Genomic DNA, 72,089 nt, shown 5'->3' on the forward strand with positions numbered 1-72,089 from the left:
AACATTCATCTCTCAAAAATCTCACAACAATCTCCCCCTTTGGCATTGATGGCAACATAGATGAAAAACATCTAGTTCCAAGAATACCAATAAAAGACTGTTCGCCTTTCTTTTCAAATCCTCTTCATCAATTATTCTCCCCATTGATATACTTCAATGTTCTTTCTTTCAAACTATTATTCGATGTTGTACTTCTTTCAATCATACAATTCTTATGTTGAACTTCTCCAACTATCATACGATACATTCTATTTTTCATGCAAAACTTTTCCCCCATTGACATTAATGTCAAAGATTTTAACAACTAATATTACTAAATCAAACTCTGCAACAACTTATTCTTACTAGCTCAAGTGTCCAAAGACACTGCTAAAAAACAACATCCAACAAGAGTCCTAGATGACTCTGTCCATCATAGATACTCTCCCATATAGGAAGCATTAGCATTCAATCCAAACAACAATGGTGCTTTGTTACATTGGACTGATACATTCTTGCACCTTCTACTCTGATGTAGGAAGGGGCATTACCCCCAACATACCTTGCAAATACTCAAAAGTCTCTTTGAGCAGAGGCTTAGTGAATATATCTATAATCTACTCTTTAGTGCTCACATACTCCAATCTAATTTCCTTATTTGCAACTTTCTCTCTCAACATGTGATACTTAATTGAAATGTGCTTAGTCTTCAAATGCAACACTAGATTCTTACACATATTTACCATGCTTGTGTTATCACAATGTATGACAATAGGTTCACTAATTTCTATCCTTACATCCTTTAGCATCTTCTTCATCCAAACAACTTGATTGCAATTGTTTTCTATTGCAACATATTTTTCTTCCACTATATTTTGTGATGTACAATCTTACTTCTTTCTTAGCTAGGAAACCAATCTTCCTCCAAGAAAGAAGGCTCCACCATTGGTGCTCTTTTTTTCATCCATACTAACTACCCAATCAACATCAGTATAAGCACTTAGAGTAAAATCATTAGATCTATCATACCACAATCCAAACTTAGATGTTCCCTTCAGATATCTAAATATCCTTTTGATTATTGCATAATGTGCTTCTCTAGGATCAGCTTGAAATATTGTAGCAATTATAACTTCATTTTCTATATCCAGCCTTGTGTGAGTCAGATATTTGAAACCTCCAATCATAGATCTGTAGTTCTTCCACTCAATAGTAGGTGTCTCATCCTTTGTAGATAACTTGTGTCTAGTTACCATAGATGTTCCAATGGGTTTACATGTTTTCAAATCAAACCTTTTCAGTAAATCCTTTAAGTACTTAGTTTGAGAAATAAAGATTCCTTCTTTATTCTATATAATTTGTAATCTTAGAAAATATTTCATTTCTCCTATCATGCTCATCTCAAATTACTTCTTCATCTTTTTTGCAAACTTCTCACTTTCCTCATCATTTCCTCCAAATATGATATCATCAACAAATATTACCAAAATCATCAAACCATCATCAATTTTTTTCCAATATAGGTTGTAGTCTACCATACCTTTTCTATATCCAAGCTTTGTCAAATACTTGTCCAACCTCGCATACTAGGTTCTTGATGTTTTTTTCAAGCCATACAATTCTTTCTTCAATTTGTATACTATATCCTTATCATCTATCAAAGAAAATCCTCCAGGTTATTGAATGTATACCTCTTCTTCAAATTCTCCATTCAGAAATGCTAACTTGACATCCATCTGATATACTTTGAATTTATTTTGTACTGCATAGGCTAAGGATAATCTTACTACTTCTATTATATCCATTGGAGCATAGGTCTCATCATAGTCTATTCCTTCTTGCTATGAGTAACCTTTACATATCAATCTTGCCTTGTTGACTGAGTGGTTTAAGTAGCATAATATCCACTATCTGCCCACTATAGGGTGACATATTTGGACTTACGAAGGAAAGGTTGGGGCATGAAGGGGCTCACTGCCCCAAAAATGAATATACCCCCCCAAATTTCTATCCCTTTTCCATAGTCATCGATCTTGTTTGTAAATAACCATATAGTTCCTATCACATTCTTATCTATTGGTCTGGGGACCAATTCCCATGTCTCATTCTTTACCATTTGATCTAATTCCTCTTTCATAGCTCATTTCCAATAATCATCTTTACATGCTTCATTTACATTCTTAGGTTCAACTTGAGATATCGAACACAGTTCTTCATTGACTCTACTTCTTGTCATCACACCTTTATCTTTGCTTCTAATGATCTTCTCAGACGAGTGATTCTTTATCATATTCTTTCCTAAACTAGGAGTTGTTATCTCAACTCTTGGCTCTACTAAAGGTTCTGAGCTTTGTTCCTACCTTGACTCTCCTTCATTTTGCAAATCATTGTTAGCCTCAAGAAATACTTCATCATTCATTGGCTTAGTAACAACATCATCATCTAAATTGTAACCAACTATTCTCTCTTGTATCCTAAATTTCTCATCAATTCTCACATTTTCACTTTCAATAATAGTCTTAGTTCTCAAATTATAGCATCTATAAGCCTTATTTTTTAATTAATAAACAAGAAACACACCTTCATCACTTCTAGCATCAAACTTACCAATATCATCATCTCTTTTGATATAGAACTTACTCCCAAAAATTTTGAAATACTTAGCTATAGGTGAGTGACCAAACCATAGTTCATAAGGGGTCTTGTTTGTGTGTTTCCTGACTTGCACTTTGTTCATAGTGTAGACTATTTTATTCATAGTTTCTCTCCAAATTTTTTTGGATGCATCATTCTCAGTTAACATAGATCTTGTAGCTTCTATAATTGACCCATTCCTTCTCTCTGTAATGCCATTTTGTTTAGGGGTTCTTGAAGCTGATAACTATCTTTTGATTCCAATTTTTTCAAAATATATGTTGAACTCATTTTAAGTAAATTTTCCTCCTCTATCTAATCTTAAACATTTAATCTTCATACCATATTCATTCTCAACTCTATTCTTGAATATCTTAAACTAGAAAAGTCAGCAACTAGAATCATAAAATACCTTTCACCTTAGAATCCTTTAGTCTTTGTAGGACCACTGAGATCTGTGTGTACAATCCCCAATTTTGCTATAGTAGTAGACTTCTTGCAGGGAAAATAAGTTTTGTTATGCTTTGCCAACACACATTCCTTGCAAATTGTTTTAGTAGGCTTTATAACCTTAGGCAAATCTCTAACAACAAACATAGTACTAGTCTTCACAATACTCTCAAAGTTTATATGACAAAAGCTCTTATGCCATAACCAATTGTCATCTACCTGAGCAACCAAACATGTCATTTTAATAGGATTCAACTGGAATACATTACCTCTAGATTTGGTTCATATTCCAATTATCTTTCCATCTTTGTCTCTGATCATGCATGTCTTTTCTATGAACTACAACTGATAACCTTTGTCTACTAGTTGTCCAACACTCAAAATATTGTGCTTTAAACCATCAACAAAATACACATCCTTAGTGTTAATTTACCAACAAGAGTTATAGATCCAATACCTTTAACTTGGCATGCTGCATCGTTTCCAACTCTAACAATGCCTCCATCCTAACTTTTGAAGTCAAAAACCTTGTTCATATCACCAGTTATATGATGTGAACAACAACTATCAATTATCCAACTAGATTTGTCTTCAACCTATGACACCAAAGCTACTTTCTCTAGACTTTCTTCTTTAATTGACACAAATCCAATTTCATCATCACTAACACTTATTTCTTGTTCATCAGAATCATTTTCTTCATTTACATACAAACACTCTCTATTTCTTCTAGGTTTATAATTTCCGTTATACTTTTTCTCTCTCTCTTTTAGGACATTTAGATGTATAATAACCATATTCATCTCAAGTCCAACATTTAAATATTTTCTTACCATATTTTTCTCTTCTTATTAGAAGGGCTACTCCTTCTTCAATCTTTTTGTCTTCCTCAAATTTTCTGTTGCTAGCAAAATCTCCTCTAGCGCTTATGCTTCTTGATAAACTAGGTTAGATATTCAAGGCATTGAAACTCATCTCTATTCTGGTCAATTCTCCAAACTATCTAAATTTATTCTCAACTACTTCAAGTCTTCTGAGCAATGTCTCCTTTGTGAAACCTTTGGTACAAGATATCAACAACTGTATCATTTGAACTGCTGATTTAGATGGTGGTGTTAAAGTCTTCAATATCTTCCATCATCCTCTTCTTTGGTTCCTCCTTGAGATCTAATACCTACAGTAATTTATGATATTCTACCTATATATGTTCTTATAGATTCATCTTCCATCATTTCAGCATCTTGAAATGCACAAATCCAACTTTGTAACCTCAACTACTTAGCATGTGTATCACCTTCAAAACTAGTTTCCAAAGATTTCCAATTGAAATGTGAAGTAGCAAGTGATTTTACCTGATTGTATTCAATTTCAGGAAGTGCAGTCAATGTTGCTTCTCTAGCTCTCATGTCACACATAAAAAGATCTTTTTCATCCTCGATACTATTTTCCAAATCCTTTTTAGCAATGATAGTCTTCACTAATTTTGTCAAGATCCAATATCCCAAACCCCTACACAACAGATGTGTCTTTATGTTTTCCTTCCAGCTATTATAATTTGTTTCATCAAACTTCAAACTATCTTTCATGAACATGCTTTCCATGGATCTCCCAAAGTTGTTAAACTTTAGCTTCAAGGACTTGGCACTCTGATACCAATTCCACCAAGATAATTAAGAGGGGGTGGGTGGGGGTGTTAGAAATAGGGGTTACTGGGGGGGTTGAATTAGTAATCTACAAACTTTAGTTGCCAACTGAATATTATTACTTACTTTAAACCATACGTAACCAAGTAATAAAATAATACTGAATAGTAATGGTAACCATTCACAAAGATAACTCATTACACCATATTTTGTTAACTCATATACTGATATATAAGTTCCTTGTTAGAGGATGGACCTTGTTAGGAGTCAATGAGAAAATTCAGTATAAGGAGTCCCTATTAGGAGATTCCAACCCTGTTAGGAGTTGTAATATAGTAGATGCAAGATGAGTCCACTACCCAAACATGCACTTCTAATTACAAGAAGAGCTCACTGCCCAAACAAGTAATTAGACTTCTAGAATATAAGTACTATAACTTCTTCCTTGATTGATCTTTGATCTTTAGCTCAATCTTAGATCACAAAATAGCTTATACAAAACTTCACATATAAAGTTTGCATATAATTGCTCAACATCACAACTACATAATTCCACTTTTCATCACAAGATGTCCTTTGTATAAATAACATTCCTTTACAAAAATTGCTACTAGGTCAGCTAAGACCATAATACACTTTTCCAACTGAGATTAAATATCTAGGATGTCGATCCTAATTGGACAAGTAATTATTTTGTAAAAAAAATAAGTCTTTCCTTCAATTTTTCTATCTTATTTCATCAAAACATGAATATCTCTATTCCATATAGTCTATATAGACTTCCAAGGTTACACACATCATCATCAACATGTACACTATCTCCATCTAACTTTTTTGGTCATAATATGATGTTAGCAACAAGTTATAAACAAAATAATACATTGTTGTGTACCAAAATCCATACTTAGACAATTTTTTGATTACCAAAAGATAAGTATCTTTATTTCTAAGATTTCTTGTAAGCATGTACATCATGTGTTGCCATAAATGAAAATAATTACATATCTTCATTAGTCAATTGTCAACAATCTCCCCCTTTGGCATTGATGGCAATGAAATAGGAAAAATTGGCTAAGTAACAAAAACTACATCTATTATATTTTGTTAAGTTTTTACATATGCTCCCCCTTACAATATACTTTCAATATTATTTTCTCCTCTTTACCTTATTTGAAAATTTCCATTTTATCTTTCCCCCTTAACAATTTTATGATGTACTTCCAAAATGCCAAAAATTGTTCAAAAATTGTCCATTTGCTGTAAAAAATGTTATCCTTCTATCTTAAACTGATAGGATCTTCATGCAATCATAACATTTTTCTTTCAAACTATCCATACCTTTAGCCCATGTTTCCTTGTGGATTCATTAGAGGTGAGAATTGCACATCAGGCATCTAATGCAATCTCAACCGCATTAGGGTCTGAATACAAAAAGTTAGAATAAGTGTCCTTGACCTTGACACATTCGTCCAACTGGTTCTCAACAAAAGATACTTTCAGAGAAATAGATTATCTGAAATCCAATATTCTCTTCAAAAAAAATTCTATTTGAAGTTCCAATTTTTGAATATCATTGTGAATACTGGCCACTTGTTCTTCAAAATCATCAATCTTACAAGATGGATATCATAATTGGCTAGATAGAGCCTCTAGCTTGCTTATCTTTCCTTCAATCTAACTATCAATGTCCTTAGTCAGTTTATATGATAGAGTACACTTGATGTATAGTATCTTACCATCCTCTTGATACTTCCTAAGTTCCTTGATACAAGTATCAAGACTAATCAAATCATTCTTAATATTTTGGAAAATAGTGCTAAACAAGTTAACATCATGTGAAATTTGTGCCTTTGCTTCTACAACACTTAACAAATTGGTAAATTCTTCATCAAATGACTTTAGCACTACCTATTCCCTATGTTGTGGATTTGCTTCTATGTGTTGTACTGCTAGAGTACTATGTAGTCTATCAATAACCTCCATTAAGGATTTCTCAAGCTCTTCACTATTCTATTATTTTGAATAAGCTTTGATAAGGATGAGATCAAGTATGTTTGATAATCATCATCATTTTCTAGGCTGGCAACTAAAAGCAAAGTAGATGAACTAGAAGGTTTAGTGTCATCCCCCCTTTGCTTATTGGCTTCCTCTTTGACTCTTCTCTCTTCTTCTTTTGTCATTTTTCTTTCCTTCCTTTCATTTTCTCTCTTCTCTTCCTCTTCCAATTTCTTCTTTTTGTCTTCCTTTTTCTTCTTTCTTATTTCTTCTTTTGCTATTATTTTCTTTTCTTCCTCTTCCAATTTTTTTTTCTGGTCTTCCTCTATTTCTTTCTTATTTCTTCCTCTGCTATTCTTTTCTTTTCTTCTTCAAGTAATCTCCTCTTCAATTTTCCTTAGTTTGTCTTGAATATCCTTGGTATTAGGTTCATTAAGTTTAGATTCTTCAAATAAATTATTATCATCAATGTTAGTGGTAACATTAGTCTGATCTATATTCATAGTGTCACTACTCACTAACACTTTTGAGGTTCTGGGTGTTGGCAAAGATACTGCCTTAGATTATGTCAACATCAGACTTATTTTTGTTGTAGTCTCAATTCTTAATTTTTCTTTCTCACCCACCATAAACAAAAATGGTCTCACTTTATTTCTTAGATAAGGTGAAAGATTATTCAATAATCTCTTAATCACTTCTTCATCATTATTCTTGCAAATAGTTCTTATCATAGACTTTTGAAGTTCTAAATCTTCTTCTCTTGTTGGTGCCTTCTTCTTAATAAGTCTTTCATAGACTTTTTGGTTTACTATGCCCTGAATATCCTTGAATTTCAAATTATTTTCTATAATATATCTCATAGTAGAGATATCAATCTGATCTTTTTCAAAATTATTATACAAATCATAAAATTTGTTCATCTGAACAAAGTTACCTTCAATAGCAGTAGCTGAGTTTATCTTTTCTATCTTTGGCTTCCAAGGTTGTTGAACTTTTCCTATTGATTGCTTTGTTACCTTCTTTACTTACTTAACTTCTTATTCTTCTTCTCTTTCATTGCTAGACTCAAAAATTGTCAACAATATTTTTTGCATTTTGCTTGGTCTGGTGGCTTGTTGCTTGATCCTTTTAATCTTTTTGGTCACCACTTCCACTAATCTCTTAGAGTTTCTCTTCAGTTCACTAGGTTGCAAATATGACGCTACTGCATAAGAATGCTTTTTTTGAAGATGTCCCTACAATAGATACTGAAAAAGGTTGTATATTCAGTATACCTTGCTTCATGGTTTTCTTGACTACCTTAGACTCACTCTTAGTCATATTGACCTCTGATAAAGCTTTCTTCATAATTGATTCTATCTCCTTATGAGAAGCATTATCCAAGGATGCCTGATGAGCTGACTAGGTAATCTCATCATAGGTTCCAAATTTGTATATGCTTTATCCTTCTCTGATTTCAACAACAAATCAATATACCCAATTGCAATATCATCACTCAATTCATAACCTAAGGGATCAAGAAATGTTTCCTGAGGTTCTACTACTTGTAAATAAGTAAAATTTATATCAACCTTAACACAAATGTCATCTTTAAATCTATCTACAATTGCATGTGCAATTTTGAATCTCTGTCTCATTTAATTCTAAAATGTCTTCATAATCAGGTTTCCACCATCCAATATCTTATCTAAAGGATTTTTTTTTCATACTTCTATGATCTTCTCCATTGTACATCTATCACTACTCATTATCTCAAATATGCTTACTCCTCTTAATCTTTTCAAGGTTCTCAAGTAGTTGCATTCTCAGAATTTCATTAAACTTTACTTTTTCCTTCTCTACACATATCTTGTAGGCTGCATAGATGAACTCAACTAACAATTCATCAATCTTTGAGCTTACACATGAGTAGGTAATAATTCTACTCAAGACTCTTACATCATCTTGCTTAATGGTGTTGATCACCATGGCCTTTCCATTGTACATTTCTTTGGTATAACTCTCAACTTTCTTCTCGACCATTTTATCACCTATAGGTACACTACCTTGTTTACAAAGACCAGTTACCTCATGAATTAGGTTGGCAAAAATATCAACTACACTATCTTGCATCCATAAAATCCCATCATGAATTCTGCTTAAAATGATTTTTGTCCACTCATTTGTGTCCAATTCTCTGTAGAAATGATATTTGAATAGGTCTGACTCCTTTAAATGTTCAAATATGGGCTTCATAGTCATATCTTGACTAAAAACTAATTCCATATCCTTGTTCATGTATTCACTTCCACTAGATTCAAATTTATTGGTAAGATAACTTCCTATGTCTTCCAAATATACTACATTGTTTAGCATAAGGGATAATGTTGAACTAGGGTTTCCTTCTATAGGTTTCATGGAAACAATCTTCAACTTAGATCTATCCTCATTCTCAACATTTTGCACTACTGACGTATCCATGACTCTATCAAATATGAACTTTTACCAAATAAATTTGTGGAAAAATGATAAAATATTTCTTTCTAAAAATAGGGTTTTCTTTGAAATCACTCTGAAAAGTCACTTTTGAGTGCTCTTTACTTTGGATGTATTTGCAATGAAGTGAAAATCAAGTCTATACTCCATTTATTCCATCAACTTGAACTTGCATTAATTGTGTACTTTGCAAACACAAAAAAGTTGTCAATTATGTTTTGTAATCAAGTGACTACTCAAGATCATCTACCCGATATTTAGATGCCACTTGAGGTTTTCCATAGCTATATTTCATCATGAAAAATCTCCACAAGTCTTTGTTTCATGAAAATCTCTACTAAAACATAGTTTTACATCTTCTACTATAGAATTGACTTTGTAATAATAGTAACTTTAACTTTCTTCATAGCTTGTTTAGATAAGCTCCAAATTACAAGTGAGCTTAGGTACCATCTAAACTTATCTCAATACATTTTTTCACAACTTTTCTACCCATGCATTGATCTTTGAGTGAAGTTTTCAAATTTTGTGAACAAGCTTAATTCAACTTAATTGAATCAAACTCAACAACTAACTTCAATCTTCTTGTGTCATAATCATCTAACTTATCTTTGAGATGTCCAATCCTTTACAAATGCCTCATTTAGTTCTTCTCAAAGTTCATTGACTACATTCCTTTTTTCCTCATTGTCTTTGTTAGTTCCAGAGTTCCTCTCATGGTTCCTTCTATATTTCTAATGTTTCTTCAATCAAAAGTAATAAACATTAACCTCTAAAACTTTTTAAATGAAATCAATCACATGCATGTAACACATCTAATTACATGAAAGTAAAGACATGCATGAAAATAGATAACAAAAAATTTGATCACCCAAAAACCCTCCAAAATGAGAAGGTAAAACTAGGGTGGGGATGACACCCACAACTTATCATTGTAGCAATATGTAACTTGTCAAGGTTGCAAAGTTTGACCATCATCAATGGTCTGCCTTGTGAGAGGCCTACCCTATTAAAGGCTTTAACACCTTGTTAATGATGACCTATCTAAAGGATTTACAAACACTCACTTGGAATGTCACCCTGTTAAAGGATTTATAATATGGCTGTTAAACCAACCTATCATTATAGGATTTTCATTCTCCTAATACAATGGCTAGAAAGTATAGTATAATGTGTTGACCTGACAACTTTCAATTTTCAATTGCCAATTTTAGATCCTCATTCTATCCAATCTAATCTAATCCTCCTTGATTTGATATGACTTTGTATGAAGTACCAATGCTCTATTTTGATGTTAACTAATACTGCAATATTGTCCTTCTTCTTCTAAGTCTTTTCACCCCTTTCACTTCCTTCAAAATTTCACTAGAATTCACTCCTTGCATTCATTCCCATCATGTATACTCTCTCTCACACTTCTAAATTATGGGATCTCGACCTCCTTAAAAAAATTTCATGACTTAGGGTTAGGTATGAATCTATGATTGAGATTCATCCATCTTTCCCACTCAATTCCTGCCATTTTTTTGATTGGTTGCATGTTGATTTCATAGGGAATTAAAAAGATTTGGTCTTATCTTTAAAATCCTTCAAGATTCATTTTGAGTTGGCTCAAAAACTATTTACATTTGAGTTTGTGAGGGCACAAACTCTTATGCTGATTCTATGTTACTTGGCACTTACTGATTGCTGATGCTTGACACATATAGGAATTCTTTCTTGCTCGACATCTATAGGAATTCTATCTTGCTCAACACTTATAGAAATTTTGTCTTTCTTGGTACATGTAGTAGTTTTGTTCTGCTTGGCACCTACAGTTTACTTGACACATATACTGGCTCGACATCTGTTAGTCACTCAACATCTGAATGACTCGACAGCTATTGAATTTTTGGCTCAACACATACTGTAGCTTGGCATCTATATTATACTTGGCATCAACTTAGAAATTTCTTAAGTTTGTTGAAACTCAATTATCAAAACCAATCTGAGACCAACAATCTCCCCCTTTGACATGAGTGTCAAAAACACTTAACTAAACATTATGAATCTGATCTCTATGAGTATAATATAGATCTTGTTCAACATATGTACAAAACTTCAAAATTGTTCAAAATTTTGTGAAGATACCTCAAAAATCTCCCCCTGAGCTGATGTGCCTTTTGTGTCTTCAAAACTTCTCATGCTGATTATGCTTATTATTTTTCCTTATCTGTCCTATTATATCTACTCTATTTTTTCTCTTTTCTCCCCCTTTCACACATCTTTCCTTGCAGTTATTGTATCCTTTTGGTTTTATTATTTCTCAAAATTTATCTCCTTATCTCCCCTTAGTTTTATCTCCTCAAAATGTTATCTCCCCCTTTTTTGATACTTATGTCAAAGGTTTCTATACATTAACTAAATACTTAGCCAAAAAGGTTTTATTTACCTCAGTAACAATCTTCAGAGAAGCATCCTAATTATCTAGTGCAATTTCTAGTGCTTTAAGCTGGATGGTTGTTTTAATTTCAAGGTGAACTAGGCCTTCTAGTGTAGAAAGATTGGAGTTTTTATGTAAAATATTCTCAACATAGGCCAGTTCCTTCTACAAAACTTCCATGTGAGGTGTGATGGCAGATTGAATCTATATTAGCTTAACCTTGATGTTTGCCTCATCTACTATAAGTACAAATATTTCCTTCTATGTGTGAAGCATAGAATTCTCACTCTGAGCTGGATCCTTTGGTAGCTGCATGCTTGATATCTTAAGATTCCTTTCCAAGCTCATTATCCTTTGGCTGGTCTCTTGTGTGAAAATTGATGGATAACACAATTTGGAGTACAATGAGAATATGTTCTCAAGTACTATCTTCACCATTTCTATGTTCTTTGCCAACTTCACCTGTGAAAGTGCTATTTCACTTGATATTCTTTCATTCACCTTCATTTGGAACTTGTTTTTAGACCATTCTAATAGTTTTGCATTAGTGTCTAGGTCTTCATTCTGTACCTAGTCCACTATATTGGATAATTGTTCCATGATTGGCTTGGTTTCATCAGGTACTTGCAAGTTGAACGCATCTAAAAAGATGTCTTTGATTTCAATTAAAGCTTTCCTTTATTTATACTCATTTCTAAGTATCTCTTGCTTCTTCTTCTTCTCTAGTGCCTCTTGCACTTCATTTATTTGATCTATACTCATGGTTTTATAGTCATACTTGGGAATGACTATCTCTTCATCAAAAGTAGGGTCTCCATAGTGATGTACCCTTGCAACTTTGGTAAAGTTTGAGCCTGGTGCTAAAACTTTAAGTGGTACTTCTTTAGTGCTCGGTGTTGTGTTGTTCTTGTAGGAGTCCCTATAGTAGGCAATTCTATCAGTGTTTGTATTGCCTCTTGTTCTTTCTCCTTAAGGGTCTCCTCCTCTTCTTTTTTTCATTAATCAATTATTGTGATTCAAGGTGGTGCACCTTGTCCTTGTATAGTGGGAATAGAGGTATCCTTCTATCCTATTTGATCCTTTTCTTGCTCCTCGATAGGTTTTGTGTCTAGTACTATGGAATCAACCCTAGCTAGTGTGTCTTGTGCAACTTGCTCTTGGGGTTGTCCACTTTTAGTTGTTTGGATATGTGAAGGTGGTTCTTGTGGATTCATCTTCTCCTTTGTGATATCAGCCACAACTTTCTATAGTTATTCCACACTCACCAAGACTGGGTTAGTACATAATTGTGATTATAGAGTAGTCTGGTGAAGGATTTTTTAAGGTCCTCTATAGTCAGTGGGTTTATGTTTTGACCAAAAGTGTCAGGAACATCTTGAACTATCATTGTTTTTGTAGGTGTGGGAGTTACATGTAGAGGACTTGGTGGTGGCAATTATGTGTCTTGTACATTCTAATCTATCTATTGTTGTTCAGCAATTACCATGTCATCTTTTTGTATCTCCTTCTCTACTATAACATCTACTTTCTCCTTTTCTCCTTCATCTTCCTTATCATTCTCATCCTCTTCTTCTTCTCCATTATTTCTCCCTTCAAAGGGATCTTCTTATCATTCCTTTATAGTTGTGAGGCCATAGATTACTTTCCACATTAGAGTGGACTTCTTCACAACATCCTCAATTTTATTCTGTAGTATATTGAAGGCTTGATACTTGGTGCAAATTTGCTCCCATGCTTCTTATTTGCCTTACTTATTTTCCCTTTTGTAAGTTTAGGCATAACACGAACCAATGTTGACTCTCTTATTTCCTTTTCCATATTTAGACAATAATGCCATTTATTCTCTATTATTGAATATAACTCCTTAGACATTGTATTGTCTAGTTCAAGTGGAGTATTCTTGAACTTTACCATCATAGTGTAGACTAACTCTTCTACCTTTTTTTGTTCTTCTCTAGTCAACGTATTAAAATCAATACTTTTTAGGCCTGATAAATCTGCATTATCTTTTATATTGTCACATATATTCTCTAGATCAGACTTAGTGGTGTGACTTACCACTCTAAATTGGCCATTGTCATTTGATTTAGTTCTTTCCTCATCTGATTCAGGAGGTGCCACATATTTTTTTCTCTATTTCTTCTGGGTTGGTCCTTCCTGGTTAGTGAACTTCTTCCTTTCCTATTCCTTAGCCACCTTTGTTGTAGCTCTTGTTTCTGCCCTTGTGATGGGTTTTGTTGGGCTAGGTTTAGTTGTTTTCTTTCCTCTAGGTTGAGTTGCAAGTTGTTTTTGTGTCTTTCTCTTCTTTGCCTCTGCCTTAGGTGCTTCGTTGGTTTGCTCCTCCTCAACACCTCTACTTCTTCAACATCTTCACCCATACCTTGGGTCAATGCAAGTGGCTCCTGGCCCTATTCTTCTTCTTCTTCATCATCTCCATCTTCTTCTTCCTGTACTTCTGTTGTGCCTTGACCAAATTTAGCCTTGAGCTTTTTCACCAACTTGTCCTCTTTCTTGAGGGTTGAGGTAGTCTTTAATTCCATGTCTACCTTGGATCTCACAACATCATAAGTGCCAAAGGGTTGGGCACTTTTACCAATATCCTTTGCTAGCAATTTTGTTATTACTACTAATGCCTCATCAATATTGCTCTCATAACCAAGTGGCCTCAGCCATCTCACCCTTGGTACTATAGCTTGAATGTATTTATAATCAATGTATACTAAGAAGGAAATGTCATTTACGTGCTACTCAACAAGAGAGATAGGTATCCTTTGTCTCTATTTTATTTATTTCTTAAAATCTTCAAAGTAGCTGGTCATTATGGTCTCAAAATTTTTCCCCCATTTGTTCTATATATTCATTCACCTGGACTACTATAGACTTGTTTATCTTCCAGCTTACCTTTCCAAAAGAATAGAATTCATTTTATATATAGAAGAATAAGCATATCAAAATTGCTCCAAATTTGCAATGAGCTCCCTTTTTTCTTCGTATAGCTCCCAAATTTTCCATAATCTGTTGTAGTTGTAGTTCAGCTAGATCATAAGTATGATCCTTTTTGACAAGTTTGTAACCAATGTCTACCACAATACAAGAAAAATTGTTGAGTCAGCTTGATTGGTAAAATTTGTGGGATATGACTCTAATTGAAAATTCAACAAGAGGATCTTTAATTGTGTCTATTCTCATCCCTCTTTTGTTTCATTTTACCCTAGTGTTCTTCTCAATTGCTTCTTTGGAATCACTCCTTAGGGTTTTAGGTCGTTCTGGGGTTTGATACCCTATTACCGTATGAATAATCCTTTTTGATATTTTAACTAGGCCATCTTCTAACCACAAACATCCATCATGTATCCTACTCAACACAATTCTTACCCATTCTATTTTGAATACTATAGGGAAATCTAGGGCACAGATTAAGCACTTCCTCTCAACAATCTAAAACTCTTCCTTCAAAACCCCATTCTCACAAGGTTTATTGTATGCCTACCTAATCTTCATATCCCCAATAGCACCATTCTTACTTTTATAACATCTCCTAACATCTTACACCATCATAACTTTGGGTGGAATCATGAATAAAGCTCTCGCTGGGTCATTTTTGTATGCTACCTCAAGGATAGGTCTTAAATTTGGTTTCTTAACTTCATTACTCACTAACCAAACTTCAAACAACTCTTTTTCTTGTGGTTTTCTAAAGCTAGAGTCCATTTCTTCAAACTAGGTTTCCAATGTAAAGAAATTTCATAACTACGTAGCTTGGCACAAGTATAAATACCTTGAATTTGAAGAAGTTGTGCTAAATCTATGTTGGAATCTTTACAAATGCTTCAAACTCTACTTGGAAATAATTTCTATGCTCTTCTTGCTCTTACTCTATGTTTTCAATGATGAAAAATGATAAAAAAAAATCAAACTAATACCCTTCAATACCTAGTATTAAATACTTAGTGCTTATATAGCTCTCCACTTGGCTCCTTAAGAAATTTTATATTACTCAGCTTCCATTGATTTTCCAATCACTTCGAATACACTAGAGTTTCCCTTACTTGGCTTCAATACAAATTTCCCTTCACTCGACATCTACTGCTAACTCAGCTCCTACTAACTTTGGTAGACAACTCGGCATGTGAGGACAATTTTTCTTACTCAGCAACACTTGTGAAAAATTTGAAATTTTAACTTTGCATCTCCATTCATTGACCTATCCTTTTTAGTACTTACTTGTCTTGGAACTAATATATGATAAAGCATTAAGTATTAGTCCCACACACCTTCTTCTTCTTAGTTGGATGAAATGTGACCACTTGACCTTTTAGGTGGAGTGATCCCTCCATTGGATGCGCTACCTCCATCTTTTCTTTTCCATGTTCTATTCATCTCTCCTCTTATATGCTCAACATCAATTTTAACTTTTCCTTTTTGGAACTCAAAGTTGGGTGCTTTTGACCTTGTTGGGCAATTCTTGTTGATGTGACTAGTCTTCAAACAACTGAAGTATGTAGTTTGGCTCAACCATCTACTATAGCTTCTAATGAAATGTGTTCTTATGCAATTTTCAGGGATGTGTCCATATTCTTGACAGTAGTGAGAGCTATATCAAGTGTTGTAGCCCCAATTATAGGAATTTTCATGTCTTTTACCCTTGTTTTATGACCATGTGGGCTTGGATTTGCATTCAAAAGCTTTGTGTCCATACTTCTTACAATTGTAGTAGTGACCTTCAAATCTTGGTATCCTAATGGTTCTAGTCCTGCAGTCATGTGCCTGATGACCTTGCTTATTGCACTTGTGATAGTGACCCATATTTTTAGGTTTGTCATCTTGATTGGTGTTCTTGCTCCTGCACACATTAGAGGTATGTCCCTATTTACCACAAAAATGACAAGTGGTTTTTGAGTTCTTACCTTTGTTATTTATTTCTTCTACTATCTTGGATGACTCTTCTTCTTCAATGTTGGTGTATCTTAGTCCTGAAGTGTCATTACTAGATCTTGGTGATTTCAGTAGTTGTTCAAAGTACTTGATAGCTTCATTAAGTTTGTTGAATATTTTTGCAATTTTCTTCTCTCTTCTCAAGTCATTTTACAGTTGTTCATTCTACATCTTTAGTGTGGAGATCTCAATGTCCTTTACATTCAACTCATGATGGGCATTCATCATTTCGCTTAGGGTGTCTAGCTACATGTTGGAAACTCTTGCAAGTTCAGTTGACTTTTCCTCCAATATATTGGCAATATTTCTCTTGTTGACTTCTAGCATAACTTTATCTTCAATAGGTCTCTTCTTCTATTTAGTCACTTCACAAAGCATTATGGCTTGTGATTCTTGTTCAATCTTGAGAGTTCTAATCTCGTCTACTTGAGCTCTATTCTTCTCCATTAGGCCTACAATTGTTGCATCAAACTCCTTGGAATCTCCATTGGCAAACACTTTTGAGGTGTCAATCTCCTTGTACTATATATCATTCTCAGCTATGGTGATTTCTCTTCTTCTCTTTAGGGATTTCCTCAATTCTTCCCTAGCTTCTTCCAGAGAATGTAGAATGAGATGTATCTCAATCTCCTGATTCTCTATAATCTTCCCAAGTTTGTAGATTTCCATTTATGGATCTTTCCTTCAATTTGTAAAGCTTCTCCTTGTAAGAACTTTCCTCTGATACCAATTGTTGGAATTTACAAGTGGGAATATTTACTTCTAAGGGGGGGGGGGTGTGAATTAGAAGTAATAAACTTTAACCTCTAAAACTTTTTTAACTGAAATCAATCACATGTATGTAACACATCTAATTTACATGAAAGTAAAGACATGCATGAAAATATATAACACAAGATTTGATCACATAGAAACCCTCCAAAATGAAAAGGTAAAACTAGGGCAGGGATGACAACCACAACTTATCACTGTAGTAGTATGTAAGTTGGCAAGGTTACAAAGTTTGACCATCATCAATGGTTTTCCCTATGAGAGACTTGCCCTATTAAAGGTTCTAACACCCTGTTAATGGTGACCTATCTAAAGAATTTACAAACACTCACTTGGAATGTCACCCTATTAAAGGATTTACAATATGGTTGTTAAACCAACCTATCATCATAGGATTTTCATTGTCCTAATACAGTGGCTAGAAATTATAGTAGAATGTATTGACCTGACAACTTACAATCTTCAATTGCTGATTTTAGATCCTTGTTCTATCCAATCTAATCTAATCCTCCTTGATCTAATATGACTCTGTATGAATTACTGATGCTCTATTCTGATGTTAACTGATACTTCAATGCTATCCTCCTTCTTCTAAGTCTTTTCGCCCCTTTCACTTCCTTCAAACTTTCACTAGAATTCATTCCTTGCATGCATTCCCTTCATGCATACTCTCTCTCACACTATTGAGTTATGGGGTCTCGACCTCCTTAAAAAGGTTTCACAACTTAGGGTTAGGTATGAATCTATGAATGAGATTCATCCATCTTTCTTGCTTAATTCCTTCCATTTTTCTGATTGGTTACATGTTGATTTCATAAGGAATTAAAAAGATTCAATCTTATCTTTAAGATCCTTCAAGATTCATCTTGAATCGGCTCAGAAATGGTTTACATCTGAGTTTGTGAGGGCACAAACTCTTATGCTAATTCTATGTTACTCGACACTTACTGATTATTGATGCTCAATGCATATAGTAATTCTTTCTTGCTCAACATCGATAGGAATTATGTCTTGCTTGACACCATAGAAATTGTGTCTTGCTTGGCACATGTAGTAGTTTTATTCTACTTGGCACCTATAGTTTACTCGGCATATATACTAGCTCGACATCTATTAGTCACTCAACATCTAAATGACTCAACACCTATTGAATTTCTAGCTTGCCAAAACTGTAGCTCAACATCTATATTATACTCAACATCAACTTAGAAATTTCTTAAGTGTGTTGACACTCAATTTCCAAAACCAATCTGAGACCAACAACTGGTGTTCTACTTCTAGGATGTTACTGATTATCAAGTGCATGACAATTTTGAGCTATGTGTCCAAAGTTGTTACACATATAACACATGATCTATCTTCTTTCCCTCGATGTCCTTTCATCAGATATTCTTCTATCTATAGGGTTAGTATTTCTAGACATTCTACTATTCATTATTTCATTATCATATTTATGTTTACTACAATCAATTACTTTATGAACCATACCATAACAATTATGATAATAAAAATCCTTAACATGATTAAATGACTTATTGTTACAATCTCTTTTCATATGACCTATTTCATTACATAAAAAATGCTTACCTCTAAATTCATACCTAGTTTCCTTAGGAGATCCCACTTGCTTTGGTTCATCCAAAATTTCAACTTCTTTGTCTTGTCCAACTTTTTTAGGTTTGTCAGAAGATTGACTAGATTAAATCTTATCATCAAATTTATCTTTATCTTTTGGATATGATCTATTCTTAGGTTTCTTTATAGACATGTTAAATAGATAACCAAGACCAGTCTTATCATAAGTAGGTCTCTATATTGACATTGAATCATCAAGCTTTTCTTTGCTAGAATAAAGCTTCTCAATTTTCTGCTTGCATTGAGTCAATCCACCTTTCACAATAGTATTGTATTTATGAAGTTCTTCATGATCTTCTTTCAATGTTTCAAATTTAGATGTCTTCTTTGCCAAAATTTCTCTCAGATCTACATTCTTAGTCTTCAAATCAGATTCAACTTTGCTAGGATCACTCTTCAAATTCAACTTCAGAGTCATTGATCTGCAAACTTTTATTATGAATCAATTAGAATTTCAAGATTCACTAGAATACAAATATAATAGAAAGATTTTAACTAACATTTCTTGTGAACTAGGCAAATAATACTTAGAAATGTAGAAAAAAACTAAGTAGACAAAACATGCATCAAAAAGAATAAGAGAAAAAAGATTTGATTTCAGAGTTCACCAGATTTTGGCTACATCTCCAGATTTTCAAACTTGCAAGATCGATGATATTATTATGATTCAAAACTCATACATCACCATGATCTTCCATGGAGTTACAATCTGCTTCTCACTTCCACACTGCAATGATAGGAACTTGCTAGCAACATGTTCGTACCTAGCTCCTTTGCCACTTTTTACAATGCTAAGCAATAAAATTGCAACTCTCTCTTAATGGGTTTTAAGCCTTTGCAAAAATGACTTTAATAGTCCTAAAAACTCTCTCAAGGAACTCATCAAGTTTTTATCTCTCAAGAGATCACTTAGCTTACTTACAAGAAAAACTCTCACTTCCCCAAAACTCTTCATCAAGAGTAAAATAATTCTCCAAGAATTTAAGAAATAAGAATACTCTCTCTTCTTACAAGAATTTTCTCCTTAGAGTTGTCTCCTCCTTAGGCTTGTCTTTCAATGGAAAATAATTCCATTTTTATACTTGATATTGGCTATATTTGGCTTAAAACCATATAACCAATATAATTACTATTTTCCTTTTTCAAAATAACCAAATAACCCAAATCTCCCAATTTTACTACTATCCTTGAAAATAACGGCCCTTATAATTTTGGGCTTCCATTATAATCTCTACTTGTTCAAAATTAAATCCAAACAAATAAATAACCTTCTTTTTTGGCTTTTATAATTTTAAACCGTACAAAATAAACCAACCCCTTAAAAATAACAATATATATCCCCTTTTATAAAATAACAATCATACTAATATATGGTTCATATTAACTGCATATTATATTTAGGAGTATACATTATTTTAAAACTTTTTATATTATTAAGAGCATAAAATGAGGATGATGACATCATGATGATGTCATCAAATATTGCATTTTTCCTTCAATTTCAAATGATCGTAACATTCACATATGAACTTCATTTTTAATGAAATGAACATTGTTGGAAAGCTCTCAATGAGCTCTTTAATTTAAAACCCAATTTTGACCACTTCGCAGATGGTCAAATTTTACCTTTTTAGTTAACTTATTTGACCAAATCTTTGACCAAACATATCTTGAGCAAAAAGACTCCTTTTGATGCACTTCAAATTGTTTCATGAACATTTTGCCATGCTCTATATATTGATGCCAATTTTGGGAGATTTTGAGTGGGCTAAATTTTTGAGGTCTTCAAGATCCACCTAGATCATTCATAATATTCAATTTATGATTCAATATCTTGTACTCAGTCTTTAGCTTTTAATAATCATCATCACTAGTTTTAGATTAAGTAGATTTAGGCTTGGATTTGAGATGTTCAATCTTTTCCTTCAATTGTCCAATGTATACTTTGGAGTCTTCATATTTGTCTTTCAACTTATCTCTTTCTTTAGTAAGGAGATCAATTTATTCAAGTGCCTCTTAAAGGTTCTTCATCAACAATTCCATATCCATAGTGATCTTACTCAAGTTGTTAAGCCTCTTCAGAGTAACTGTGCTCTAATACCAATTGTTAGAAATAGAGATTATTGAGAGGGGGGGTGAATCAGTAATCTATAAACTTTAGTCACCAACTAAATATTATTACTTTCTTTAAATCATACATAACCAAGTAATAAACTAATGCTAAATAGTAATAGTAACCATGCACAAAGACAACTCATAACACCATAATTTGTTAACTAGGGAAACCTTTTGCCAAGGGAAATCCTCGTGGGGATGATACCCACTAGATAATATACTGATATATAAGTTCCTTGTTAGACGATGGACCCTGTTAGGAGTCAATGAGAAAATTCAGTATAAGAAGTCCCTATTAGGAGACTTTGAATCCCTATTAGGAGATTCCAAACCTATTAGGAGTTGTTGTATAGTAAATACAAGATGAGCGTTTTTCCCAAACATGCACTTCTAATTACAAGAAGAGTTCACTACCCAAACTAGTAATCAAACTTCTAGAATATAAGTACTATAACTTCTTCCTTGATTGATCTCTGATCTTTAGCTCAATCTCGGATCACAAAATAGCTTATACTCAACTTTACATACAATTACTCAATATCACAACTACACAATTCCACTTTTCATCACAAGATGTCCTTTGCATAAATACCATGCCTTTACATAAATTTTTTCTAGGTCAATTAAGACCATAATACACTTTTCCAACTTAGAGTAAACATCTAGGATGATGGCTCTAATTGGACAAGTAATTATTTTGTAAAAAAAATAATTGTTTCTTTCAATTTCATTGTCTTGTTTCATCAAAACACAAATATCTGTGTTCTATACAATCTGTACTAACTTTTGAGATTATACATATCATCATAAACATGTATGTTATCTCCATCTAACTTTATTAGTCATAATATGACGTCAACAACAAGTTATAAACAAAACAATACACTATTATATACCAATCCATATTTAGATAATTTTTTGATTACCAAAAGCTAAGTATCTTTATTTCTAAGGTTTCCTGTAAGCATACACATCATATATTTCCTTAAATGACAACAATTATATATCATCATTAGCCAATTGTCAACATGGGGGGTGGGGGTGGCAGGGTGAATCAGTTATCCAACAACTAAAACATTTATCTTCTTTAAACAAACTTAAACATTCAACCAAAGTAAACAACAACCATAATAAGATGCACATAGACAATTACACTAGATATGTTAACTAGGGAAACCCTTCATTAGAGGGAAAACCATGGTGGGAATGAGTCCCACAAGATGATGTACTAATATAAATATTCTTTGTTAGAGAATGGACCCTGTTAGGAGTCTATTACAACATTTAGTACATAAAGTCCCTGTTAGGAGACTTTGAATCCCTATTAGGAGATTGCAATCTTGTTACGAGTTGTGCCAACCCTACTAGGATTTGTAGTACAATGTATGCAAGATGAGCCCACTACTCAAACATGTAATTTCAACTACAAGAAGAGCTCATTGCTCAAACATGCAATTTATGTTATGTTTTTATTTCCTTTGTTCTATCAATTGAACCAAACACTATCAGACCTTATAGACCAGGTAATGAACCTTAGATCCAAATATCAAACCTTGGATAACTCAGTAAAACCTCGATAATGAAAATTCCTTCACTTCCACTCTGCTATGCTCAACTTCACATTATGCTCTTTTCTGTTGCTTACAATCACTTTGCATCAATACAATTCCATATCATCTCATCATACTAGATAAAGGCAAATGTCCTTTCTTTATACTGAGTCCATAAAACAATTTTGAAGGTGTAAATAATTATTTACTATTTACACTTACTTAAGTTTACTAAGGTTAATGCATATTTTTTATTATTTATTTATTAGTCATCTAGGAGTATGTGCACTCTTGTGAGTTGTCATGTTGACAACATAGGGGTTTGCACCTCTTTTATGCACATGATGTCTACAACACAAGAGTTAGCACACTAATTAAACACATGGTGTCTACAACCTCTCATTCTTATCCACTCATCTAGAATGTTGGATAAGGTGTGTGCTTAGTTGTCAATGCTTATCTTATCTCCTGGTTGTTTCTAGAGATATTCTAGGTGCTTCCTAAGAGGCTTTTATATACAAGCACTCCTGGTGTATTTGCACATCATATATACTAAACATACTACATAGCAATGTATTAGGACATACTTTGAGTAATTGATCACATCCATTTTTGGTCTACAGTTGTGCTTGTGTTTGAGTTCTTAGTTCTTAGGTGAATTTTTCCTTTAGGCAAATTCTTACATGGTATCAGAGCTCTTGGAGATTTTATCATCACATAGCCATTCGAGACCATGCTTGCTTCAGCACCACAACCTAAATCTAGAGTACTACAGAAATTGGGAGCATCTAGAGCTAGATCTTACCTTGCCATTATGTCCAAAAGGCTGATTTGGTGAAGATCGACTATAAATTTGGCTACCTTAGCTCAAAGTTAATTGTGAGGAAATTTTTTTTGCAAACCAGCACCCAAAGGACTGATTTGTAGAATTGGTAAGATCATTTTAGATCTATACATTTAATTTTCAGATTTGCATTTTTTTTATCTGCATCTCTATTATATTTTTTGGATCTGCATTATTTTCCAAAAAAAATTTTGCCAGAGGACCATAGGCGAGATTTTTTATAGGTGAAGATTGAAGCTTGCTTGTGCAAATTAGATATTTGCATCACATTTAGAAGGTTAAAAAACCCCTAGATCAGATTTTGTTTCATTCAAATTAGACATTTGAGGCAAAATCTAGAGCCATTTGATTTTAGTAGGTGTGACACCGATTCAGAAAAAATAACAGCAACATAAATTTTCAAACAACGATATCTCCCTCATACAGACTCTTTTTTGCGAGCAATTTTTTTGTTTGTTTTAGAGTAGGATTTCATGATCTACACATTGGTGTAGGTGGTTTGAGATTTTTATTCTTGAATTTTTCTACAACTCACAAATCCTGATTTTTGCCACTTAAAATACTTAGTACGGGCTCATCTGGACTCCAAATTAGGTTCTATTTTTTTTTAAAGTGCTTTTTTTGTCTACTTTCTAGATTTGTAATTAGATTATAGGTTTTTTAGATAGAAATACTACTTTTAGAAATAGGCCCTAAATTGGTAAGTGGCTACCAAGTGCCAACAACATCTTTTTTGGGGGGGTGGGGGTGGGGGGTTCTTTTATTTCTTGGAGGTTCATTGATTGATCTCATGATGTCTTATTATATTTGTCAGTTTGGTATTAGACCATAATTGACAATAAGAAACTATCCCAAATGGAGTACTTTGATAGTTGATCATCTAAGAGACCATCTAAAATTGCTTCCTTATCTCTATTCAATGCCACCACATTTTAATTGGACACATCTTGTCAACCTTCATTGCTTTTTGTATAATAGTATGACTAAGGAATCTTTTTCTCCTCTTAGAATGGCACATTTTCCTTATGATATTTGGATGTCTATTTGGGAAGCATATGGAGATCCATGCATTCCTCCATCTCCAAAGGACATTCTCCATCCAGTCACTCCAGCTATGGTTTCTTCAACTTCAGATGAGATCACACCTCTAGCTCCTGTTGCTCCTATTGATCCTATTCTAGCCATAGATGCTTTGGATTCAATGCAGTAGGATACTTTATGTCTTCCTACTCTACCTTCATGTGAAGTCTTCCTTCTCACTCTTGTAGGCCTGTTCATGGAGTCTCACATTGAAGATGTGAGAGACATTCATGTTCTTTTTGAGGTGGATACTTCATCCTTTGCCACAGTGACAAATTTATGTACTTCAACAAGTATAGGGTACATATGGTCTTCTAGGTGATGATTTTTTGCCAGACATTTCAGCTCTATTCTAGGAGTCACACACAACAGATATGGGAGACCTTTATGATGATCTATTACTTCTCTTTGCTGAGGATTCTTCTATAGTTATTGCACATTCTCTACATGATCAATCGTTCCAAGTTGGCATGATTGTGGATTCTTCTTTACAACATCTATAGGAGGTCTCTTTGTCATTTGAGAAGATTGTTGGATTCTTGAAGCAGGTTCTACCACACTCCTTGTTCGATCTACACTTCTCTTTAGTAGTTTTGGAGGAAGCCATCATCAACATTGACACAGGGATGCTTGGACAAGTTTCAGTGACACTGGTCATCATCGAGATTCCTTCTCCATCTAGGGGACACATCTCCTTTGTACCCTTACACTTGTTTCATCGAAAGGGGAGGAACATTATTCTACGGTCATGGATCTACTTCTACATTGAAGCAATACTCACTGATCGACACACTACTTTTAAAGGGGGGACTACCTCATCTCCTTCTTCTCCTTTTTTTGGGGGGACTTTTTCCTCTTAGGGGGTTTTGTCCTTCTCCTTTTTTCTATTTTATATACTGGATGCATTTCATAATGGGGGGGGGGGGGGGGAGGGGGTCTTGATTACTCCATCCATCCATGCATCCTCTTTCATCTCTCTTTTTGGGGGAGGGTTTTTCCCATGAGGTTTTCCCTCTTTCTCTGCTTTACAAAAGATTTGCATCTTCATTATGTACATGGGTACCTAACATGACCTAGTAGTTGGGACCCATCATGCATTTCATCCTAATTTTTTGTAAGCTTAAGGACATTCCCCTAAGTTGCACTTAAGTGAGGGGGTGTTGGTGTAAATAAGTATTTACTATTTACACTTACTTAAGTTTACTTAAGTTAATGCATATTTATTATTATTTATTTATTAGTCACCTAGGAGTATGTGCACTCTTGTGAGTTGTCATGTTGACAATACAGGGGTCCACACCTTTTTTATGCACATGGTGTCTACAACACAGGAGTTAGCACACTAATTAAGCACATGGTGTCTAACACCTTCTCATTCTTATCCACTCATCTAGAATGTTGGATAAGGTGTGTGCTTAGTTGTCGATGCTTATCTTATCTCTTGGTTGTTTCTAGAGACATTCTAGGTGCTTCCTAAGAGGCCTTTATATATAGGCACTCCTAGTGTATTTGCACATCATATATCTGAACATACTATAGAGCAATGTATTAGGACATACACTAAATAATTGATCATATCCATTTCTGGTCTACAATTGTGCTTGTGTTTGAGTTCTTAATTCCTAGGTGATTTTTTCCCTTAGGCAAATTCTTACATAGTATTAGAGCTATTTTAAATTCTTACAAATTCCTTGAGTCAACTATTAGACTTTCTCAATTAATAATTATAGGACCACATCTAGAATACATTACACTTAGCGATAACATTAATCTTTCGCCTTGCAATTTGAATAAATTTTTGTATGTGCAATATTATGATGAGAAAACTTAGCCACATCATCACCAACATTTCTTCTACACGTCCTCAAACTTAATTCTCAGAATAACAAATCTAATAAGAGATATAACAAGTTTACTAGAACATGCCTCTATAATCTCTATCTTGGAATAGACATCACCAAAACTTACATAACTTCTTCTAGAATTTATCATTTCTTCTTCCAATGTTAACTACATATACTGGATACTTAGAAGTATCTCTTATAACCTCAGATAGTTAGAATACTCAACTATCCATTTGTACCAACTTGATCCTTCCACTATTCTTCTGACAGATACCATAGAAAATTGCTATGTTGACATCAATGACAAACTCAGTCATGAATAAAACATATCATCGTAGTAACATATGTACAATACTCCCCCATAGGAATATCATTATCATTAATCTCTCAATAATATGGCAACATTATTACCCCTTCAAATTTTTCCACAGGTGAAAATGTTTCTCCATAATCTAGGCCTTCTTCTTGTGCACATCCCTTGCAAACTAGTCTTTCTTTGTTCCTGACCACCTCGCCTATCTTGTCCTTCTTGCTTCTAAAGACCCATTTGGTGCCAATCACATTTTTTTTCCCATTTTTTTGGGCACTAATTTCCAACTTTGGTTCTTCTCAATCTATTACAATTCTTCTTTCATGGGTTTTATCCAATCTTCATCCTTTAATGCATTCTTTATTATCTTTGGTTCAAATGCAGATAGAAAATAATATTTTCTCTTTCCTTTCTTCTTGTTAATACACCAATTCTTTTATCACCAATAATTTGATCTAGGGAGTGATTTAACTTGACATATCTTGGTAACACATGTTTTTCTCTAGGAGATTCTTTAACTTTTTCGACAAGTTCCTAAACATTCATCTGTTCTTTCATTAGTTTTGTTATAGAATTGTGTTCAACAAGTTGCATGTAGGAAAATCCATGATAATCTAATGGTTCTCTTTTGTTGGATTCATCATTCCTCTCTAAGTATTCATCAATCCTCACATTTTTACTCTCTACCATCTTTAGTTGTTCTCATTTTGAAACAGTTGTAAGATTTTATCTTGGTAGAATATCCTAGGAATACTACTTCAATATTTATTGAGTCAAGATTATTTGAATGACCATCTCTCTCTCTCTCTCTCTCTCTCTCTCTCTCTCTCTCTCTCTCTCTCTCTCTCTCTCTAGAGTATCTGCTTCCAAATATTTCAAACTAACTCGCACAAGGTGATTAGCCATACCACAATTTATAGGGTGTTTCATTAGTACCTCTCTTCAACTATATCATGTTCAATGTATAGACTACAATACTCACCACATCTCTCTAGAAATTTTGAGAATTCCTTTATGCAACAACAATGTTCTTGCATAGTCAATCATTGACCTATTTTTTCTTTTAGTAATAACATTCTACTGAGGTATCTCAGGAGATGACACCTACATTATAATTACCATTTTTCCATAGTATCCAATAAATTCATGTGAAGTAAAAACACCTCCTCTATTTGATCTACGAAATTTCAACCTTTTATCAAGTTCCCTTTATACTCTTTCTTTAAAGATCTTAAACATGTAGAAAGCTTTAGATTTACATTTAAAAAATACAACCCATACCATTCTAGAGTAATCATCTACAAACAACATGAAATATGTATCTCCATAATAGCTTTGAGTTCCTATTGGACTACATAGATATGTATGAACTATATTTAGAATTCTTTTAGAAGAATTACTTTTACTAATAAAACTAGCATTTATTAACTTCCCAAGATGAAATTATTTGTACATCATATTGTCTAGTTTCACTAGGTTAGGAAGACCTCTCACTCATTTCATCTTACTTAATTTGGTCATATTATAAAACTTAACATGACATAACCTCTTATGTTATAACTAACAATCTTCAACTCTAGCAACAAGATAACTCTTAACAATAGAATTTAGATGGAACAAGTTACCTCTAGATATTCACTAGTAAAAATCACATCTCCTGATTTCCTAGTGATCCTACACACTTTTTATCGAATTCTAATTTGTATCCTTTCTTATTTAGCTGAGAAACACTTTAAAATGATATTTTAAACCATCAACCTAGTAAAAACATCACAATTTGTTTTATTAATCAAAGAAATGGAACCTTAACCTTTAACAACACAAGGAGTATTATTTTCAGCCTTACTAATCCTCTATCATATTCTACCATTTTTATGAACTTGATTTTATCATTAGTGATGTGATCTGAATAACCAATGTCAATTATCTAGTCTCCACTATAACTCATACTAGAAACCAATGCTTTATAATCACTAGTAGAGGGATCTTCCTTAACTACAATAAACAAAATTTCTTCCATCATATTCCTCATTAGTAAAATATTCTTCTACAAGATATCATGCCTTCTTACCATCCTCAGATCTTTTTTTCTTTTCCTTATTTTACTTGTTAGGTAATCTAAAATAAATATGTCCAATCTTATTTCATGAAAATAATTTCAAAGGAAATATACATTTGTATTTGCCACTTCCTGTAGGTAACCACCTAGAAAGTAACACTTTTGATTCCTCTTGTTCTTTCTCTTCAGTCAAAACATATTTATAACCATTAGAAAAATAATTATAAGAATTACTTGAAATATAATTTCCTTTTCTTGTAGGTGCAAGATCAATAGATGACTTTAATGCATCTTTTATCTTAGGCATACTATCATCAAAGTTACTTAATTAAAAAATAGTTAGCTTCATCCAAAGCAATAAGACTAGTCCCTAAATATATGAGTTCTTAAATGGATGAGACTCTAATAGCATACCAAGGAAACAATGTTCTAAGAATATTACTTACCACATCCTCTTCCTTGAGAGCATCACCAACATGTATGATAGAGACAACCACATATTTGATCCTTTGACTATATTGTTCAAAGTTTTCAGTCTCCAACATCTTCATTTCATCAAAATTCCCTTTCAGACTATCTACCTTAGCTTTATTCACATATGAGTCTCTATTATAGACTATCCTCAATTTCTACTACATATCATGAGAGGTATCTAACTCTTGGACATTGATGTGCTCTACATCATGAAGAGTGCTAGCTATGGCTTCCATAGTAGTTTTTATTCTTATTGTACCTTCAACTAATCTACATCAAGATTTTTTGAAGGGGAAGCATATCTTGTGACTTTATGATTCCAATATTTCTCACCCATACCTTTGAAATAGAGCTTTATACTATTGCACCACATTCTGTAGCTCTCCCTTGTGAACTTAGGACCTTCCTTCCTCTTCATATTTGGATCTATCCCTCAGGATGTTAAGTGTAATGATCCAAAAGTGGTCTAGTAAACTATGAGACCCCTTTCTACATTTTTAAATTCCTAAATACTAGAAAAATTCTCTAGCCCACTTTTGAAAAGGCCAACATGTAATGGAAGATATAAATCCATATTCAGGTACATGAATAAAATTTCTATGAACCTGACATTTCTTATAGTACTTAGCATATTGTACAATAATAAGCTTCTTACTAGGCCAATAGTAACCAACACTAAGCAATTTTTGAGGTAGTGAAAGACCATCAAAATGAGATTTACATATTTCATTGTAGACTTCAGCTAACACTTGTTCAAACTTATCTTTTTCTAAGAATCTAAGAAGAATTCTCATTATACCCTTCCTAAACAAGTCACTAGAGATGAGGGTATAATGGGAGGCATTTTGAATGATTTATCATTTCTTATTGCAGTTTAAGTTGTTAGGTATAATTTGGTCATGTATAAAGGAGTAAATAGTAGCATAGTAGGAAGTGTTATGACCATCAATGGCACACATATCTTGGTCATTAGGGGAATCATAAGTAGGGGAACATAGCTCTTCCACAAGGAATTCAAATCTAGATTAATGTTCTTGCAATCGTAGGATATATGCCATAGTAGCCATAGCATCTGCAACCTTATTCTCATCTCTAGTAATTTCTTGGAATGTGACAAAATTAAAGTAATTCCTTAAAGAATCAATTAATGTCTTATAAGGGATCAATGTGTCATATTTGGTTGGGTAATCATTATTGATCTAATTGATGACAAGATGAGAGCCTCCAAAATGTACAATTTTGTGATCCTTAATTGAATAACTAGTTTAATCCCATTTGTTAGAGCCTCATATTCAGCTATGTTGTTGGTGCAAGGAAATAAAAACTTGTAAGATTTGGGGATTGTGTATCTATGATGGGTAATAAACAAGATACTAGTGCTAGCACCTTTCTAAGTGTGAGATCCATCAAAGAACATTTTCCAAGTTCTCTTAGTTACATACATGATAGCTGAATTAGGAAAGTCAATTTGCATAATAACATTACCCTGTAGTGGAAAATCAGCTAGTTGATCAGTGATGACCTGTCCTTTGATAGCCTTATAATCAACATATTGAATGTCAAATTTTAAGGGAATCATCATCCACTTAGCTAGTCGACCAGTAAGGAAAGCTTTACTTAAGAGATACTTTAGAGGATCAATTTTAGCAACCAAGTGTGTAGTATGTGCAAGCATGTAGTGCCAAAGTTTTTGAGATGTAAACACCACAACAAGAAAAATCTTTCTCAATGTTGTTGTAATCAACCTCATAGGATACTAGTGTTCTACTAATGTAGTAGATGGATCTTTCTTTTCCATTCACATCTTGTTGTGATAAAAATTCCCCCAAGGAAGTGGTCATAGATAAGATGTTGAAGATCAAAAGTTTCCCTAGGATGAGAGGAATTAGAATAGGAGGTTTAGCCAAGTACACTAATTTTTCATAAAACACTAGTTTTCTACCCCCTAACATATAGCAATCAAAAGAATGGATTAAAAAAAACTAAAATTAATTAAACCAGAAAGCCCTACTTGAGAGAAAAAAGAGAAAAATGAGAGCTATCACTGTAAAATAATGAGGTCATTAAATTAGATGAAACCATTTGCATAGCAGAGCAATACTGATACAAATCCAACGAGACTAATGTCATGATGATTTGCCAAGCCAAACTCCCACAATAAGAAAAAAACTAATTTGTCACAAGAGGGTTTTGAGGAATTGCCTCCAAAACTGTGAAATAGTAAAGCGAGAAGTGAGAATGAACTCACTTTTTAGCCAATATATGCAGTTTTACAAAGTGACATATATATTAGACTATTAAAATAAAATAATCTAATTAGCTCTCTTAGCCCAAATAAATTAGGCAACACCAATGGCTTGGGATTTAACTATGAAACATTAGTTGGCAATAAAATAAAGATTAAATCAAATAAATAAAATCCCTCTAAGCCATTAATTTTTTTAAAAATTTAATCTTTTATGTGACAACTATGGAATCCTAAATGCACATATACACTCACAGGTCTAATCACATAATGCACTAAATGAATCCATAGTTACCAATTAATAGAGGATTAAAATAAAGATGCATCACCCATGCATGAATGATATTGGCTCAACATGAAAGGTCTAATCACTAACTCCATTTGTTACTATTGAGGATATAAGTCTTGCATAATAAATAAACACAATCAAGTGTATATGCACAATATATCATAACCAAAGAAATAAGTATGTAAGTCATGTAATTAAGGCATCTAATTAATTTCATTTAAATAATCATTAAATTAGTCATTTGCATAAATTACTGAAGAGACAAAGTCATTATCCATAACACAATAAACCAAAGAATCCAATATGGATAAATCATTTTCTAATTATTTTAGACATTTAGTATTGGAAATAATAAAAATTTCTCAACAACGTAAATAACACCATAAACATATAAGTCAACTTGGTCAAACACATTAGTCAACCACTATTGTAGGAACCCAATCAACTGCAAAAGACCAATAACACACAATGCAACCATTGTTCCCATCTCAGGGGTACTCATGAAACAACATCATTATAACATATGAATCCAAGTACTAGAACAAATCTCAATGAAATCATCAAATACATTGTAATATCATAAAATAGACATAAGAATACATAATCCTATTGAAACAATAGCATATTTAGATCACCCCAAGGGTGTAGACCACTTATGGGCCCTACAAAATCACTCACAAAGCATGGGCATCAAAGTTGCATCCTTCTAGATGACTTAAGGAATCAAATGGGAGAGGCACTACATCCTCGCCTAGAGATCCTTGGAACAAGGATCTCTAGGTGGGGCTTTACATAACTACATTGTCATCTTGACCCTTATATCTCTAATGCATAGGTTGGATTTCCACATCCTATCTAATATAGGTCATATTCATATCTTTATAGTTAACACTAGTGATGATTGAATGATCTTCTGATGTCTCTAATTGTAAGGAAACTTGAAACCAAAAAATATTACCATTTCCACATAACCCATAATAGATTTGAAATAAATATGCAATTGAAATATACATGCAAGAGAATAGACAATATACCCAAAAAAATGTGCCTCAATATATGCCCTGGGAAACCCTCATTGAGGGTAAAAACCTATTCTCCAAAAGCATCCATCACCATCTATTATCCAACAAAAAACTATTGCAATACAATCATGGAAGCCTTCAAAGTCATAGCCACAACTAAGCAATCCACGTGAACAAGCATGAGTCCATACATCCCATACCATGCTTCCAACCTTCACAAATCCTCCCTTGGCTAACCTATTAAGCCTTGTCTTTCTTGCCTTTCCTTTTTTGCATGTTTGGCTTTTTCAAGCCTTGCATCTACAACTACCTTTGTGGTTATAGTACCAAGCTCCCACAAAAACACCAAATCGTATTATATAAGCCATGTGCTACCAAACCCATTGAGCCCACATTTAATATTGGAAATTTAATTATTTCTCCAATATTAAATAATTACATTAAATAATTTATCACAATGTTACAATAAAACTCATCAAGAATATCACACGAGAATCTCTACATGTTGCACATCCATCTAGGCAATCCTAGGTGCAACATTACATAATAAAATAAAATAATACAATATAAAAATATTATGCAATGTTTGCAACACCCATAATCTCAAAAATATTCCACATGTTGTATACATTGCATATGGTCAATCTAGAGCTAGATAAAAAAATAAGGAAATGATCCCTCCTAGCACATCCACCATCATGGATCAAAGTCCATCATGTGCTCCATCCTGGTACCTGCAACAAAATCAAAGTATCTAACATCTCAAACATGAATGAATCCACCTCAAATTATGCCATTACCATTGGAAATACATAGAATCCATGCAAAGAGAAAGCTCAACCTATCACATAAGGATAATAAAATCCTATACCAACTAAAATACCAAGCACAAACACCTGATCCAATGGTAATCACATGTATCTATAGCTATCAAATATCCATAGCTGAAATAATACCTACAACAAATGCCAATGCATCCAAATGTCCATACCTCCAAAGGTATACCAAGTAAATCTCACATCATCAACATATCTAATTTTTAACTTGTATTCACAAGCCTCAAGAGCAATACCTACCACTTATATACCAAGAAGATCCCACTGTAAAAGATAATGTCAAATCTATAACCAATCCATTCACAACATCTCATTGAATTGAACCCATGCAGTATCAATGATATCCACAACAATTAAACCAATAACCTATAATAAAAACTCTCATAACAAGTCCCCAACACTCTCCTAAATTCTCCACAACCAACAAAGGAAAGAGATAAAGGAATAACTATGTCATCTCTCACATGACATACATAAACACAAACTAGTGATCATAATCTCCAACCAATCTCAAATCAAATGTAAGTGAAACCATACATCCAAGAAGATAATCAAGAACAAAGAGAAACCATACAAATGATAACCTATATCATGTCCTTCTACATGCACCTCTAGATGTAACCAGTGCCAAGAAAGACCTCCTCCATAAAAACTAAACCAAGAAGCCACAACAATACCCAAACCATACCATATAACTAATCATGGATATAAGCCTTTCATAAGATAAAAATCATAAACCATTCTTAAATCAAGGAATAACCATTCCTAATCCAAGGAATATACCCAATATAAAATCATCTCCCAAACTCAATGAACATAACAACATATGCACATGGAGATAACCAATGCTAAACTATCTCTCAAATAAACCCTCCAAAAATAACTCATGTACCATAGCTCAAGATCCATATCCATGAAATACAAGCATAAACATAATGCACCTTAGAGAAATAATGATCTATACCTTTCAACTAGTAAACCACTGACTAGACCAATAGTGGGGAATGAGAATTTTCATCAAGATATGAAATTCTTCAACCAAGAATAATATAAGAACAATCTCCTCTCAAGTCCATATCAAGTGAATGCCCCTCAAACTTTCTTCTAAAATAAAACAACTATCCCAACAAATACTTCTTTGATCCCAGAGAAATCAACATCATGAACATCTCTAAGTATCCATGATTTCCTATAACCAACTAATTCATGCCAAATCCAAATGCAAAATAGAAATATCATGAAGTATCCACCGAATGGGCAATGTACTCAATACCAAGAAACTAAACCAAGATAAATGTCAAAGTTCCAAAAAAATTCTCAATAATATAAACATGAAAACATGATCTAAACCTTATTAATTAAATAGATAGCATGTTCCATATAAACATACAATAAAATTTAACATTATTAGATTTCCATAATTCATTTGTAAAATTAAATAAATTATTTTTTGGATTCGATTGTGTGTGTTTTTTTACCATCAATGTTTCAAATCATACTACATGATCCATCATCAGGAGAAGAAAGTTTAGGATGATGGATCATGTAGTATGATTCAAAATTTTGATGGTAAAAAAACACACAATCAAATCCAGAAAACAATTTATTTTATTATACAATAACATGTCAAACTCTAAATTTGTATCAAGAGTATTCCATGACATAATAATGAAACCATCCTAATACCAAGGATAACATGGCAAATAAAATCATAAACCACACCTTTGCTGAGATCCTCATCAATCATCTAGATGTAACCATCTCCACACACCACGAAGAACCAAGTGCACCATGCAAATGTTAAAGATGCTTTTGCAACAAAAGGATCTAAGTCATCCTCTAACTTTTGCAAATAGTAAATAAATATATCAATACCAACAACCCTCACTCAACCATGGTACCATTTCACCCATGAAATCATAAAATCTATCTTCTACATAAAGATCCTCCAGGTCTACACTCACACAACCAAAGTGTCAGTACCAAGTGAACAAACCAAGATCTCCAAACCAAAAAGATACAAACCAAACTAAAACATAATCCTACACTGCCACCTCATCATTGTCACAACCTCCCACTAAATCATGCATCCAAGCTATCCATGATATCATGGTGAAAAACTATCCTCTAACCATGATAATCAACCAAGATATCAAACCATCAAATAACTCAAAGTGCAAATCATGAGCTCCTCAAAAGAAATCAAATAGCAATGATCCTCAACCAAGAAGAAATTTACCATCATAACCAATTAGGAATCCAAACCAATGATCACCAATAAAGTACCTATATATCCAATCATGTCATGCGAAAATCCATGACACCATGATCACATCAATGAAATGAGGATCCAACTCTCAAAGTGCCCAACTAATTAGCATAAAATAGTCGACCACAATCCTCCATCATGATCGTACTTGGCAATAATATCTCAACCCTTCTATATGAAGAAAAATCAACAAATCATGTGACTAAGGGCATAGACAACACAAATCCAAGACACTAATATGAATACACATCAATAATGAAAGATCAATGGGCAAAGGCAACCCATATCCAAGTCATAAATGTAACTTGTATGTATAGACCATTTAAAACAATGCAAAACATGTAGACCCAAAAATTCATCATACATATCTAAACCAAACACTAATAACCATATCATCATGAGACCAATCCGATATATACAATGATATCAAATCTCAAACCTCTAAAATATACAATGTCATAAAATCACAATGTTACCATAGTTAATATGTATCACATATTGGTTCAGATATATATATCACCACATAAGCTATTCCAAATCGACACCAAATCTAAACCATACGTAGATCTCATTGAGAGCTTTCCATTGACTACTCAAAGTCCAAAATCTGACTCTGTATGCCCAAGTTATGCCCAAAACTATGCTCAAAATAAATAACATCTAACTTTTGGGCTCATAAAATTTGACAAAATGTCAAAATCATAACATCAAACCTACACCAAGTTATAGTTTTCTAAATTAACATTACAACAATTATAAGAATCCCAAAATCCAATATCCTAAGTGAAAGTTATGGTCATTTTACCAAGAAAACCTTTTTACCATTTTCAATGCAATTTTGTTTTTTAGGTGATGAAAATTTCAACATGATTAAATTTGATAGCCATCATGGGATGAAACTAAAAACCTTTGTACTTTCTATCAACATGGCCAAATGAGGGCATATTATATATCAAAATTAATGGAAAAACCAACTTGGATCCACTGGTGTTGCCTATTTTTCCCTAGGAGGTTATTTCTGTAAGCTCATCCTAAAACCCTCATTTAAATGAAACATCCAAAAAACTATTTTGACCAACAATTTTACATGCCCAAAATATGCCAACATCCTATCATAACAATAAATTCAAAATCCTTAGATCTACAATAAACTACATACAAAACACATATATCTTGCCCATTTTTTTCATTATTTCATGCATTCCCATGGATTCAATCTAGGGTTACAACAACAAAACCATAGCCTTGATACCACTTGTAAGGAAATTTGCAACCAAAAAACACTACCATTTCTAGATAACCCATAACATATTTAAAATAAATATGGAATTAAAATCCACATGCAAGGGAATAGACAACATACCCACAAAAATGTGACACAAGATATACTCTAGAAAACCCTCATTGAGGGTAAAAACCTAGCCTCCAAAAGCATTAATTACTATCTATTATTCAGTAAAAAACTATTGCAATACAAACCATGGAAGCCTTCAAAGCCATAGCCACAACCAAACAATCTATGTGAATAAGCATGAATCCACACATCCCATTGCATGCTTCCAACCTTCACAAATGTTGTCTTGGCTAGCTTGTTAAGCCTTGTCTTGCTCAATTTTTCTTTTTTCCTTTTTTTCCTTTGTCAAGTCTTGCCTCTAAAACTACCCTTTTGGTTGCTCTTATAGTACCAACCTCCCACAAAACCATCAAGTGGTATTACATAAACCATGTTCTACCTAACCCATTGATCCCTCATTTAATGTTGAACATTTAATTCTTTTTCTAAATATTAAATAATTACATCAAATAGTATCACAATGTCACAATACAACCCATCAAGAATACCCCATGGGAATCTCTACATGTTGCATATCCATCTAGGTGATCCTATGTGAAACATTACATAATAATATAATATAATATAATATAACAACACCCATAATCTCAACACTAATAAGGCTCAATCATAAAAAAAAAATAGAACCTACTTATTTGACCCTTGCAACTTGCACTATGCATACTAGTTTGCACTTTAAGGTTTCATTCTAGCTTATTTTTTGCACTTGAGTTTTGAGAGAGTCTCCTTCATCTTTCATGAACTCATCAGTCAACAAAATTCATCTCCATTATTCTTCTCAATCATGTCTTAAAAATATCTCCTATCTTTCTCTCAACATCTTCTTTATTTTCCTATCATCAAAAGAAGTCAATTTGACCATCACATCTATCTACCCTTTTGGACACCTTATATAGTATTTTGACCTATTCTTTTAAAGTCTTGGATTTATGTAAAAATTGTACACTTACCTAATTTGACATCCTAGATCAAATTTTGGGATCAAAATTGAAATCTCAGTTCATCTTTCTTGTCAAAATCATGGTTTAAATTTCATTGCTTCTATGCACAATTGACTAGCCCTTCTTGGAGCCAACATTTTGATCTTTATAAGGAAACCATCATTTATTCATTTCTTCATCATTTCTACTCTCTTCACCTTCCTTCTATATTCATTTGATTCCATTCATTTCATCATTCTTATCCTTTTGACTTAATCCTCACGGTTTATCTTTTAGATCAAACTTAGTCAATTGGGGCATATTATCAATGATTGGTGGTCAACCTTTCATTTTAATCACTTATTTGTCATCATGAAACTTTTCTTATCTCAATTTGATCAAATATAACTTATTTCTGCATCATTTATACCTCATTTTGATTTTGATCTAGAGGGGACATGAATGCTTTATTTATCTATCTATCTATCTAATCTATCTATCTACTTTACACATATAAGTATTCATATTATTATTATGGGTCATAATTTGTCTCAAATTTATATAGCTACTTGCACTTATATACTTTGATGGTTGGTACTCATCGTATCATTGTGGGTTCTAATTCTTCCTATCTATCTCTTTGTGCTTTGTTCGACTAGGTTTGGAGTCAGATTTATCAACTTTGACATCATCATTATTTTAATTAATGATTAGTCAAAGAGGGTCAAATGCAATCACCCAAAAATGGTCTAGTAAACTAAGAGGCCCCTTTTTGAATTTTTAAATTCCTAAATGCTAGACAAAATCTCTTTCATCTTTGACCACGTTATCCTAAGTTCCTATTTAATTAAATCATGTTCCCCTTTAATTAAATAAAATTCCTAAACATCCCTCTTATCCTATGTGTGCACATAATTTTTTTCTTATTATTAAAATAAAAAGAAAAGAACTTTGTCTATGTGTACATAAAATGTAAACACACTTCTATAGACTATTATACTTGAGAATACTCACAATGAAGAGAATCTCAAGAGGTGACCTATAGCTTTCTATCTATGGCATGCAGGAGATATGAGATTGTGGCTCTCAAATGAAACTAGTTAAGCAACCCTTACAAGGTGGACCATAGAATGGAAGATTCAAAGAGTCAAAGAAAGAGAACCAATATCCAAGAATCAAAGTATGAAATGAAAATAAAAGATAAACTAAGTAAAATGGAAAATGCAATATTAAGCTAACAAAGAGTTACAAACCCCTAATTAGACTAGGTAAGCTAAGATATTGCATAAAATAATGCAAGTAAGAAAATACAAGTGCAAGATGAATGCTCCAAATTTTCTAGAACAAATCTTGAAACATAAAAATAACATAAGAGTGTAAGGTATGAGAGAGTGAGGAAAGAGACTCCTTATAAATAAAAATGGATGATAGTGATTAGGTGAATAAATCAAAGGTGGGGAATAAGTCCCACGTTGACTTTGTGCACACAAATCTTAACTAAGCAAGATCAACGGTTACATTTAAGAGGAAAACAATTTGTGGAGGAGAATTAAAGTTATTTTGAAAATAATATTCCTCTTACATAGAAAAGTGTTTCCCTCATGTGTAGAAAAAAAAGGTTTTTGAAATTCCTTTTCATGTGCCCACTTAGGAGTAAAGGAACTTTGGGGATTTTATTCAATTGAAAGAGGACAAGTTATTTTAATTAAATAAGACTTGGGAAAGCATAGGGTAAAAGTGAATAAATAGTAAAGTGATAGCTAAATTATGAAAAGTTTCTAGAAAGGGGGGTCATAGTCTATTTAACCTATCAAAGTATTTTCATTAATGTCAAATAGTGTCAAAATAATTAGTATAAATACCATTATTGTCAAAGGAATAGCTATAAGGAAACATGTCAATACAACAACACATAAGAATGAATCAAGCTATGTATCAAGTGTAGAAGATTTACGAGTGTTCCATTATACATAAGATGGTATATGAGATGAAGAAAGGCTGAGATTAGTATGCACATAATCAGACTATGTGATGTAGGAGCATCCTTGGTTGGCTTGAAATCTTGCATGTTGGTATGGTTTAATGTTGGAGTTGGAGAACTCAGTTAAAGAATGAAGGTGACCCAGTCAATACTGAGTTGGTTTGATTGTTGTGTTAACCAAATGAATTGGTTAATGAAGATGTTCAACAAGGCTTGGGGTACTCGACATATACTGGAAGCTCAGTTCGCACTTGGAGCTTGGCAGTATGGTTGCTTGAGAAGCTCAGCCAATGAAAGGGATTGGTTTCTTTTGGAGGACTTGAAACATTCTAGTGCTCAGTCAGTGAAGGGAATCAATTATGTCTAGTGGAATGTTGACATTTGGCATGGTTTTCTCTGACACCCAGTTTGGTCTTTTTTCTTGTGGTACCTGAGTTTTTAGTGAGCTAACTTTTGACATTTAATTTGTGTTGCAACTGACTTGTGTAAGGATTTATTTTAATTTGTAGTGGGCTAGGACAACTTGTGGCTTAATTGGGTATAAGTAAGGGGCCTTGTGGAGTCTTTAGGGTAGATCATCCAACTTGGAGAAGAGGATGAAGTGTAGGAGTAGATTTTGAGAAGGGGTAGTAGTTGAGGCTTGGTAAACCAAGAGATTTCTTGGTGGTCTTATGAGCACAATTTAATATTTCCTTGAGGTTTTTGCTAGAGTGTGGATCTAGACTATCTAGGATTAATGTGGATTTGGCTCTTGAGGAAACTTGTAGAACTATTATGTAATCACTTTTTGCATTTGGCCCTAACCCAAAAGGCCTTACAGCCAGGCACATTACATGTAAATAGTTATATTTTATGAATAAAGAGTTGTGATTTGGCATAAGATCATTCATTGTTGGTGTGTTTCCACTATGTGGTTATTTGCAAGGATATAGATTACCTCCAGTAGGGGTGCCCTTAGATTATCATTGCATCAAGTGGTATTAGAGTTAGGTTGTTCTTGAGTGTGTAGACTGAGTACCAAAAATGAGGCAATTTGCACCAGGACTTGTGTGAAGGCTAAAAGAGAAGGTTGATCTTGTGGAGTTGATTGAGGAGGAAGGTGAATGAAGATCACTAGATGGAGCTTGATGGCAACTAAGTTGAAGGGCAAGTCCATTCCTACTAATTATGAACTTGAGTTGTTCAAAAGGTTGTAGAATTTGAAGCAGGAAGATATGACTATGAAAGATTATATTGAAAAGTTTTACAAGTTGACTATTTTCTCTAGGCATAGAGAATTGTTAAAGGATAAGGTATCTTAGTACATTAATGTTTTGAGATTTAATATACAAGATGAGGTTGGTATGTTGAAAATTGATTCAGTCGAGGATGCTTATTAGTATGCCCTAAAGGTAGAAGATAAGTTGAAGAGGAAAAGTCAAGGTAATGCTAGAGGGAAGGAGAAGTAGGATGGCTCAAAAAAAGCTAAACCAAGTGATTAAGATTAACCAAAACCTACTAATCAAAAGAGAAGGACATGTAGAGGTGTGTTTAAGGGTACTTGCTACAAATGTGGATAAGTGGGGCATAGATTTTATGAATTTCCTAAAGCTGGTGATAGAAGAGTTGTTGTTGTAAATGAGGTTGAAGTCCAACAAAATCAACTTGAGCAAGGGGAGATTTTACTAGCTTAGAAAGTATTGATTGGTAAGAGGACACTAGAATCTTGTTAGAGGACTAGTTTGTTTAGGACTTGTTGTAAGACTAGTGGTGAAGTCTCGAATGTGATTGTGGATGGTGGTAGTATTGATAACCTTATTGTTGAGGAGATGGTTCATAAAATTTGTTTAAAGAGAATGAGACATCCTTATCCTTATAGGATTGGCTGGTTGCAAGGTGAGCATGCTTTAGAAATAAGAGAGCAATGCATTGTTGATTTCCACATTGGGTCATACAAGGATCAAGTGGTGTGTGATATTGTGGACATGAACAATTGTCATGTGTTTCTTGGTAGACCTTGGCAATATGATTTTAGGGTTGTACATGATTGTGTCAAGGATGTGTTTTCAATTATGAAAGGTGGTAGGAAGCATTCCCTAATTCCTTTATAGAATAAAGAGCTTAGTAGGAGGAACTTGAGTATTGGCAGTCGAGTTGAGTTGAAGTATTCTAAGAGGGTTAAAGATTAGCATGGAAAGAAGACCTATAGCACACTAAGGGTGGATGTGAAGAAGAAAAATAAAAACAAGGGAAAGAGTGTACAAGTTGAGGACTTGGAGGATATGTATGTGAAGAATTAATTTGGGATTTATGTGTTGAATCCTAGAAGATGTTCTTCCAGCTATTAAGAACATCTTTTCAAACCTGGGGTGTCTGATGGAAGAACATCCTTGGGTGGCTTGAAATCCTACATGTTGGTGTGGTTTGACCTTGGAATTGGAGGACTCAATCAAAGAATGAAGGGGACTTGATCGATACTGAGTTGGTTTAGTTGTTGTGTTAACCAAGTGACTCAGTTAATGAAGATGTTCAGTGAGGCTTGGGGTGCTTGATAGATACTGGGAGCTTGGTTTGCACTTGGAGCTTGGCAGTAGTGTTGCTTAAGAAACTCAGTCAATGAAGGGGCTCGGTTACTTCTAGAGGACTCAACACATACTAGTGCTTGGTTAATCAAGGGACTCAATTGTGTCTAGTAGAATGCTGAAATTTGGCATGGTTTTCTATGATACTTAGTTTGGTCTTTGTTCCCATGGTACCCAAGTTATTAGTGAGCCAATTTTTGGCATTTAATTTATGTATGGGTATTTAATTTGTGTTGCATCCAACTTGTGGCTTATGCAAACATTTAATGTTAGGGTTTATTTTAATTTGTAATGGACTAGACTGACTTGTGGCTTAGTTGGGTATAAGTAAGGGGTCTTATGGAGTCTTTGGGGTAGATCACCCATCTTGGAAAAGAGGATAAAGTGCAAGAGTGAATTTTGAGAAGGGTTAGTTGCTAAGGCTTGGTAAACCAAGAGATTTTTTGGTGGGCTTATGAGCACAAGTTGAGATTTCCTTGAGTTTTTCAGCCAGAGCGTGGATCTAGACTAGCTAGGATTAGTGTGGAGTTGGATCTTGAGGGATACTGCATAACTATTTTGTAATTTCTTTTTGTATTTGGCCCTAACCGAGAAGGACTTACAGCTAGGCACATTGCATGTAAATAGTTATAAGTTATGAATAAAGAGTTGTGATTTGGTATCATATCTTTCATTGTTGTTGTGTTTTGACTGTGTGGTTATTTGCAAGGATCCAGATTACCTCCAGTAGGTGTACCCTTAGATTATCACTACATCACTATGTTATCTATATGTTGTGTCATACCAAACCATCAAGTAAAATAAACAAAGAGTATCTATAAAAGATAATATCCAAGGAGATAAACTCTAAGGATATAATGGAATAGATGTGAAATGAATAGTAATAAGGAATTATGAGAACACCTAGGTATACTCCAGTGACATTTCCGCCAGCATCTTTAGCACTAAACAACACACAAGTCATGCATTAAGATTCATAATGCACTAATGAATTATTATACATAGGAAATTGAGTGCAAGAATATTGGTGCATCTTTCATATAGTATGGAGTTTGAAGGTCCCTCACTATTCTATCACTAATACACTTGGCATCAATTTGCAACGGCCAAGTGTCAGAATTGTGACGCAAATGTGTTGCCACTGCGACGGCAGCAGACGTCGTTGTTTTTAGTCGCAAATTACGATGTCTATTCTTGGACGTCACAATTTTGATGCCTATCCATCACAAGCACAACATTCTATCCCATCATTGCTCCTGTCGCAATGGATGTGGTTCTCGTCACAATTTCGACGTCTTCACCACGCATTGCGACGGGGTGGCGTCAGCATATGCCCACGGGTTCGCTGAGGCAGGAGCCTTTACAGTTCTTTCGTGGGCGTTGCACTTGCGACGTCCATGGAAACTTGCAACGGTGTTGTCGACACCGCTGGCCATCGCAATTTTTGCAAATGTGTCACAATTGTGACGCAAAATCATCAATTGTGATAGCGTCACTATGCACGCGACGCTTATTTTGTCGCAATGTGCATGCAGACGTCGCAATTGTGACGTCCGTGGTTAGCAATATGGCAGGGCCACTGTGGTGGCGACGCCAACTGCCGTCGCCACCACAGCAGCCCTGCCACAAGCATCATCTTTAGCTGCTAGCTCTAGCAATGTGTTCGCAGTCATGTCGAGCAGTTGTATTACTCCTTCATCAAATGCGATTGCCCATAGCTCCCCAGTGTGGTCTTGCAATTATAGGTGGACCATGTAGCTATAATTTCATTCCATAAATTGCTTGTCACATTTTTTACCGTACCATTCTTCATTTGCATTTTCAGATAACTTTTCTTGCATTGCTTTCCTGCCACTTGGTTGGGGCAAGCTAGGTAGGATACCTTGTCTGTGTTGACCTCTATAATGATTGCTTTCATGATGCACTTTATAACACAAGTAGAACATACAGTTTGATTATGTATGTCATGAATTGTCATTCGCAATACTGCAAGAGGTTGTGGGGTGTAGCTAATCGATGGCTCACCGTTGTCCTTAACATTGTCATCAAACCATGACTTTAACTCCGCTGTCTCTAGAATTTGGAGATTGATCATCAGTTGTGTATTACCTGTGGTGTTGAGTACTCTTCCATTGAACTCAATAACACGGCCTCCCTTAACCACTAGAACTGTAGTGTCTTGCAAGTAGTAGCTTTGTTGCAATTCACTGCCCACTTGATCAGTTGTTGAGCCCCAAAGTGTCAGATCAATGGGCCTACGAGTCATATCAAGCAATTGGATGGCGCACCGAGAAACTTCCATTCCATTTACTCTTCTTATCGTGGAGGTTGGTTGTACACATATTATTTGTCGGTGCCTTGTTGTTGCTCCCTCGGCTGGTGTTGGAGATGGTAACAACATCCTCTCGATCTTCTAACTCCATTACGCGGCTAAATGAAATATATATTCTCGCCTTTTTGCTACCCATGCTTCTAGAATTTATACTTTTTACTATAACATTGTAATTCTCATAAGGTGTAGCTTGCTAAAGAATCACTTGTATGAGGATGAAGCTCCATGGGTTGTGCCAATAGAGATATATACAAGCTTGCTTTAATTTATATCAATAACCAAGTGTCAAATTAAATCATAATAACAGGACTCACACATTGAAGTTAATGAATTACAGGACCATACTATCTTAAATAGAAGAATAGAACACACACATCATTATATGTAAAATCAAGCTTGTTACAATTAAAGAATAAAAATGGAATTTGAATAAGATGATGAGATGCTAATTAATTACAAAACACCTAAAGCAAATTTTGCAATGCAAAATATGAAGTTCAATGAAGTGGCTCATACACCCGCCTATGTAGATGTAATTTATCCAAACTTTAATGGATCCCATCAGAAAGACCCCAGTGTGAAACAACAGCTCACTTGGAGGTCACAAAATCTGACATAGCCACCAGTAAAGACAAGCAAACTAAATTTCTTGGCCATCACAAGCAGCAGCGTGAGGATTTCAGGGCAGAATGGTTTTGGTATAAGTTTTCAGAGGCTGACAACCTCAAGGATCCTGCAAAATAACGATGTAGAAGAGTGGATTGGTAGAACTAAACAATCCAAGAGACCAATACCTACAACAACTAAATTTAGGCTAGTGAAGGCATGGAACAATATTACACAGCCCTAACTGGATATTGTCAATGTTTTCATCATTTGACTGCTCAAGGTTAAAGAGCATAGAAGAGATAAGGAACACAAACTCAATAGTAAAATCGAGACTCCAAATCTATAACAAATTTGTACACCAGTATTAAACAAGGATGAAGGCTAAAAATCCAAATTTCACAACAGAAGAAGCTATCAAACCAAATCAGAACACCATAGAGCATGGAATCGCATAATGGCATTTTACCTAAATCACCGAAGAGAACTCCAAACACTGTTGTCCACCTCTCCTACTGTCATCCAAGTTCCTGTAAGAGGTAACAAAGAACGATGTAAGAAAAGTTATTGAGAAGCAGAAAACATGCATTCTTTCCAAACGACAGCAATCACACTTATCTATTCTAAATTTTATTAGTTCTTTAAATCCACTTGGTGGACAATCTTCGCAGAAGCAATTCTGTTTAGTAGTATGGATTGCAAGAACTTGCAATCTCTAAGAGAACTCTTTGGATAGATCCATAAAAATATTTAACATGAGTATGTTTGTGCAGGTTCTGAAGCTGAGTATCCCACAAATTTGATATTTTTTTGAAATGAGCCACTATTACTTTCCAATCAATACACCGTAGAAACCTGCAATGAAATGCAAGTTATCTAAAGCAGAAAAAAATTCTTGTGGAAGAACTACCTTAACAAGTCAGACAAAATGGGTATTAGCAAAATTCTAATCCAACCGGAATCCAATGCATTAATTACATAGTTACAAGAAAACCATCCAAACAGCTAGATATGTGGTTTTTAATATCCAATCTCAATTGCCAAATTGTTTTTTGAGGCAGGTTATTAAGAGATTTAGTTTTCATCAAATCAGAACCAAGCACATGGATGAACTACTCGTTAACCCCAACCATGCACATTGTTATTTATAAATTAAATGTATTTTGTAGTATTTGGGGTTAATAGGCATGTAGCATCTTACATCCTCCCAAAATCAATAGCGTATTGGTTGCCCACATTTATGCTAACATGTCACAGAAACCAACCAATATCAATGTAGAAACAGCCAAAGAAAACTAGGCCCTTATTGGCACAATTTGTGTGGCAAGTGAAGGAATCGGGGATTAAGCTGCACAAAATATGGCAGAATAAAAATACAATGTCCATGTAAGATTTGGGGTTTTGATGAAATAGTTCTTATTGCCAGCAGATTAGACCAAACTGACGTGGAAGTAGCCATTGATGATGTTGAAAACAATTGTTGTTTAATTTGAGTAGTTGCCAAAGAATGTGGGCATACCAGCCAAAAATAAATTACACCCCGGCTTATAGATCTTAGACCACAAGAATGGATCCATTCATTGCTGTGATTGGTGGGGAGGAGCAGAATATTGTTGTATGTGTCGAGAGGGCTTCCATTGGTAAAACCTTATTCCGCCTTAGGCATATAGTACACACATTTGTTAGAAAAGTTTCATCCCTTTCAGCAGGGTGGTCTTCTGGGGAAGTTTAGTTGGGCAGACTTTAGAAAATTGCATCCTAAATTGAGTGTGCAGATTGATTAAGGTATGGATAGAGACAATGCTATGAGCCTAGGGCTTGCCATAACACAATTTTTGTAATAATTTGAAGCCTGATTAAAAGGCTAGACCATCCAAGTAACATGTCAAACTGCGAGGAAGTGGAGGTTCAAGCTGAAGGAATCACCAAATGTTTTGAATGGCCTGTAAGGGAAGTATAAGTGTGCCGCTTATAAACTTGAGGACTTGTTTGATCGCCTATATGTCATAATGCTCCAATTGAAACCACTCAACAAAACACTACAACACGGGAACAATATTTTTTTTTCATTCTTTGACAATCATTAATAACATTTCCGACATTCCTCTTCTAGGGTTGATGAAGTTAATGACACAAGAATTATCTCATCATGCAATCACTAAATTAATGCATTCGGAAGAATAGCTCTGAAAATTTTCTTAAGTCATCCAATGACATTCTAGAATGATTTCACGATAGTAGCACTACCCCTCAACTTCCTATGAATGTAATGGAAGTTTGAACCTCTTTTGTAAGAATATGCTGGTTCAGCATTGTGATAACATTCTTTGAAGGATGAGGATAGTTTTCCATGAGTATCTTGGGGATGTTTCTCTTATCTAGCGATTTAGGACAATTTATCAGATCCTCAAACAAATGAGTAATGGAAATACATGCACTTCCATTTGTATTCTTTCAATCATATTCTAATCAAATCTTTCAAAACCACTCTTGAAAAACAACATCCTCTTTGCTTTATTCACCATAATAACATTAAATTCCCTATAATAGATTTTTTCATCTCAAAATTGACAATTGCAGAAGCTTCAACTTAAAATTTGGTTGTCTCCCCTCTTAAGCTACAACAAATTTTGTAACATAAAATTTAGTCCACTGCATCATCATGCACCAGTGTTCCTAGCATAATACTAGGCGTATGCTATGAAACATCATACTTATCAAACATAGATCCCTTATGAAGCATTGGATCACATAAGTAAATTGAGCTATCTCAACTAAGTATTGGCTTATGGCTTTGGAAAATCAATGTAGGTTCTTTGGCCTACATATTGAAGGCTTGGATGAAGATTGAATGGACAATTTTATTTGGCTTTTTTAAGGAAATGGTATTTGAACTCATAAGAAATTAGAGTGGTGATCTCTTATGAAGCATTGGAGTTTATGAGTGTATCACAACCTATATGGAGAATTAACACACATTCGTGTGTTTTGGGGTAGGGTGGTTATTTGAGTATATATCTTATGTTTCTTTTCTCCTCTTGTTTTCTCTTATGTCAACACTCTTCTTAATTTTTATAGATTTGGTTTTTTTCCATTATTGTCTTCAACGGTCTAAGGAGGAGTTCATTATATTTTCTTCTAGTATCAATAAAGTAAATATAAATGTCTTACATGAGGAAGTACAAACAACTTTGATAAGTATTACTTTCAACTAGCCAAAAACTATTGTTATTGACACAAAATTTTCTTGTGCATTAACAAGTTATAAGTTTTTTTTAATGTTGTGATGTTGCTATCAAGATTCAATTGTGTAGTTTTCGGTCAAACTCATTGGTCTATGTTTATGAGTAGTGTTTCACAATAACTTCTTTCTCATTAGAATGAATAGAACACTAAATACTCATTGCATCTAGGTTTGCTCACAGAGGTGAAGTGTTGGGCTTTCTCGAGATGTTACCCACCCAAGCACCACTCCAACCCAAATGTTCTTAACCATGGAGTTTTTTAAAGGTTAATGTCATGCTCAAAAATCAAGGCTAAAGCACACAATTTTTTTTTAAAAAGGTAATAACAAGTATCTTATTGAGCTTCACTTTGTTTCGAGAATAGTTTAATATTCTCTACTAAACAAGGCCAACCACGTGAAGGTGGAAGCTCATTTGGCCCGACCCCCCTCCCCCTAACATCACTCTACATTCCCTATTAACATCTAACATTCATTCATTCTTTCAACCATTAATAAAATGTAACATTCAATCAATATCACATGATAACATTCATTAACACATTAGATTCGTTAACATGCAACATTCATCAATATTCTGCATTAACACATAATTTATGAACATTCATTAGCACATAATTAAATTCATTGAGACATAAAATACAGTCATTATCAATTAAGGTATGTAGTGACAATCATTTCTTTTTTTTCTTTCTATTTCTTTTTTCCGTGTAAGCTCTAAGAGGAGCATCAGTGTCATCATCAATTCCCCCCTCATTAGTTGTTCTGTTCTCTATTCTTGATGATCTCAAATTCCTATGCTGTTGCAAAGGGGGGTCCTCTACAATAACAAATAAAAGAGTTAAATTAAAAATAATTTATTATAATTGTTACAAGTGTTTAATTATTTTAAATAACATAACTGTGTCTCTTTACCTGATCTGACCACATCATTTTGTCTGGACTCAACGTCAACATGGTCATGAACATTGACCCCTCAATCCTCTACAGCTGCTATACAAAATGTTACGTTGATCCAAACACCAATTGCAATTACATATAAAAAATTTAATAGCAAATGTATACCTCCACCACTGGGATGCACATCATGCGAACCTTCGACATCCACAGATTGTGTAGAAGGATTGTCAGGCTACATTCCAACATCCTACGCATTGTTATCATTGCTTGCTTAAAATAGATATACTCACTTTATATTGGAACTTAACATCAAATAGACTAATTGGTAAAGTATTCAATTTGAAATAAATTTCATTTAGCTTATTTACCTGTGGCTCAGATGCATCAGTATTAGAACCTTCCACACTAATTTTAGCTTGTAGCCATTCAGCCACGGCTCTATAGCCTTGTTGGAAGCCAATTCTCTTATCGTCTTCTGTGAGGCATCTCTTGAACTCTGAGCCCTGCATTTTTGTGTGGTATGGTGAATTTTACTTGCATTGTTTCATCAACCAATGGAGGGTAGTTAAAATATCAATAGAAAATCATCTATATCCATCACAACATAATAGGAGAAAAATCGAGTAGTTTTGATGGAGCAATCTACTATATAAATGTTGCATGTTTGTATGCTTTTCTTGTACCAACATATTTTCTCCAAATTCTTAAGTTGGGTAAGAGTTAGTTCAGCTCTTTGGAAATAAAAATGGCTATAAGTGTTGCTACATTCCCTCATTCTTTCAATCACTGCCTTTATTCTCAACTATTGGAGGAAAATTCAGTCAAGGGTGAGATTTTAAATAATGTCATATTAGTGAATCACAAGTTTTCTTCACTAATCTAGATTGCAGAGTCTTGACTTCAATTGTTGAATTGTTTATATTGAATATGAAAATCCACTACTGTTATTATATTCTATTGACCTATTTATAATTGATGAGCTAAATAAGGGAGTCCTAGCATTTCCCTTCACATTATATAAAAAATTTGATACAATTTTTCATTTACTAATACTTACAACTCTTGCTTGAAGTTTCAAAAAACCACCAGAGCCGAGCTTGTGTGTCCTGTGCTTTTCTAGTCTTGCCTTTGTTGCCTTTGATGTGTCAGGCAATCTATGAAAAGTTTGAAATATGTTAGATAGTATAAATATGGAGGTTAATTAGTACATAATTAGATTCTCAATAATATCACATACCTTGCTGTACTCTCCACTGGTGTAATATTATTTTTCTTGTCAGCTTTATACTTTCCATCCAAAATCAGAGCCTGCCACTCAGCCTCAGGAACATAGGGCGGATGCTCGTACCTGGGGTTATCCCGTAAATTTTTTTTGTACTGGTCCCTAATATACGTCAACCATAAACCAACTTTTTCAAGGAGCTTGTTTCTCTTGAATGCACGAGGTCCAAAGAGTTGGGTCATGCTCTCTATAAGATCATCCTTCAATGGTTTGCGTTGGCGATTCCACCTTTTAAGTAAAAAAAAACATGTTAGACTCATAAATGAAATGAAGCTACCTTTAATATAGTTCAAGAAATGGATGAAAAGGAAAACTATTATAGCAATGATATGAAATCAAAATAGTGGTTTGGGGTTTTAGTTAGGATATGATGTTCCACCAGGTACGCATGGTGGGCCCAAATATTCACAAACACTCATCACCAAGTTTTCTCCAAAAAAGATCATTCCCTACAAAACAATCATGGGATCATTAGTCGATGAAGAGTGATCAAAAACTAAATTACTATTATATCACTATAGAATAATAATAACTTTAAAGTACCTAGAACTTTGGCTACTTTTAATGGAATGCCTTCATCATCGCTGACGATCAATGTCACATCCTTCACCGTTCCCGTACTAGGAACATAGGAACATCCAGGAAATGATGTTGCAGGTCCTATTGCAAAAAGTTTCATAAGTTTCATAAGTCTTTGTCACGATCGAAGTATAAAAGAACAAATGATAATTGATGTTATAAAGTTGTAAAAAAGAAACTGTTTGTTGCTATCATAAGAGAGAAAAAGAGGGATTCGTGTACCAGCAAATGGTGCAACAGTTGATGCATGTAAGTTGCGTGTTGCTGACTCAGTAGTCAGAAAGAGATTTGTGGTTGTCCTGGATGGAGGCGGCGTCGTCGTAGGATTCAATTGATGTGAAGCTGAAGAATAAAATTGTTAGAGCATGCATAAATATAGAACACGTGGACTAGCATGGACAATATTGTTAGAGCATTAAAAAAAAGGATTGTTCGAGCATGTATTTTCAATGATTATGATCATTCCTATATATATTCAGTGGAAAACAGAAGTGGGGAATGGAACATGCGATCTACTTGAACCACCTGCAGCACCCTCATCATGGGAACGGGGCTCAAAATCAAGCAAAAAACTCTGTAAAGACAACGCATCCATATTTTAATTAATGCCATAAAAGAGTATAACATAAAAACCATTATTGAACTCTTGTTATAATTAAAAATTTCATTAATACTTACTTTTAAGGACTCAGAGGTGTGCAACAATTCAGATGCCCTATCTTTTATTTGTTGAGTCATAGGCTTTATGGTTGCCAAATGTAGAATTTCTTTGCTAATTTTCTTTAAATTAATTTTAATCGAACCGATCGGGTCATTGGTCTTTGCTAAATCGATATAGAAAGGGTCCTCCTCAGGGGGGGCCTGCTGAGGGACTGCAGGTTCCTTTCCCTCCCTCCGACCACTAGCCCTTTGTGACAACAATAGTATTAGTATTATCAAAATTACTCCAAAACAATAAAAAAAACAACATTAAACAAATAACATTTTGCTTCTATCTAGTTTGCACAATTACAAATGAGTTTTACCTGCTCATGTGTAGATGAGCTGGGAGCATCATCAACATCCCCTCTGGGCGGTTGCTCCATATTGTGCCCTTGTGTCAAAGATGAAGTATAAAAATGTTAGCCAAAAATTTATTGACTAAATGGTATGTTGGAGTCATTGATTAGAAGTTGGTTTAATAGTATGTACCACCCCCATGATAGTAGCCTCGTTTGTATCTATGCGGTTCAAATTGTAATCAATAAGAAGCTCTTCCCCTTCACGTATTCATTTTATCGCACAGATGAATACATGATTTCCCTCGCGCGCCTCAAATATGCAATTGGGTTGCTTTATAGTTGACCCAGGTCATGTACTATTTATAAAACCCGCAATATTCCCTGTTGCTTTTGGCCTTCCATCAATGTATATATCCACACTTTTACTTTGATTATTGTCTTGCTGTTGTATATAATTTGCCGAGAGGGCATACCTACGCATACTTTTTTAATATTTAACAATATGCATCCAACTTTTGTAATCGTAAGATGGTCCAACATACTCCATCAATTCAGAAACTTTGTTGTAAGACACCTTTATGCCGTCCATAGAAAATAGGCCCAAACCATGTAGTGATGATGGTGCTATGCGATATATCCTCTCGTTAACACAAAAATCAGTGTTTATTGGAGGAAGTTCCTTGGGTACCCAATGTTTCTATAGATGTTGGTACCTCAAGGGCGCCTCGATGTCACCTTCTGTCTCATTATCATAAGAACATGACCCCCCTTGAGCAAGGAAAATTTCATGTGTTTATTGAATTTCCTTCTAGTCCTTTGATCTCTAGTTAATCTCCCTGTTCTAGATAAACTGCATGTCTCACTTTCCTCTTCTATTCCTATATTTCCCTCACTCGAGGAAGACACTTCTGAAAAATACCTATTCCCTGGTACCTGCAAATGGGAGAGATCTTAGAAGACATCAATCTTACTATTGATAAGTGTATTAAATAGACTATCTATAAGGAGTATTGACTTATACCTATCAATCCATGAGACTGTGCGGGATGCTCCTAAAAGGGGTTCAATTTCCTGCAAATGTAATTCAATTATCATGAGCATAATCACATCATAATCATAATCACATCCATCATTAGCATCACATAAAAATTAAAAACATTAAAAGGTACACAATAAAACACTTAAATTAGGCTCACATTATAAGCCTACTAGGGAAGTAGGCCTAGTGAAGGGCTAAAACTGGGTTTTTGTATCAGCTGATGAGTTGAGGGCTTAGTCACCTTGGGGACATCCTATTTGAAGTTGTTTGATGTGTGTGGAGGTGGAGGAAACACCTAGACTAATGCCACTTGCATAACATTTTGAAATTCAGTTAGATATTTTATATTAATTAAGATAACTGTAATTTCTTCCAAAACCCATTATAATAATTTAAAAATGGATTACTCGTTTCTTTTTACTTACCGTGTAAATCCCATAGATCCAAATACATGTACTGAAATAAGTTTTCTAGTTTTAGTCTGTAAATCAACATACTGATACAATGTTATTCCTATTCTAAAATGAAATGTTAGAGATACTTGAATTATTAACCAACAAATTGGGTAAGCACTTATATTATGTTTTCCCTATGAATTTTATTCTAGGTACAACTCCCTTTTATAGATATTTAATAAATTCCCTTTTCTAAACTAAACACTTACAAATGCTTTTGACTTGAAAGAAAATAAGGCTCAATACATTCACGCATCAATATGTGTTTTAAATAGTTTTATTTAATTAATTTAGATTAATAGTTAATTTAGATTAGCAGTATTCTATTTGTAGTTGAAACTTGTAGCTTTTAAATAGATAATGAATAAACTATGTAAGCATATATATAAGACAAATATATTTCTATCAAGAAATGAATATTAAATAGATTAAGGATTGATGGCATACCTCTAAATTCCATCATCATCATCCTTGTCGTCATCATCATCGTCGTTGTCGTCGTCGTCGTCGTCGTCGTCGTCATCATCATCGTCATTGTCATCATCATCCTCCTCACCATCATCGTCATCGTCGTTGTCGTCATCGTCATCATCATCAACATCATCATCAACATCAACATCATCTTCATCATCATCATCAGTAGCAGCATCATCGTCATCATCTTCTTCATGAAAATTTGTGTCAGGAACATCATCCAATAACTGTCGATCATGATCACCATCTACATCATCTTCTACTTCTTCGGTATCTTCTTCTTCCATCGCACTATACTTTATTGGCCTTCCTCTCGGTTCATGTCTAACAACAAATGACCAACCCAGTTTATGCGGAACCTCTGAGTAAAATACCTGCTCACATTGGCTTGGAAGAACATAAGGCTCATCCCCAAATGGCTCAAACGACCTTGTATTAACCATTGTAAATCCATTATCATGTTCAATAATAGTTCTATCAGGATCATTTGGATTAAGTCGTAGCTTATACCATTTGACAACGAAGAGTACTAATTTGAAGGAACTAAAGTCACACTCAATTATCTCATCCAAAATGCCATAGTATCGATTTTTAGACTCTTGAGGATGTAAGTCGTTTCTAGATGAAATATTAGTCACTTGAAAGACTACAGTTATTCCTGAATCACAAGTTTTCTTCGTGTCATCCAACACTTTGACGCGAAATTTCTGACCATTATAGAACATAGCCTTGTGGTGTTTAACCTACAATAATATGTGAAACATATCAAAATTATTGTATCGTGAGTTGATAAACATATGGGTGATTAATAAATTTGTACGTACCTGGAAATCTCTTGAACCATGTGCTAAATCTATTTCCCTTTGCGTAACATTGGAATCTCCATTACGATGAGCTTCTTTAACCAATGAAGATACACCTTCCCATGTTAATGTGCAACCAGAATGTTGACATCGTTCAATCCATACCGTCATCCAATCAAGATTGTTTGCAATATACAAATGTAGTACATCCCACTCTCGAGCACCTGTACAAAAAAAAAATAGACAACTTACAACTGATTTGTTTTGAAGATTAAGAAATAATTTATTAGAATAACATCTTATAATTTATTGCCTCTCACTTTCCTCAATGTAACTTTCCCCATCAAGTACTCCCCTTCTAATTTTTTAAAAGGCTCGAGATCCCAAATGCAATCTACATGGATATTTGATGCAAACTTAGCAAGATATTCAGTAATGTACACCATAGTCTGGTATACCATATATCCCTCTACCATAGAACCTCAGGATGTGCTCTTTGTCAAACCAAAGCCTTCAAAGATTTCAAATGCCTCTCAACCATCCACATTGACCTAGTGTGTACAGGTCCACACAATTCAATCTCCTCAACTAGGTGTATGAGGTAGTGTTCCTATGCATTGAAAAAAGTTGGAGGTAGACACTTTTGCATTTCACACAGTAAATGAGGAATTCTTCTCTTCCAATAGTTTATATCTTCTTTATGGATTTCTTTAGATGACAACCACCTACATTAAGAGGTTCAAGTCACAAAAAATATATAGATATGAGACTTTACAAAATAATATACAATAGATTACATAGCAAGAAAAACAAATCATGAATATAATAAATATATACAACAAATTGAATAGATATTACTGCTTACCTCATATATTTTCCAAGATCGTATATCACTTGTTTGATGTTATTGTTGAAGTGCTTTGGGAGAGAGAGAGGAAGCACGTACTGCAATAATTATAAACCAATCATTTCATTGTTTTCTAACATAACATAACGAACAATTCACATAGTTTATGAATATATTGTAAATACAGAAGAACATAACTTACCTTGACGAAAGTATGCCAATCATGCATTTTGAGCCCTGGCCCAAATTCACTTTTTTTTGATATGAGATTGTTTATGTTCACAGCAAATCCTGTGGGAAATCAAATTTTTCGTATGACTTCTTTTATGGCATCACTTTGCTGCTCCGTTAATAACCATGGAAGGGCACTTATATTAATCTGATCTTTGTTGCTATTTGAGTGAATAAAATTTTTTAATGCATGATTGGATTCATGTATGTCATTACAAATTTTGACGATTTTTTCTTTGTCACGCCTTCCATCCAATATTTTCCACAATGTCTCTATTATATTCTTTCCAATATGCATAGTATCAAACAAATGCACAATTTGTAACTGCTCATAGCAGGGCAACCTACTAAATTGTCTGGGATAGCTTTTTAGTCTCTTTGGAAGGTTGTCAGTATTGCCTTGATGACCTTCACGATCATCAATTACACAATTAGTCAACAAAAATCACAATAGAAATATATAAATTACAAACATAAACCATTAGGTGGAGCGGCATTACCTCGATGATTAATTCTATTATATTCCAACTTCCATAGGCAAGGTGTCATTCTTCGTGGCTTTGATGTAGTCTCTTCTTTCCCATTTCTCTTCTTTGCAAAGCTACTACACCTGAATAATTGTCGCATCCGTGGAATAATGGGGATGTAACGAAGAACCTTTTGAGGCATCTTTTTTGTTAGTCGATCTGTTCGATATCTACTCGTATGACATACAGGGCATTGTGTTGCAAATTCATGTTCTTTATAATATATAATATGATCATTGGGACAAGCATGTATTGCTTCATACTCCATTCCAATATCTTTCATAACAGCAGTTAATTCTCAATATGAGCGAGGTAGAATAGTTGATGATGGTAATAGAAACTCGCCTATCAATCTACAACAAAAAATATAAGTTGTTAATATAAATAATATTAGTGGTACATTATTGACCCTTTATTAACTATAAAGACATATATGACATACCTTAACATACGTGACATTGTTATGTTGGATAAACCATTCATAACCTTCAAGTTCAACAACAACAATACAGCAGAGAGAAGAGTTGTTTGGGAGTCTTTGTATAGGGGCTCGTATGCCTTCTGAAGTAGAGGTACATCGAGGCTATCATCATCATCATGATTAGATATGCTTGGACTAGATGTGTCATGGATCAATGTATTTATACCATCCTCTTCAATTGTTTTTTCTGGCACATGATCGTCATCTTCCATGGGATGATTATCTTCACCTTGGATATTTGCACCTCCATGTTCCTCCACTTCAAAATCCATATTCTTCGGATTGTTGTGGTTCATATCATGTACTTCCATGGGAAGATCAACCTATATAAAATTGATTAACATAAATAAACCATGATCATCAACTCATCATCAAGTGATTTCATATGTATATAAATTGTTAAAATGATATAATGAACGACTTACCAGTGGATGATAGTCATGCCCCCCTTCAATGTGATCATTCTCCCTACAATGTCTCTTAACTGTTTTGATTAGCAATCTTCTACGGTTTAAGCCCTTACAAATATTGCAAGGACAATAACATTTTCCATCACCTTTTCTTTTCAAGTTAGACCACAATCTAGCGATTGTCTCCCTATTTTGTTCTTCACTTATATTATCTAACATGATCGTTCTTTGCAGGAAGCAAAAATTGGGCTATGAAAACTTTGGTCTACAACTTTCACAAACTAAGCAAAACTGTCGAAAGTACACAAATCTTCTTAGACCTAGCTAAATACTTTAATATTTTAAAAATACTTTCTTTGACTTTATTCCTAAGATTATTTGTAAAACTTTGACCAACCACCTGAAGGTCTTATTTCAAGAGACCTTACAACATTAAGCCATTAAAAGCAATTTCAAAACATATAAGCTAAAAGTCTAGTTAAAATATACATTAGAATTTTAAAAAAACAATTTTCATACCCGAGCGCGCGGCTATAACTCGTGCAACGGCCTTCTTGCTTAGCTGTAGAAGCTCTCCAGCAATCAAATTATACAAACTACAAGGCCTAACAAAAATTTGAAAACATATAAGCTAAAAGTCTAGTTAAAATATACATTAGATTAGATTCAACAATAGCAAGAAATGTTATTCAGAATTAGATTCAACAAACCTTATCAGTGTAAATAGCCATCTCCTCTAAACTGGACTCCAGACATGAGGGGGCATTCACATACTCTTCCCCTAAAGGTATCCTGAAGAACAAAAGCCACTATTCTTGATTTTGTGAATTGCACCTCGAGATGAATGAAGCTTAAAGGGAATGAAAATTATTTTCATACATTTAAATCAGGATGTAATATTTATTCATAAGTATATACCTTGCAAGTACTTAAAATTGTTGTTATATGTGTTGCGGGAAAAGAAGTTTATACTTATGTGTATAGACGCACTTCCTGTATGTGATCCAAAGCTTGAATGTTATCAAGTGTGTCCAATGATGGGGAGAGACCTCTATGCAAGCAGAAGATCTGCAATGAAACAAAAGAAAAGAAAATTTTCTTATAGTAAGAACAAGTTTGTTGTGCTGCACAGGGTACCAACAAAATAGTGTATAATATCTTTTTCTTTACCTAGCTTTCAATTCAGCATGAGAGCCTTTAATAGAAAAGTCAAGTTGATAACATATTTAACAAGATTTGCAGGGCAACATAGTTCCTACGTAAGTCCAAGAAAATGTGTGAGGATTGACATAGATTTGCGTAAGTCCAAGAAGATATGTGAGCATTGACATAGATTTTGTGAACATTTTCTATGTAATGAAGATTTTACTGCAAATGGAATGAACCTAGGGGTCGATTGGTAAACTGATTATTTGTATCAAATGGTGTAAAATTGAAACTAAAACCATTTCAACTGGCCACGCCACTCATGGACTGTTCCTCCATATGTTATAATACTTTCATCATATATCACAAATATGAAATAGAATATGTAGCACACTGAAATAAAGCATTAAAAGATAGTGTCTAAATGTAATTAAATATATGGAACTGGTTATAAAAATTTGTACAAATCAATCAGAATGGGTTGAAATCAGTGCATCTTACTTCAACATTTCATGTAACACAGCCAAATCCAAAAGAAATCTCGCAGACAAACTACATGAGATTTATAACCTTTATCTTCCAATATCCAGTGGCTCCTTATAGGCTTTAATACAAAGAATCCAACTGTCAAAAAATGTGGCAGTGATAAACATTTTTAAAAATAAAATTGTATTAGGTATAAATAAAAAACAGTGAAGAATGGTGTAGACTTGTAACCAAAAGATAACACAATGAAAATTGATGAGCTCTTTGTTATCACCCACCTCAAAGAAACATGCATATCAACTCCAAGTGTCAAATGTCAGCTGTAAGTGCAACAATGCAAGTTTTCATCTGTATAACTTGTTTTTCTGCTACAGTCAATGCTGATACATCCTGCTTTAACATAAATAGATTAGTCACCAAACAAATTATCAAGAGACCCTATGGTCATCATCATGATTATTTGCTAGGCCTTTCAAAATCGAAGCCTCTAATATGAATATAGAGGATCATAACTAGATCCCATATGATTGTCATAGAGTGAGATCTGAAACATTGTGATTCAAAAAACATATACAATCTCTTCTAGAAACAACATCAAGTAAAATCTTGGATAGCAAAAAAATTGTTATGTATAACAGAAAGTTGTTTTTAATTCACCAAATAGAAGGATGTTTACCAACGAATAGTTAAAATATTTTGTTGCACTGACAAGTGTGGGCGGGAAATTCTTGGGCTGCTACTCCTAAAGTCGAATATGATGATGTTGAATGCCCTGCCTCATGGAAAGTAAAATACTATTGTGCATGTCTCTAAAGGCACCATTGGAATACATCTAATGATGTTATGAGATCTTATCTCTTTGTATTGGGTACCATCTTTGAAATACTTGATCTCTTCTCATTCCTCAACTGATCAAGACTACAGCCACAGTACAAATAAGTAACCAACTATTTCTGAGTTTGATTCTGCTCTAAAGGAAAATGCTAGAACCACTTCTTTTTCTATTACTGAGTTTTTCTGCATGTAATCACCAGTTTGCCAAGTTGTTTGAAGTTTGAACCATGCTCCATATATGCCAAAGTAAAATAATCAAGTAGGATATATGTGAGCGAGAGATAATTATGTAGAAACTAGATGTAGAATATAATTATGTGCATTCTCTTGCATTGATGTTTTCCTGTATCGTACATATTATTATTTTGAATTGTAATACTGATAGCATGTTCACCGTGTCTTTTCTCTGAATTTGAATATTTCTTTTTATGTTTCATTTGTTGCTTCTTTTCATAGTACCTCTAAGTTGTACTTATTTACTTAGCAAGTTTTTAGGGTACTTGCTATTTTTAAAGTGATAAAACGTTAAGAGAGATTATGGTGATGATGAAGAGTATGCTATTACGATGCTGTCTTTTCACTTGATTTACATTCAATTTGATGCCTATTGAAAGGATTTGTTGTGTATAATAAATATCTCTTTCTATGAATGTGAATCAATTTTCTGTCACTTTCTTCAGTTTTTGCCAAGAATGAGTCATTCTCTTACTCTTTGCTTGGTCTATTCGTTGTGTTAAATTCTATTTTTGTGGGTATCAATAAACGTTTAGAAATATTTAAGCATATATGTAGGAGACGGTTATAGTTAGTAGTAATATTAAGGATTTCAAGAGAACTGAATAAGCCTTGATTCAAAGATAACTTGATAGAATGTCCATAGTTGTGTTGTTGAACCAGACAAAATCTTGTTATTAGTGATTCTTGTAAGGTGTTAGCTAATATAAATATCTATTTCAAATACAAAAATATAATAATGTACGTGGTCTTGAGTTAGTGCCTTTCAAAATGCCTTTATTTTGATAATATTAAAACTTTGGAACTTACAGATTGCCTACCTTGAGTAAGATGTGCCTTCTTTACAGAATCTCTTTTTACTCTAGGAGTGGGAAAAACTCGATCAAGGGTCCGAGGGCTTCCCACTCCAATAATCTCTTTTGCAAGTCACTTTGTTGCATTTGCAGGAGAGCTTTTCTTATGAACCATGGGGTGCTTTACTTCTTTATTTCCATCTACAAGACTTTTCGGATTTTTTGCAAGAAAGCTATGGCCACAATGCCTATCCAATGGAACATCCTCTGAACACAAATTTGATTCCTCTGGTTCTTGCACAGCTAAATATTTATTTTTAAAAACCTACTTGGAAGATTTTGGTAATTCCTTTCCTGTGTATGACCATGTACCTTCACTTCCAATGTTATGCGAAAGGCTATCCTGCAATGCGCATTTCCTTTCAGAAGAACCCTGTGTTGCGCGATTTCATTCAAATGAGGGTTTTTGGCTTTTTTTTTTCTCTTATATCTCACTGGCATCGCAATTGCGACGCCTGCCGTCGCAATTGTGACGACATCGGGCTAAAATTGAAAAAAAAAAAGCCAAAACCACATTGCCTTTTCTTATCATCGCAAATTGACCCCTAATGTATTAAGTGTATAGAACAAAGATCCCATGAAGAATAATATAGTGTGTCTTTGTGTAGTGGCAATGACGAGACTCATTAAAGACGAGTCACATGTTTTAATATGTAGAAGTACCAATAAATATAATGACAACAATAAGGATAAAATTAGTCTCATGAAAAGAAGATAGAAATGTATGTCGACATGTAAAAAATACAAAAGAGGGGTCCACTATCATGTAAGCAAACAATATAATTATTTCCAATATGGTACAAGAAAAATAAATTATTTTCTATTTCTAAATCATTTTAAATCCTTGTATTCTTCTATTCAAGTATAAAAGAATATGTGACTGACTCATAACCAATAGTGCCTAAAGTATGAGAACAATGATTTCAGAGATTTAAAGTATGTCATATGATTGGGTATCTATAGTTCTAAATTATTATTGAAGGAAAAGAAACACCAGGTCAGAAAAATCCCTCCTACAAAGATGACGGTGGAAACAATCAAGGAAATCTATAGATTTATAAAATAGTTTGTCTGTTAAAAGAGGTCGAAGATGCGAGCATTATAAAAATGATATTCTACAGAAAGCATGAATTATTAAACTATGGGAACAATAAAAAAAATCTCCAAACACATGAGGATGAGATTTTTAGACAGCCTATCACTCAAACTAGGAGTAAAAATATACATGTGCCAAGTTATTTCCAGTCAACATGAATTTGTGGAAGATAATGACAGGTTTAAGAAATGTAGATGGGAAGATATACGTTCAGATGGTTTTATATTGAAGTAGATTATAAAGATATGTTCAATATATTTGAAGTTACGGGGAAGGATTACTATAAAAAAAAAACATTTCTATAAAGAAAATTAATTAATGTTAAAAGGTGTGATTTAATATTTAATAAGAGATATAACTTTTCATTTTGAAAATCCATATCTTAAAATACATGGTATATAGATATAAGTTTGAAATGAAGTTTTATATTTGAGATGACAAGTTAGTTTCAGAGAACTTGAAGAGAGGTTAAAAAATAAAATAAATAAAAAGAATTAGAGTGAAATGTTTATAAAGAAAAGAAATATGAAATAAAAAGGGGATAAGATTAAAATAATATATTCAAATATATTTGAAGATTAATTTGAAGAAAAAGAAAAGTGATAAAAGAGTGTATGAGCAAAAGATTAAAAATATTAAATTGAAGAAGGGAAGTTGTGCATTTGAATTCTCCATCATCAATTGAAGTCAAGCAACATAGTCAAGGTGGAAAATCAGTTTGTTTGTAGTGGGTTGGTGCTCTTGAAGATAAGAAGTGGATAATGGTGCTTCATGTAGGTCGGTGCTTGCAAAGGGTGGAGTTGGAGCTTTGAGTGAGTCAATTTTTAGAAACATAGGGGTTGAAGCATCTAGTAGGTTAGAGCCTACAAAACATTGTAAAAGAAAAAGTTTATATAAAAAAAATTATTTGTTGTGGTTTTCTCCCATATTGGGTTTCCAAGTAAATCATTGTGTATTTGTGTTCATGTACATAATTATTTGTTTCAGTATTTGACGTTATTATTTAGATACAAATTCATAAATTGGAAAATTCATTATTATATTTATTCACCCCCCTCCCCTCTCAGTATAATCATGTGCACTTTAGGACCATTTTTGGATGATTAAATTTTCCCCTCTTTGAATAATGTTTGATTGATACAGGAACACATTAAGTAAAAGAATGAATATGTCAAGCTAAAACATAGACTTAACTCTAAACCTGATCGAACAAAGCACAAAGAGATAGATGTTTCTGAATACTTAGTCGATATGAAGTGGAACTTCACATTTAGGGGAGAAATACATAAGACAATATAAACAACCATAATAGTAAGATGGGCACTAATATGTCCAAGATAAGTAGCCAAAAGAAAGTGGATAGATCAAGCTAAGACAACTTAGAGATCGAGATGAGTACTGACAAGCCCAAAGAAAATAGACCAGACATATAATTTAGAGTATTCATGCCTCCTCAAGATAACAATCAAAATAAAGTAGAGCATCTGAAAAAATAAGATAGATATGATCAAATAGATATAAGACAAGGTGCATTCAATGATAGATAAGAGATCAAGACTAAAGAGTGACCACCAAGTAATGAAAGTATGCCCTAGTTTGACAAGGTTTGACCAAAAAGATAAGGTGTAAGAATTAAGTTAAATAAAGAAGAAAAGAAAAAATATATAATGAAAGAGAAGATAGGCAAAGAGAGTAGAAAATATGAAGAAATGATGAATGCCTAAGAAACATTCAAAGATTAAGTCTAAAAAATTCAGCCATGGGTGTAGAAGAAGACATAGTTTTAAAGCATGATTTTGACCATCAAGATGAACCCGTATTTTGATTTTGAACTAAAAAGTGAATCCAAGATGTCGAAGTTAGGTTAGGTGAATTTTTTTTTCAAAAATCTAAAAATTTGGAAAATTAGGTCAAAATGTTATAAAAAAGATCCAAATGGCAAGATAGATGTGATGATAAGATTAAACCTTTTGATGATAGGAAAATAAAAGATGATGAGATGGAAACATCAAAAGAAGATGAAGACATGATCAAGAATAATCAAGAAGATGAATACAATTGAGAAACACTTCCAACAAAACATGAAAGAGACTCTCTTGATGTTCATATGCAAGACTAAGCTAGAATGAAACCCTAGAATGCAAACTCGTATGCAAAGTGCAATAGCAAGGGTTATATAAGTAGGTCCTAGTTTTTATCATCGAGCCTTGTTACAAACATCAAAAGACCATACAATCATGACTAGTGTTAAATATGAGGATATGAATATGATCTATAATGAGGCATATTAATGTCTCAAATTTAATATAGTTTTTATATAGTCTAAACTTACTCTTTGAGCCGTGTGAAAAACATTTCTAATATATCTGTTTTAAATGTCTTGTGAACTTATGCTGAATGCAGCTAGAACCTATTAAACCTATGGATAGTGGATATAACATACCTTGTTTAATATTATATATAAAAACTAGTATTTCACATATATATTTTAAGCTATGTTTTAATATTTGAATGAGAGTAGACATGTTGTTGTGCATATGGTTCGAATGTTTCTAATTTTCAAGAAATGGAGAAGTGGCGTAAAGAGTGGTGAGCATCATATTAAAAAAAGACTAATGAAGACCAGTCATAGCATGAGAAGCATAGGTTAGTTCTAGGTGATAAGTCATGTTTGTGAGGGGAGTTATTCTAGGAGACCCGACTTGTTAAATTATCTGCAGACTATTATTCTATTGCTTAATCAATGTTCTAAAGTCATGGTTCACATTCCACCTTTTTCTTCTGACAATGTTTGCTCCTAATTTTTTTTATGTTATGTTTGTAATAAGTTCCAATCCTCTATATATGGGAAAAGTAGGAAAAAGTTAGAGTTATTTGGAAAGGATTCTAAAGCTTTTTTTTTTTCTCTACAAATTATTCAATCATGTAACAAAAGAAGAATTCTAATGAAAGAGTGATTTTGGACTACCTATTGTGTTCTTAGTTAGTTGAAGTCAACCAAGGGGGCCCACTTGGGAGGTGGAATAGATTTAGGTAGAGTAGATTCATTTATTGCAATTTCCTATTTAAGATAGATTTACTGTATTAGTCCTACAACATAATTAATATGAAAGTTCCTATAGTACTTGTGGAAAATAATCATAGTGGTTGTTTGAATTGTTAATTAGTTTAGAATTCTCTTTTCTGTAGTATCCACAGTTCTCTGTTGATAGTCTAAGTGTGTTTACTATTATGTGTTAGTAGTATAGATTCCTTTTATGCATTTTATTTTCTTGCAACATAGGTGTTAAGACTCTTATAGGAACTTACTGCACATACTGTGTTGACTCGTTTCAACTCCTCCATCCCTGGGTTGACGATTCAAATGTATTTTCATAATGGAATAGATAGTATTTAAAATGGATATAATATTCTTGTGAGAGGAATAGTGGTGTGATTATCTTGACCTATTGTGGAAACCTCTATTTTTGGCACTGTTGCCAGGATGGTGTCAAATTAGGAACCTTCATGAGTCCTCTATTTTTAGATTAGTGTGTTAGTTAGAAACCACAAGATTGAGTTCTTGATTGACAAGTCACCAATTTAATCACATGCATCGAAGAGGTAGACAACAAGATGAATATGGGAGATTTCTTCCACAAAAAATTGTTAATTTGAACAAAGAAATTGAAGAAGAAGCTGAGTTGCCTTTTTTAGATGCAAGACTGATTATTTTTCCTATAGAATTGTCCTCAAGAGAAGAACCTTTGGATACAAGTGGTCTTCAACCTTTTGCTGAAATTTTGGCCAGTTTTCTTGATAGTACTGCTCCAAATCCACCAGTTGTTAACAATCCAGTGCCCAATGTTCCTTTTGAGCAACAACCTAATAATCAAATACCTCCAGTAATGGCACAACTACTTTTCTATTTCCTCTCCCAAGCCTTGTAACCAATGCTAATCTTAAAAATGTACCTCCAAATGCTTTTCCAAAGTTTTATGGCCTTGCAACTAAAGATCCTGATACCTTCTTATTTGAGTTTGACATACTATTTCATAGCTTTGACTACATCATTGATGCCCATAAGCTCAAATTATTTCCAGCAACACTGAAAGAGTTAGCTTTATGATGGTTCATGGGTTTAGGAGCCAACATATCAAGTACTTGGGATGAAATGCAAACTCTATTTTTGGACAAATACAAAGAGTATTATAAAGAAAATGATTCAAGAGGAGATGATATCTTTAGAATATCACAAAAGGAGGAAGAAAAATTAGAAGACTATGTTTCACATTTCTTATATACACTGCAAAAGAACCCTTAGCATGTGTTGTCCGAGGATTCACAAAAGCTAGTCTTTTTCAGAGCAGTGAATGATAGTTGTCTAGAAGCATTAGACTTGATGGATGGAGGAGATGTATATCAATCTTCTTGGGATGACCTTAAGAAAATTTGTCTTAATTACTTAAGATAAAAAATGAAGAAAGGAAAACGACACCAGACTATAGCTACTAAAGGAATCAATCAGGGTATTTCAAAGCTTGAGTTATCTAATCTGCTCTCAAATTTCAAGTAGGACATTATAATAGATGTCACTACACATATTGACACAATTCTTGCAAAGAAGAAACATGTAGAAGATGAGGTACAATTAGTTGAGTACTGCCCACATTGTTGGAAGTAGAAAAAAGATTGCCAATGCAAATTGGTCACTAGCATGGAAAACCAACATCTTCCAACTAAGTGCATCAAGATGGATGGAGACGATGAGCAAGTATTCTTTTTTTCTCAACGTTGGCCATGGGCCCAACATCAAGGTATGCCTTAAGACCCTTTGCAAAATTCAAATATATATGGTAATCAATGGTAAAACTATAATACCCAAGGTCCTCCACAATATAGTCAACCTAATTGGAATAATGCTTGAAAAAATAATCTGTAATAGCCTCAATGGCCTCAGAATTCCCAACCTTCCTAGCGAAACCAATAGAATAATCAATGGTAGAATCAATAGAACCAATGGCAACCACCCCAGGGGAATTGGCAGTCTACAAATCAATGGAGAGGACCTCAACAATGGCCTAACCAAAATACTGGTAATCCACAATTACCAATTCCAGTCCAACAACCTGCACTAATGCCAACACCTGCAAGTCCTGGACCTCAAAATTAGACCCAGTTACCTACACAACCTTAGCAAAATCCAAATAATCAACAATCACAACAACCCATGTACTTTGTTGATGCTCAATAATATCTTGCTTATGCTCTCAATGTTGCAAATATACATTTGAGATTTGTTACAACCCTACTATTGCTTAAACTACCTCTTATAACTAAAATACTAGATACTCTTGCAGCATTAGAACCCACAATTTTTAAAGAGGTTGACCCAACTAATGTCACTAGCTCAGCTCAAGCCCAGCCAATAGTTGAACCTCCTTTTCCATAGAAGCTCATACAAAGTAAACTTGCACAAATAGAGGAATAATATTTTGATATTATTGATCAGTTAAAGAAAATGCATGTCCAAATACCCCTATTCCAAGCTATTAAAGATGTTCCTATCTATGGCAAAGCCATTAGAGAAGCCTGCCTGAAAAAGCCTGGGAGGAAGAAAAAGGACCAAACTATCATCCATGTTGTAGGAAGAAAAAGGACCAAACTATAATCCATGTTGTAGGACAATTGGCTAACATTATGTTAGGAAAATTAATCATTCCTAAATATTCTAATCCAGGAAGTCCAGTTGTGAATGTGATTATAAATGGTTAGTCTATTAAAAATGCTTTAATTGATCTTACTACTACTATAAATATCATGACTAAGGATATTATGAAGAAGTTGAAAATAGAGGGATTGAGGGCCACTCCAACAATTCTGCAACTTCTAGATAGTACTACTATCACTCTTGATGGGATGACAGAAGACATAGTCGTAACCCTAGACTCTCTAGAGTACCCTATAGATTTCATAATTCTCTCTCCCAAAGTCAATTTACCTAGTTACCTTGTCATTTTAGGATGACCATGGTTAGCTACAACTAATGCAAATATAAGTTATAGGTCAGGGAATATGACCATAAATAATGGTCAAGCAATAAAGAAATTTGATGTATATCCTCCAACACACCTACAACGAGATTTAAACACATCTGTCTAGCTAGATTTAGGGGATGGAGAAGAAGAGTCAAACTCCATAGCATAGCTTATGATGTTACATAGACAATATTTTCTAAAGCTCTAGGAAGAGGATTTAGCAATTCAGAGTATTCTTACTAACACTTGTGTGGTAGAAAAAGATGTATTTGATAGTTCCGTGCTAGAATTAACCACATATGAGGAATGTAATGAGAGTTGTATTTTGCTCAAGGAGCTAGACATTATTCATCAACTCTTACCATGTGAATTAGATACAATTCTAATCTCTGAAGCTACTATAATTGAGTCTACAACTACTGTTGAGATGTCAAAAGGTCATAATCTTCATGTCAATCCAAAATTATCTTCCACATAGATGAAACAATTAACAAAGCTACTTCAAAAATATGAAAAGGTTTTTGCATGGGATTATGGGGATATGAAAGGGTTGAGTCCTACATTATGCACTCATAGAATATACATCAAAGAAGGATGCCTGTCACTCCATCAACCCCAAAGAAAGATTAATCCAGCCCTTAGAGAAATAGTTAAAACTAAATTGCAAAAATTGATTGATGCTAGTTTTATTTATCCTATATTTGATAGTAGATGGGTGTCACCCCTAGTCATAGTACCTAAAAAGGCAGGGAAATGGTAGATTTGTGTAGATTATAGAGAATTTAATAAGGCAACAAAAAAGGATCACTTTACTTTACCATTCATTGATCAAGTTCTGGACACTCTAGCTCGAAAGAAGTATTTCTCTTTTTTAGATGGGTAGAGTGGTTATAAATAAATAAGTATTGCTCCTAAAGATCAAGAAAAAATCACATTTACATGCCCATGGGGTACTTTTGTATATTTTTTTTTGCCATTTGGCTAGTGTAATGCCCCTACAACATTCCAACGAGCTATAATCAACATTTTTGTTGGTATATCACATGATTTTATGGAAATATATACGGATGATTTCACAACATTTGGAGTCACCTTTGAAGAAGCCATGATGAATCTTGAGAAGGTTCTTATTTGATGTAAAGAACATAATCTAGCACTTAATAGTGAAAAGTGTTTCATGCTCATGTAGGAAGGAGTGGTACTTGGTCATTTCATATCAGCTACATGAATACAAGTGGATCTAGCTAAGATATATAGAGGTAATTCTAACACTGCCCATACCTACAAAGCCAAAAGATGTAAGATGTTTTTTAGGTCATGCTAGATATTATAGGCATTTCATAAAAGACTTCAAAAAAATAGCTAGTCCTTTGTACACATTGTTGACTAAGGAAGCTGAATTTATTTGGACATCTAAATGCAATGAAGCCTTCCTATAGCTTAAGAAACTCCTCACCACAAGACCAATTTTATAGGGACCAGATTGGTCAATTCAATTTCATATTTGTACTAATGCCTTAGACTATGTTGTACGAGTCATATTAGGACAACAGCATGCTAATCTTGAAAATGCTATCTACTATATTAGTAAAAGCCTACATGGACCTAAGCTAAATTACACAGTAACTAAAAAGGAACTTTTAGGTGTATTCTATGCATTGAACAAATTTAGACATTATGTGATTGGATATCCTATTTTTGTTCATATTGATTACTCAGCTATAAGGTATTTAATGAACAAAAAAACTATCATTGGTAGATTGGTAAGATGGCTCTTGTTGTTACAAGAATTTGATATTACTATTATTGATAAGCCAAGAAAATCCAACATAGCTGTTGATTATTTATCTAGATTGACCATTGCTTATGAAGATCCAACTCTAATTGAAGACACCTTTCCAAATGAGCACTTATTCCATATAGCAACTCATAAACCATGGTATCCAGACATTGCAAATTATCTTGCTACAAATAGAATGCCCCCACACTTCTCCCATAAACAAGAAAGAAAGCTAGTAGAGAAAAGTTTTCAATATTCCTGGATCGATAACAACCTCTTCTATGTAGGACTAGATCAAGTCTTGAGGAGATGTGTCAAGGAAGATGAGATATATGATATACTGCATGCTTGTCATGATGAGCCTTGTGGAGGCCATTTTGTAGGGAAAAGAACAACACTGAAGATACTTACAATGAGATATTATTAGCCAACATTACATAAGGATGTAGTGACATATACAACTAATTGTGACAAATGCTAGAGGATGGGCCGACCAACCAAAACTGATGAGATGCCACTTACTCCATAGATTGCAGTCACACCTTTTGATAAGTGGGGCATGGACTTCATAGGTCTAATTAATCCACCTTCAAGTGGAAAATCCTACATCTTAGTATGTATGCATTATGTAACTAAATGGGTACAAGTTAGAGCAATGAAAAATGCCAGAGATGAGAAAGTAGCTAAGTTCCTATCTGAAGAAATATTCACTTGTTATGGAGTTCCCAAAGAACTTTTCATAGATCAAGGAGCTCAATTTACATCAAAATTGATCACTAAGGTTATGAAGGAATACAACATAAGGCATTGTACATCTAGTCCTTATCACCCTCAATCAAATGGGCAAGCAGAGGTTACCAATAGAGAACTAGAAACCATTCTAACTAAAATAGTGGGCATACACAAGAAGGATTAGACAAGTAGATTAATTGAAATTGTTTGGACATATTGAACCACATGGAAGACAACAACTGGATTCACTCCATTTGAGCTTATCTATGGTAAAGAAACAATGTTGCCTATTGAATTTGAACACAAGACACTGTGCACTACTTTAGAGTTGAACATCAATCTTCTTGCAACACAACAAGAGAGACTCCTCCACTTGAATTCATTGGATGAAATAAAAAAGAGAGATTTAGAAAGAAAAAATAATTATTCAATAATAATGAAAGTAGTGGCATGATGCACATATCAGGAATAGAAAATTCCAAGCAGGAGATTGGGCCCTCCTCTATGATTCTTGCTTCAAAGAGAATCTAGGGAAATTACAAACTCGATGGAAAATGCAACTGACAACCATCAATCTTGTTCAGTTTAAATTACTTTTAAATGGCCATAGGCTTTATCTCTATCATATGCCACAGACTAAAGCACAGTTCTTGTAGCAATTCCAACCAACCAGTGCACCAGCTCTTCTGAACACAATTCTTGCAACAGAAGATGAAAATCTTCTTCATGCAGCCATACAATGATAGAATTTTAGGAACCTTCATAATAAAACCTCATTTAAATATGAGGCCCCATTTTTCCATTCACTTTTCTCTTTCTTCATATCAACCCATCACATTTCTCTATCTACCATCCACCCATACTCCACATCACCCACACACTATTTTTCCTGCTTTCAATATACAAAACCATCAACACTTTCTATGATCATCAAACTTTTCCACCTCAGCAACTTGCATGCAGACGTACACTCTCAAATTTTTAGGTATAACAATTTCTTTTACTCT

Source organism: Cupressus sempervirens, chromosome 5 (genome assembly GCF_028749045.1).
Source record: "Cupressus sempervirens isolate cs-2001-9-10 chromosome 5, ASM2874904v1, whole genome shotgun sequence".
NCBI lineage: Eukaryota > Viridiplantae > Streptophyta > Pinopsida > Cupressales > Cupressaceae > Cupressus > Cupressus sempervirens.